The sequence below is a fragment of the Dasypus novemcinctus genome, unplaced genomic scaffold (genome assembly GCF_030445035.2).
Source record: "Dasypus novemcinctus isolate mDasNov1 unplaced genomic scaffold, mDasNov1.1.hap2 scaffold_302, whole genome shotgun sequence".
Lineage (NCBI taxonomy): Eukaryota > Metazoa > Chordata > Mammalia > Cingulata > Dasypodidae > Dasypus > Dasypus novemcinctus.
Genome location: NW_026688267.1, coordinates 1 through 57,412, shown reverse-complemented (window position 1 = coordinate 57,412; position 57,412 = coordinate 1). Strand labels below are relative to the sequence as shown.

Below are 57,412 nucleotides of genomic sequence, written 5' to 3'. Positions count from 1 at the left end.
AAGGGGCGCGGGGCCTGCAGGGCCGGGCGGCGCCCGAGCTCTGCCGAGGAGGGGGCGTTGGGAGGTGGGACATTCCCCCGAGGGAAGGTGATGAGCTCCCCGTCCCTGTGGGTAATCAACAGCGCTCCCGCGGGGCACAGGGCTCCAGGGCTGTGCCGGGCCCCGGAGCTTGCTGGGCCTGGGGTCCCCAGAGGCCACGCCGAGGAGGGGTCAGTGGGGACAGAGGCTTAGCAGGTCCTGCCGCGTGCACCCGCTGAGGCAGCAGCTCTGCGCCGGGTTGGGCGGCGGCTGCGCGGCGGCGGCGGCGCAGGGCGGGGGGCTGCGGGCCGGGGTCCCCGTCGGCCGCCAGCCCGTGGAGGTGACGTCCCTGCAGCCACTGCAGCAGCTCCCCTGGGGACGGAGAGCGGTCAGGGGGCGGCCGGGCGCCGAGGGACCCGCGGACGTGCTCCCCGTGCACACGAACGGGGGGCAGCGAGCCCCTGTGAGCGCCTACTGCATACCACAGTGGGCCGCTCACGCCCACAGATGCGCCCCCCTCGGGGCCCGAGCCCAGCGCAGGGTCGCGGGGGGGACCATGGCGCGGCCACTCGCCTCAGTGTGCGGGCCACTGCAGGGCCCCACGCGCGTAGTCCGCGGCACGCGAGCCTGCCGTGGGGGGCGGCAGGGTGAGGCAAGTGAGGCATCCGCGGGGGCGAGCTCGGGGGCGCGGGCGATGCCCAACGCGCGCCTCCCGGGAGAAGCCCGAGCCCCGGCGCCCCCCTCCCCACGCGCGCCCGTGGGGACCCCGCGCCCCACTCACGGTCGCCGCCCGCCGCCGGCCGCGGGGCCTCGGGGGACCAGCGCGGGCCCCCGCACTCGCGCACGAGCGCGCGCACCAGGCGCAGGCCGCAGAGGCGCTCGGGCGCGTCGGGGGCGGCGCGCGGGGTCCAGCGCCCGCAGCAGCGCGGGGCCGAGCAGCAGCAGCGCCCAGGCCGGCGCGCGGGGGGCCATGGCGGGAGGCGCCGGCGCGGCGGGGACCCCGCTTATGAGGCCCGCGCCCAGCTGGGGGGCCTTGGAGGCGCGGGGCCGGGGGGCAGGGCCGCGCGGGAGAAGGCCAAGGGCAGGCGCGGGCCTTGGGGTGGCCTCGCTCGGGGAGCACTGGGCCGGGAGTCCCTCCTCTTAACCCTTCGAAAGGCGCGCGCGGGGGCCCCTCCCGGTCTCGGGGGGCCCCGGGCCGGCCCAGAGAGGCGCCCCCAGACCCTTGCCGTGGCCACCGTTTTACAGGAGGGGAAACTGAGGCACGGAGAGGACCCCGGGCTGGGGGGCTCGCTGCCCCCACCTCCCCCTTATGCCCCCTTTACCAAAGGGGGAAACTGAGGCTGGGAGGGGGAGGGGAGCAGCCGCCCCCCCACAGAGCAGGAGGGGGGGCCCCCTTCTGCCCCCCCTCCCCGCTCGCTGCCCCCCCGCCGCGGCCGCTTGCCCCTTCCCCCCAGCTCTCACTTCTGGGTCTCGGCAGCGGGCAGCGGCCCTGGGGGGGACTCGGGGGGCCGGGCGAGCCCCGCTGGCGTCGTTCCCCTCCCCACCCCCGACCCCCCCCAGCCTCGCCCCCTGACCCCCCCCCGGAGCACCCTGTTCCCTCCACCCCCCCCACAAGGACTTGCAATCAGCTCCCCCAGACAGGACCAAGGCCGGCAGCTGGGCCGGGGCGGGAGTGGGGGGGGTCTGTCCTTGGGGGCCCCGCCAAGCCCCGCCCCACGTCCCTCAGGGCCCCTCCCCCAGCCGCGCGGGGCCCCCGGGGGTCTCTGCCCGAGCCCCGACTGTCCCCTTCGCCCCAGCTCCAGACACAAGCCATCGTCTCCACCGGACTCCTTTATTCATTCAACAAACGCTCGCCGCGCCGCCGGGCTGGAGGCCCGGGGCTGCCCCCCGGCCTGGGAGGGGACAGAGGACGCGGACCCCAGCCCTGGGTGTCCGGGCCGGGCTGGAGGGGAGGCCAGGGCGGAGGGCACTGCGGCCAGGGCAGGCTGCCAGCGGGTTTTGAAGGATGAGCAGGAGTTTTCCAGGGAGGTGGAGCTGCAGAAGAGCCCTGAGGCTCGGGGGGCTTTTCCAGGAGGGTCCCCACCCCGGGGGCCGGGCTTGCTCTGCACAGCTGGGGGGGGGGGGTGCGCTCGCTCCCCATCAGCAGGGAACAGAGCTGAGGCCCCGGAGGGGGGGACAGCTCGTCCACGCTGCGCAGCCCACACTCGGAGCGCCTTCGCCTCGCCGTGCCCTTCCTCCGTCCCAAACACGAGGGTCTCCCCGAAAGTGGTTCCCCGGACACACAGCTTCTCCCATCAGTCAGGTGGGGGAAGGAGACTTGAGGGACAGCTCTGCACCGCGGGGGGGGCGGGGGCCGGCTGCTCGGCGGGCCGGGGCGTGGGAGGGGCTTGGGACGACCCCCCTGGGGGTCTCCGGGGAGCAGGTGCCCCTCGTGCGGCCTCGAGGCCCAGAGACGGGGGCTTTGTGCCCGAGGTCACACAGCGGGCAGTGGAGGCGAGAGCCGGGGAGACTTGAGGGGACGGGGAGGGGGCGCCCCGGGGGGGGGCACAAGGCCAGGGTCGCCGCGCTAGGCCCTGCTCCCCCACAGCGCGTCCAGCTGGGGGCCCAGGGCGCTGAAGGGCGGCCGGTCCTGCGGGCTCGGGCCCCAGCACAGCGTCATGAGCTCGTGGACCTGCAGAGGGGCGAGATTTAAGCGGGGGCCACGTGGGGACCCCGAATGGTCTTAACGTCACCTTTAATAAGAAGATAGAATAGCACTCGGCGCGGTCGCCCCCGGCCCCCCGCCTCGCCTCCCGGGGCTCCCCGCGGCTCTCCCAGCTCCGCTCCCGCCCCCCGCGCATCCCGGCACCTCGTGGCGGCCTCGGGGCCTTTGCACCTGCCGTGCCCGCGCGCGACACCCACCCGGGCTCGGCCGTGGCCCGCCCTGACCCCATCACCTCCCCATTCGTGTCCCCTGCCCTGACCACCCCCGGAACGTTCCAGAAGCCCCGACAGCGGGAGGACGGGGGTGGGGGGGGTGGGGGAACTGGGCCCCAGCGCCCGGCTTGGAACTTGAGGTCCGGGTGGACGACCGACCGCGTGGCAGGCGCGTCCACGGGGGTCAAGATGGTTAAGCCGTAATGAGCGCCGACTGTATGCCATGCTCGGTGCCCCCCACGACACGCTGCGCGTTTCTCTCCCGTTGGTGAATGGGGAAACTGAGGCTCCGGGGGCGCTCGCGACTGGCTCAGGGTGAGAGGGGGGCAAAGCCGAGGCCAGAACCCCTAACCCAGAGACCCGCCGGGGGCCCCGAGCCTGCAGACGGGGAAACTGAGGCGGGCCTGCGTGCTCACCTCGCGGGGGCAGCCCGGGGGCGCGGGCAGCCTCTTGCCCTCGGCCAGCAGCTCCAGGAGGCGGCAGAGGACGGGGGCTTCTCGCTCCTGCCCCATCATCCGCAGGAACTCCTGGGGGCCGGCGGGGGAGGGGCCACCAGGCGGGGGGTCAGCCGGGGGGGGTCAGCGGGGGGGTCAGCCATGGGGGTGCTCCACCCTGGGGCTAACGACGTGGGGGGCAGGTGGCGGGGCAGGTGGAGGTGGGGGCAGGTGGGGCAGGTGGGGGGCAGGTGGAGGGAGACAGGTGAAGGTAGGAGACTGTTGGGGGGCACGTGGAGAAGACAGGTGGAATAGGGGGCAGGTGGGGCAGGTGGAAGGCAGGTGGAGGGGCAGGTGGAAGAGGAGGCAGATGGGGGCAGGTGGAGGGGGCAGGTGGAGGTGGGGGGCAGGTGAGGTGGCAGGTGGAGAAGGGGGCAGTTGGAGGAGTGGGCAGGTGGGGGGCAGGTGGAGATGGGGGCAGATGGGGGGAGAAGGGGCAGGCAGGTGGAGGTGGTGGGGGTGGGGGACAGGTGGAGGTGGGGGCAGGTGGGGCAAGTGGGGGGCAGGGGGCAAGTGGGGCAGGTGAGGGCATGTGGGGGCAGGTGGACATGGGGGCGGGGGCAGGTGGGGGGGCAGGAGGCAGGTGGGGGCAGGTGGGCAGGTAGAGGTGGGGGCAGGTGGGGCAGGTGGGGATAGGTGGGCAGGTGGGGCAGGTGGGCAGGTGGAGGTGGGGGCAGGTGGGGGCAGGTGGGACAGGTGGGCAGGTGGAGGTGGGGACAGGTGAGAGGTGGGGCAGGTGGAGGTGGGGCAGGTAGGGCAGGTGGAGATGGGGCAGGTGGGGCAGGTGGAGATGGGGCAGGTGGGATAGGTGGGGGCAGGTGGGGTAGGTGGGGATAGGTGGAGGTGGGGGCAGGTGGGGCAGGTGGGCAGGTGGAGGTGGGGCAGGTGGGCAGGTGGAGGTGGGGGCAGGTGGGGCAGGTGGGCAGGTGGAGGTGGGGCAGGTGGAGGTGGGGCAGGTGGGGGTGGGAGCAGGTGGGGGCAGGTGGGGCAGGTGGAGGTGGGGCAGGTGGGCAGGTGGAGGTGGGGGCAGGTGGGGCAGGTGGGCAGGTGGAGGTGGGCAGGTGGGGCAGGTGGGCAGGTGGAGGTGGGGGCAGGTGGGGCAGGTGGGCAGGTGGAGGTGGGGGCAGGTGGGGCAGGTGGAGGTGGGCAGGTGGGGCAGGTGGGCAGGTGGAGGTGGGGGCAGGTGGGGCAGGTGGGCAGGTGGAGGTGGGGGCAGGTGGGGCAGGTGGAGGTGGGCAGGTGGGCAGGTGGAGGTGGGGGCAGGTGGGGCAGGTGGGCAGGGGGGGCAGGCGGGCAGGTGGGGCCGGCGGGCGGGCGGGGGACTCACGGCCGAGGGCCCGCAGCTCTTGTCGCTGTAGGAGAAGAGCTCGTACAGGAGCACCCCGAAGCTCCACACGTCCGACTGGCAGGAGAAGATGTTGTCCGACAGCGACTCGGGCGCGTACCTGGCGGCGCGCGCGAGGTGTCAGGGTGCGAGGGGGACGGGGACGGGCAGGGGGGGCGGCCTAGGGCTGGGGGCTGTCGGCGTAGGCGGGGGGGGGGGGGGGGGGGTGAGGCGGGAGGGTGGTTCCGGGCCGGGGCCCCAGGCCGGGGGCAGAGGGGGGCTGCGCCACCTGCGCCACGCCAGGACCCAGTCGTGAATGGGTGGGGGGCGGCAGCTGGGTCTGCGGGCGGGGCCAGAGCAGGGTGTGGCTAGGTGTGGGCCGCGTGGCGTGGCGGGGCTGTGGGCGTGGTCAGGGGCTGGCTGCGGGCGGGGGTCGGGGCTGTGGGCGTGGTCAGGGGCTGGCTGCTGGGGCAGCGGGGCCTGTGGGCGTGGCCAGGGGTTGGCTGCGGGGCGTGACTGTGGGCGCGGCCTGTGGTTGTCTGAGATGGGGGCTGTGGGCGTGGCCAGGAGCTGGCTGCGAGGCAGTGCTGTGGGCGTGGCCAGGGCCTAACGGTGGGCGTGGCCGGGCTGCGGGCGTGGCTGCGGGCGTGGTCCGGGGCTGGCTGTGGCGTGGCCAGGGGTTGGCGGCTGGGGGCAGCGGGGCTGTGGGCGTGGCCTGTGGTTGTCTGAGACGGGGGCTGTGGGCGTGGCCAGGAGCTGGCTGCGGGGCAGTGCTGTGGGCGTGGCCAGGGCCTAATGGTGGGCGTGACTGGGCTGTGGGCGTGGCAGTGGGCGTGGTCCGGGGCTGGCTGTGGCGGGGCTAGGGGTTGGCTGCGCGGCGTGGCCTGTGGCTGCCTGCCGCCGGGGCGGGGCTGTGGGCGGGGCCAGGGGCCGCCTGCGGGCGGGGCGGGGCTGTGGGCGTGGTCACGGACTGTCTGCGGGGGCTGTGGGCGTGGCCAGGAACCGCCTGCCGGCGGGGGGCTGTGGGCGTGGTCATGGGCTGTGGGCGGGGCCAGGGGCCGCCTGCGGGCGGGGCGGGGCCGTGGGCGTGGTCACGGACTGTCTGCGGGGGCTGTGGGCGTGGCCAGGAACCGCCTGCCGGCGGGGGGCTGTGGGCGTGGTCATGGGCTGTGGGCGGGGCCAGGGGCCGCCTGCGGGCGGGGCGGGGCTGTGGGCGTGGTCACGGGCTGTCTGCGGGGGCTGTGGGCGGGGCCAGGGGCTGCGGGGCCGCGGCGCGGCGGGCGCGGGGGTCCCCACCAGAAGATGGGGCTCTGGCCCGGCTCGCGGACCACGTAGTAGTCCTTGTCGAGCGGCAGCAGCTTGGCGAGCCCGAAGTCGGCGATCTTGACGTGCGCCTCGCTCTCCACCAGGATGTTGCGCGCCGCCAGGTCGCGGTGCACGCAGCGCCGGGAGCCCAGGTACTCCATGCCCTGCGGGGGGCGGCCGTGAGGGGCTGCCCCGGCCCCGGCCCCGGCCGCCCCAAGCCCGCCCGGCCCGCACCTTGCAGATCTGCGCGGCGTAGAGCAGCAGGCGGCGCGCGTCGAGGCGCGCGCGGTGCCGCGGCAGGTAGTCGCGCAGGCAGCCGCCGGGCACGTACTCCATGACCAGGCAGCGGCTCTGGCGGCCTGCGGCGGGGAGGGCGCGGTCACCGCCGGCCGCCCCGGGCCCCCGGCCCCGCGCCCCCATCCGCGGCGGGACGCTCGTGGGTGGGGAAACTGAGGCGCGGCGAGGCCTGTGGGGGGGGGGGCTCCGCCGGCGCTGGGCGCGGCCGGGACTCGAACCCGCGGCCCCGCCAGGCCGAGCGCGGGGCGGCGCTCACCCAGGCCGTAGCTGACGCCGCGGTACTTGACGATGAAGTCGCTGTGCAGCGCGCGCAGGATGTGGATCTCGCGCTCGAAGTCCCGCTGCTGCGCGGGGCCGCTGTGCTGCAGCTGCTTCACGGCCACCAGCGCGCCCGTGTCGTCCCCCAGCGGGTCGTAGCGGCACAGCTCCACGCTGCCGAAGTTGCCCTGGGGACGGGGGGGCTCGCGTGACCCCCCCCGGCCCGGCCCGCCCCGGCCCCCCGCACCCGGCCCCGCGCCCGGCCCCGCGCTCACCTTGCCCAGCTGCGCGATGTACTTGAGGTGTCTCTCCTCGAAGATCGTGGGGTCCTGGCAGGTGGAGAGCTGGGCGCCGCCCCACAGCCCGTCGCGGGGCCCCGGGGCGCCGGGCGAGGGGTCCGAGAGGAGCTCGTAATCTGGGGCGCGCGGGCAGGGGGTGAGCGGGCCGGGCAGCTGCGGGGACTGGCCGTGTGGCCTCGCTCTGTGCCTCGTGACAGAGTCACCGCCAGCCAGGGGGCTCCCGGAGCGGGCGGCGCGGGCGGTGCCCATCCTGGGTGACCCAAGCGGGGCCAGAGCAGCTTCGCCCACTGCCGGGGGCCAACAAGGGCCCCTGCAGCCCTGGGTGGGCCGAGCCCGTTAGCCCGGACGCCCCCGTGGGACGAGAGCGAAACCGCCATCACGTCCAGCCCCGAGCCCAGGGACGTGTTTGTCACGGCAGCTGCCGCGGCGCTCGCTGACTGCTACAAGCTGGAGCTCTCTGGTCCTGTCAGCAGGCGGGATCCCCCCCCCCACTGCACGGCCCCAACGCACCGGAGGTGATGAGGCTGTTGAGGTCCCGGATGACGGCCCTGAAGGAGGGCCGGTGGCGCGGCTCGTAGGCCATGCACTGCTGGATGAGGAGGGCCAGCTCCGCCCACCTGGGCGCCGGCAGCTGCCGCCGCTCCTCGTAAAACTGCAGCTTCTGGGGGCGGGAGGGGGCCGGTCACCCCCGGGGCTGCCTCGGGGGGGACCCTGCAGGCCCGCCTTGCCCCCCCCCCCGGGGAGGGCCTCGCCGCGCTGACCTCGGCGGGGTCCAGGGCGCTGAGGGGCACGGCCGCGCCGCTGAAGATCTCCCAGGTGGTTGCGCCAAAGCCCCACTTGTCGGCCTCCAGGCCCAGCGTCCGCGCCTCCTGCAGGCACTCGGGGGCCACCCAGGGGATCCTGTCGGCGAGCACTGGGGGGGGGGGCGCGGCGGGGTCAGGGCCCCTCGCCGCCGGCCGCGCCCTCCCCGCCCCCCCCGCCGCCCGGCACTCACTCTCCAGGTTCAGCACGGTGGGGCTGACCCCGGGGTCGCTCAGCTTGATGAAGGGGGGGCTCCCGTCGGCCCCCTCGCGGGCCAGGAGCACCTTCCGGGCCGAGACGTTGCCGTGGGGGAGGCCTTTGTCCTCCTGGGGGGGCCGGGCACGGGGCGGCTTACGAAGGAAGCTTCGAGCTGGGGGACTCCTACACATCCCTCAAAGCCCTCCCGCTCCTGCTCAGACCGGGTTCCAGCATCCTGCTCCATGCCCTGCCTTGCCCCCCTAGTCCAGCTCCCACACTGACCCGTGCCCCCATCCCCCAAAGCCAAAGCCCCTCAGCCTGGAGTTCAAAGCCCCCGCTCACTCTTTCCGTGAGTTTCTCTCTTCCACACCCCCCGCCCCGGTCTCCTGTCCCGGTGGGCCCGGGCACATCCCGCCTGCAGGTCTCTGCCCACACTGTGCCTTCAGCTTGACACGCTCTCCCTCCTGTCGCTTCTCGGTGAACTCCTACTCCACCTTCAGGGCCCCAGTGCCTATGTCCCCGCTTCTGGGAAGCCTCCCCTGCTGCCCAGCCTCACCGCCAAGTACTCCGCTAACTTTAGGCTCCACGGGAGGCGAACTGTCCACCTCTGTTCCCTAAAACACCCTCCCTCGCAGACCCTTACCGAACTTCTATTCATACCTCAGGGCCCTCTGCCAGAGGAAGCCCGTCCCTGAGAATGAAGGGGGGCAGAGGGTGCTCACCAGGTAGTTGAGGGCGTAGGCCAGCTGCTTGACCACCTGCAGCTTCCAGCTGGCCAGCACCAGGTGCCCGCGCTTGCGCAGGTACGTGTCCAGCGCCCCCAGGCGCACGAACTCCTGCACCATGATGCCTGGGGGGCGAGGCGGGGCTGCGTGTGGGCAGAGGGCTTGGCCCCGCCCGGCCCTCGGGGCTGCCCCCCCGTCCCCCCTCCCCCCTGCCGCCCCCCCCCCGCCCGACTCTTCACCCGACGCGCTGGAAGGGGCTGAGCTGCCGCCCCCGGCCCTTCGCCCTGACCTCGCCTCTCTGGCCCCCCCAGAAGCCGCGCTGCCCGCCAGCCTGGCTCAGCGGCTCCTCCGCCGCCCGCGCCGCCCTGTGCTGCCCCCGGCCACCCCCACCCGGCCCGTCGCGGTCTACACTGTTGTGTCACGGTCTACACCACCGGCCCGACTCCCAGCACACACTGGGCTCTGCTGAACGGAGCGGGTGAGAGAGCCGAGGTCAGAGAGGGCTGTGGGGTGGGGACACGGGGGACACTGGGGGCCCCGCGGACACGGGAGGACACGGCGCTCACTCTCTTCAGCCACGCTCACGCCGTGGAGCAGCACGAGGTGCTGGCAGGACACCTGGCTCATCAGGCTGGCTGCTTCCAGGAAGGACTGGGGGGGGGGAGAAGACCCGTGGGACCCCGCCCGGGGCCGGGCCAGGAGCCCCACGCCGGCTGCCTTGCCCTGGGGTCCAGCTCCAGGGTAGCTCTGCCCCTCACACCACCCCCCGCTCCCCTCCAGGCCCCTGTCCTCCCCGCTGCCCCGGACACGCTGCCCCCGGGGCCTTTGCACTGGCCGCTCCCCCGCGGCTTCTACAGGCCCCGATTCTTCCTCCGCGGTGCCACGCTCCTGCTGGCCCCCCCAGGACCCCCAGGTGCCCCGCCTCCCAGGTGCCCCCTGAGGCCCCCAGGCACCCCCCAGGTGTCCCCCCAGGGCCCCCAGGCGCCCCCCAAGTGCCCCACCCCCAGGTGCCCCCCGAGGCCCCCCCAGGCGCCCCCGAGTCTCCCCCAGGCATCCCCAGACCCCCAATTGTCCCCCCAAGCCCCCCAGGCGCCCCACCCCCAGGTGCCCCCTGAGGCCCCCCCCAGGCCCCCCAGGTGCCCCGCCTCCCAGGTGCCCCCCGAGGCCCCCAGGCACCCCCCAGGTGTCCCCCCCAGGGCCCCCAGGCGCCCCCAAGTGCCCCCCCAGGTGCCCCCTGAGGCCCCCCCAGGCGCCCCTGAGGCTCCCCCAGGCCCCCAATTGTCCCCCCAGGCCCCCCAGGCGCCCCACCCCCAGGTGCCCCCCAGGCCCCCCGGGCCCCCCTCACCTCCATGAAGTCCTTGTGCTTTGCCGCCATCACCTTGATTAGCACCTCCGTCTCGCGCGCCGCCCCGTCCACCAGCTCGCGCCGGCAGCCCCGGTAGATCTTGGTGAAGGACCCGTGGCCCATGTTCTCGTGCTGGGGGGGGGGCGGGGCCGTGAGGCGCGCGGGCCGGGCCGTTTCGCGGGGGGCTGCGCCCGGGGAGCCCAGGGGCCCTGACCGCCCGGGGCCGCCTACCCGCTGCAGGCTGCCCGCCGGGATCTTGTGGAAGGTCATCTGGCTCAGCTGGCAGCGGGCGTGCGCGGGGGCGGGGGCCGGGCCGCAGCCCCCCCGGATCACGACCAGGTTGGATTTCTCTGTGGGGAGGGGGAGAAGGTCGGAGGTGAACACGCCCCGGGGTCCCGGGCCCCCCCGGATCTGTTTGGGGTGTGCCGCCCGGAGGCTGAGCCCGAGGCGAGGACTTGAGGGTACCTGGGTTATCTGGGAGGGACCCCAGGAAGCCCTGATGGGGGGCAGGATGTGAGACGGGGTAGGGGGGAGTCCTACAGCAGATGACACTGGGGGACAAGAGGAGCTGGGCCCCCTGGAGACCCCTCCGAGGGAGAGACACTGCTAGCGACCTCAGCAGCACCTGGATCAAGCCGTGCCTGAAGGCCGCCGCCCAATCGCTTTTGTCTTCCTAACTCCCCTGGGTCTGCGTGGCAGCTGGGAGGACACAGTCAGGGGGAGACTGGCTCGGGGAGAGGGCGGGCTCACCTCTGGGCCGGGGCGGGCAGCAGGAGGTGAGGTTCAGGGCCACCCCGTCCACGTGAAGTCCGCCATCCCAGCAGGCCGCCAGGAGCTCGTGGAGGCTGCCGTGGGGCCGCGCCAGGCCGGCCAGGGAGAAGCTTCCCGAGGGGTCACGCCGGATGAGGCAGCCTTTAAAATCGGGGCCGAGCGGGCTCTGCGGAAGGGGCGGCCGTGAGCGCTCCCGTGCCCCTCCCGGAGCCCCCGAGCTCCTTCGCCTCGGCGCGTGCTGTTCCTTCCACCAGGCGCCGGTCCCTCCCCTTCCCCCCCACCCCCCAGGCGCACGCCGTCCCATCTTTCAGGCCTCGGCGCGAATGCCGCCTCCTCCAGGAAGCCGAGGCGGCCTCACCTGGACGCAGACGGTGAGCAGGAAGCTGTCAAAGTCCTGGGGGCTGCGGCGGAGGACGTAGGAGCCGGGCACGGAGCCCCCGGCCTTGAGCTTGTCCACGGCGAAGTCGAGGCTGTGGGGGGGAGCGGGTGGGATCGGGAAGAGGGTCCAGGATGGACAGACGGACGGGCCAGAGCTGGAGCAGGACCATGGGCGAGCGGCCCGCGCCTGTCCTCCCTCGTGCGCCCTGAGCGGCCTGGGGTCGCTGCTGTCCCCGGCGAGGGGACACCCCGCTGCGCGGCGGCCCGGCTTGAGGCTGGACTTTGGTCCCGGGCTGCTCGGGCTGGCCTGGGCCCGGGGCGCGGCGGGGCGGCCCTTACGTGATGGGGCCGTGGCACTGCTCGGCCACCTCCTCCAGCAGCCGCGGCGGCGCCACCTCCTTGCAGAAGAAGTGCCGCGGGTCGGTGGTCAGCCGGAAGTAGCCGTCCACGAGCGCCACGAAGGAGAGCGCGGCGGGCAGCCCCGGGAACTCGGCCTCCTGCGCAGGAGCCCGTCAGCGCCTGCTCCAGCCCGCGCCACCCCGCCCGTCCCCACCCCGCGCCCGCCCCGCGCCCACCAGCATCTGGTTGTCCACTCTGGTGATGGCGACCAGGCGGTGCTCCCCTGCCGGGCCCGCGCGCGGCGCCTGCTTGACGCTGATGTCCACGATTTCGGGAAAGTCGCAGAAGGGCTGGAAGATCTGGGGGACGGGGCTCCGGTGGGCACCACGCCCCGAGGAGCCCCAGGAACCCCGCCCCCAGGAGCCATGCCCCCTCCCAGCCTGCCCCTGCCCTGCCCCTTCTTCCCCGTGCCCCGCCCCTCTGAGCCCCGCCCCTGCCCCAAACCCGCCCTCTGAGTCCCCCAAGTCCTGCCCCCTCTGCCCCAGCCCTGTCCACTCTGCCCTGCACGCCCCCTGAGACCTGCCCTCTCCAAGCTCCCAGCGCCCCATCCCTCTTTCCGAACCCCACCCCTGCCCCATGGCCCGCCCATCTGAGCCCCCATAGTCTCGTCCCCCATCCGAGCTCCGCCCCTGCGCTGCCCCAAGGTCTGCCCCTCTGAGACCCGCCCCCTCCGAGACCCGCCCCCGCGCTTCCCCGCGCCCTACTCCCTCTGTCTATGCCGCGCCTCTCCACCTCTGCCCGAGACCCGCCCCCTTTGTCCAAGCCCCGCCTCTCTGAGCCCCGCCCCTCCGAGCCCCACCCCCGCGCTGCCCCACCCCCGCCCCTCTGAGCCCCGCCCCTGCAGTGCCCCCCTCCCTTTGTCCGAGCCCCGCCCCATCTGTCGGAACCCCCGCGCCCGGCCCCTCGGAGCCCTCCCCACTCTATCCGAGTCCTGCCCCTGTGCTGCCCCAAGACACCGGCCCCGCTGTGCCCCTTGCCCCGCCCCCTCTGTCTGAGCCCCGCCCCTCCGAGCCCCGCCCCTGTGATGCCCCTCCCTGTGTCCGAGCCACGCCCCTTCTGTGTGAGCCACGCCTCTGTGATGACCCTCCCCTCCCTTTGTCCGAGCCCCGCCCCTCCGAGCCCCGCCTCCTGTCTGGGCCCCACCCGCGTCCCACCACTCCCAGCCCCACCCCTGCACTGCCCCGAGCCCCCGCCCCACTGAGCCCCTGCAATGCCCCGCCCCTCTTTTGAGCCGAGCCCCGCCCCTCTGTGTGAGCCCCGCCCCTTCCTTTGTCTGAGCCCCACCTCCTGTCTGAGCCCCACCCCTCCGAGCCCCGCCTCCTGTCTGAGCCCCACACCTCCGAGCCCCGCCTCCTGTCTGAGCCCCGCCCAGCGCTGCCCCGCCCCTCGGCCCGAGCCCCGCCCCTCTATCCTAGCCCCGCCCCCTCGGCCCGCACCCCGCCCCCTCCTTCCTAGCCCCACACCCTCGGCCCGTGCCCCACCCCCTCTTTCCTAGCCCCGCCCTGCCTCCTGTCTGAGCCCCACCCTCCGAGCCCCGCCCCCTGTCTAGCCCCGCCCCCTGTCTGAGCCCCGCCCCCTCGGCCCCGCCCCGCCCCCTCCTTCCTAGCCCCGCCCCCTCCTTCCTAGCCCCGCCCCTCGGCCCGCGCCCCGCCCCCTCCTTCCTAGCCCCGCACCGCACCTCGTGGCCGTCCGGGCTCCAGGCGACGCCGCAGGCCCCGTCCACGCGCAGCAGCCCCGGCGCGTCCTGGCCGCCCGAGGCGCGGGGGAAGCGCACGCGGAAGGTCTCGGCGGCGCCGGCCGGGGCCAGGCGCTCCAGGTCCAGGATGTACTTGGCCATGAGCGCGTGCCGGTCGGCCTGGCAGGCGGCCACGCGGCGCAGCGCGCGGGTCACCGTCCTGCGGACGCGCCGGCGCGTCACGAAGCTCAGGCCCTGGAGGAGCTGGCGCAGGCCCGGCGGCAGGCAGGCCTTGTAGCTGCGGGGGCGGGGGTGCTCAGCGCGGGGCGGCCGCGGGCGCGGGGGGCCGCGCCCGGGCGCCCCCCGCCTCACCTGACCGTCCTCAGCAGCTCCTCGGGCGGCAGCGCGCGCTCGCGGGCCATGCGCGTCAGGTCCAGCACGGCCAGGCTGAGGCACTCGCCCTGCGCCTGCAGGCCCAGGTCCACGGGCAGGCGGCCGCCCACCAGGTCCCCGCGGTGCTGCGGGCACAGCGTCAGCCGGCCGCCCCCCACCCCGGGGCTGCCCCCCAGCCCCCAGCCGCCCCCCCGGCCCCGGCGGGCCCCGTGCAGCCCCCACCTGGGCGAACAGGTGCTCCAGGACCGGCAGGTCAACCACGGCGCTGGCCAAGTCCTTGCAGAGCCCGAAGCGGTGGCACTTCTCCAGCCCAAACCAGTCGGGGAAGTAGAAGCTGCGGGCAGGGTGGGGGCGTCCTGGGGTGGGGGTGCGGGCGCCCGGGGCCCCGGGGAGGGGGGCGGCGGCGTCTGCCTGTTGAGCCCGGGCTGTGCCGCCGCGTGCTGTGTGGCCTCAGGGAGGTGACCCGCCCTCTCTGGTCCTGCCTCCTGTGAAGTGGGCAGGGGCTTGGGGCAGCGGGGGACAAAGCGGTGGCACGGCTGGTGTCCGAGCCCCCCTGGTTTCCTCCCTTGAACCCCCGCCTGTGTGGGGGGGATGGGGCGTGTCCTACCGGAGCCTGTAAACCAGGATGGGGTTGTCCGGGTCCTCCGTGGAGAACACGTGGCTCGGGGGGTACCAGCGGGACAGGTCCTCCGTGGCCAGGGCGAAGAGCGGGTGGTACACGGGCAGGATGCCTGCCGGGCAGACCCGTCAGCCCCCGGGCCCCTGCCCGCCCCCAGCTCGGACGCCGGCTCCCACCCCTGCTCACGCGCCCTCCAGGGCTCCCCACTGCCCTCAGGAGAGAAGCCCCACACTCATGCCGCCGCGCCCCCCGAAAGCCAGCCTGCCCCCCTCTCGTGCGGCCACACCTGGGAGCCTCTGCCCGTGCCCTTCCCTCGGCTGCAGACAACCACTCTGTTACCGCACTCCTACTCATCCCGCAAAGCCCGAGCGCCAGTGCTGCCTCCTGCCCCACCCGGGCCGGCTCTCTGGGGCCCACTCACCGCTGGCCTTGGCGGCCTGCACGCACAGCTCCTCAGCCGAGTGGTCCCCGAAGAAGAAGGAGAGGCGCTGGGGGGGGCCAGGCCCCCGCGGGGGCAGCAGCACGTGCAGGGCTCCCGCCTCGGATGAGAGGCTGCAGGAGCGCTGGGGCAGCAGGGGCGTCTCCTCGCTCGGGGGCGCCATGGGGCTGCCTGGGGCGCAGGGAGGGGCAGCGCCTCAGGCCCGGCCAGGGGCACCCCGACGTCGTGAGCGGAGGGGGCCGGGGTCCCGCGTGGGGGCTGGCGAGGGAGGCGGGGCGCGGGGGACGCGGACCCCCGGGCAGGGCCGTGCCGGGGCCTGGATGCGGCGGAGGCACCAGCCCCCCCTGAGCTGCCCAGGGCAGACATCACCAATCGCTCCCCTCTCCCAGCATGTGCCCCGGGCAGGCATGCGCAGCCGCTCCCAGATGGCCCAGTGGGGGCAGCTGGGGACCCCCTGCCCTGTCTCCCTGTCACGCTGTGGCCTCCACGTCCCCCCAGCCTCTTCCTCGTGCACCCTGGACCCCCGGGGGGGGGTCCCTGCTGGGTGGACACTTCTCCAGCCCAAAACTCCCCCAGCGCCCTCTCCGGGGGTCTCAGGGCTCAGCGCCGGGCACGGGGGGTGTCGGAGCTTCGAGCCCCGTCAGGAGGAGAAGCAGGGAGACGACGAGGGCCCCCCAAATTCACCTCCGCAGAGCGTCAAAGAGGGTGGGGAGAAGGCTGCACCTGAGATGCCCCGAATCTGAGCTCGGAGCCCCCCACCCCAGCGGGCAGGCCCTGCTGCCGAGGGCCGAGCTTGGGGCGCCCCGTGATCCATCACATCGTGAGCGGACCCGCGGCCAGGGGCCCCCTGAGGTGCCGGGCACGCCGGGAGCTGGGGGGCTGCGCGCCTCCGGGGGTCCCAGCCGAGACCCTGCCTGGGGCGGGGACCGGGCCTGGCTCCGGGGCCCCCCGCGCTGCCCCCTCAGCGCCGCTCCCCCCATCTGGGGACCCCCCACCCTTACCCGTCAGGCGCCGGGGCCCCCCCCTGCACTGCCCCTCGGCTCGGGGACCCCCCACCCTTACCCATCGGGCTCCGGGCCCCCCCATGCTGTGCCCCCCGCCCGGGGACCCCCCGCCCTTACCTGTCGGGCTCTGGGCTCTCCGCTCTGTCCCCCCACCTGCCCGGGGACCCCCCACCCTTACCCATCAGTCTCCAGGACCCCCGTGCTGCCCTCTCTGCCTGGGGACCCCCCACCCTTACCCTTCGGGCTCTGGGGCCCCCCCCGCACTGCTCCCTCGGCCCGGGGACCCCCCTCGCTTACCCGTCGGGCTCTGGGGCCCCTGCGCTGCCCCCTCAGCCCTGCCCCACCCGGCTTGGGGACCCCCCACCCTTACCCATCAGTCTCCAGGACCCCCGTGCTGCCCTCTCTGCCTGGGGACCCCCCACCCTTACCCGTCGGGCTCTGGGGCCCCCCCCCGCGCTGCCCCCTCGGCCCGGGAACCCCCCACCCTTACCCTTCGGGCTCTGGGCCCCCCCCCCCGCGCTGCCCCCTCGGCCGGGAACCCCCCACTCTTACCCGTCGGGCTCCGGGGCCCCCCCTGCACTGCCCCTCGGCTCGGGGACCCCCCACCCTTACCCATCGGGCTCCGGGCCCCCCCATGCTGTGCCCCCCGCCCGGGGACCCCCCGCCCTTACCCATCGGGCTCCAGGTTCCCTGTGCTGCCCTCTCTGCCTGGGGACCCCCCACCCTTACCCGTCGGGCTCCGGGTCCCCTGTGCTGCCCCCTCAGCCCCCCCCCGCCCGGGGACCCCCACCCTCACCGGTCGGCAGGTCTGGCCTCCGGCGGGCAGCGCGGGCGGGCAGGAAAGCCCCCCTCCGCTTCCTGTGTCTTGCGCTTCCTGAAGCGCCACCACTGCCACTCGTCACTTACAGAAAGCGCTGTGGGGGCGGCGGGGGCGGGGCAGGCAGGGCCCCGGGGGAGGGGCGCAGAAGCTTCCGGAAGCCCTGCTTGGCGGGCTGCCCGAGGGCCCCCAGCCTCAGGGGCGCGGGGACGGCACAGGAGGGGGCCCGGTCGGCGTGGGGGGGGAGGGCTCTGGGAGCCCTGCTGGCCAAGGGGCCCTGGCAGCACCCGAGCCCTCGCGCATCAGTTTACCCACCCGGGGCACGCGAGGGCCGGGCCCTCTAAGAGCGGGGGTGGGCTTTCCCCAGCCGGGGTCAGGCGCCCCGTGGGGTACTTCTCCAGGGGGCTCTGGGGGTCCCCCCGTGCGTGCCGGGCAGTGCCCGCCAGGGGCGCCCAGTGCGGGGGTCCCCGAGCCACGCGGGGGCTTGGCGGGTCCCGCCGGGTGGTCCGCGGGGGCTCCAGGGCCACGCGCGTTTCTATCCTTGCACAAAACCGTTCCCCTTTCCACCGCTCCTGGGGGTCGATTCAGGGGGCTTCGCCGTGGGCCCCCAGCCCCCCACCCGCGGCGGGGAGCGCCCCCGACACGGCAAGGGAGCAGTGGCCCTTCTTGGTGCCCCCCCACGTCCCTGCTCCCGGCCCAGAGCCCGGCGCCATGGCCTCCGCAAAGTTTCCTCGGTGCGAGCCATCCAGCTGCAGACGAGCACTTATTAGGCGCCTGCTGTGTGCAGGGCAGGCACTGGGACAAAGCAGGAGACGAGACAGACCCAAGCCTGCCCCGTGGACCTGTCTTTACTGGGCCACGTTCCGTGGCCCTCGGGGCGACTTCGAGCCTGAGGTTCGGGGACAAACGGGCCGGGCCGGGGGCCACGTGGCGGGGGGCCGGGAGCTTAGGGGGGCCCTCAGGAAGCGGCGGCCGGGCCGGGTGGAACGTCAGGGGTCGTGGGGGGGGCAGGGCGTGGCCAGCCCGTGGCACTCACTTCCTGGGTGGCTTCGGCGGCGGGGGTGCAGGGGGGGGCTCTCTGCGCCGGGAGGGGCGGCACGTTGCCCCGCCCGGGACCCGCCCAAGAAAGTTGGGGAGCCTCAGGGGTAGAACACCCGAGATTTCCTGCTGGCAAAAAAACGTCCATAAATACCTTCAAAACACAAGTGAAACTGAAAACAAATCTGTGAGAAATAAAAACAAGACACAAAAGAACAAAAAAAAAGAATCAGGCAAAAAGAAAAACAAAAAGAACGAAAGATAAAAAGAAAGAAAAAAATAAAAAAAGACGGAAAAAGAAAAACAAGAAAAAGAAGAACGAAAACAAATCTGAACTTCTCTTGTGGACCAAATAACCTCATTATATGAGCGACTCCTAGAAACCCACAGGAAAAATACCAGCCGCTTAGCAGGATGTGATCCCCAAGTCCCATCAGATGACGCGTAAATGGCTCTTAGAACCCGTGCTCGGCTCCTCTCACGAAGGAGAGATGGAAATTCACTAAAAGTACCCGGAGGCCACATGGTCACTTCCGTGGGTGCAAAGAAGCCCTGGACACGATGAAACAGCCTCCACGATAAATCTCACCGAGAACTAGGTATAACAGGGAATTCCCTCAAACGGATAAAGAGCACCTAAAAAAAAACCCTACAGGTAATATCATACCTAGTGGTGAACTTGTTTTCTCAGAGGCCAGGAGCACAGCAAGGCTGTCTGCTCTCACCACGTCCATCCCACGTTGTTGAGAGGCCTGGCCATCGCAATAAGGCAAGAAAAGGAATTAAGAGCCTAAAAATTGGGAAGAAGGAAGTCAAACTCACCTTGTTTGCAGATGTGAAGGTTTACATAGAAAATGCAAGGGAATCTACAGACGATTATAAGTAATAAATGAGCTGATGCGCGCAAGGAGTGCCCTGCCACGCAGGGGTGTCCCCCGCGTAGGGGAGCCCCACGCGCAAGGAGTGTGCCCCATAAGGAGAGCCGCCCAGCGCGAAAGAAAGTGCAGCCTGCCCAGGAATGGTGCCGCACACACGGAGAGCTGACGCAACAAGGAGATGCAACAAAGAGAGACCAGATTCCCATGCCGCTGACAACAACAGAAGCGGACAAAGACACAGCAAAATAGACACAGAGAACAGACAACTGGGGTGGCAGGGGGGAAGGGGAGAGAAATAAATAAATAAATAAATAAATCTTAAAAAAAAAAAACAAGCCAAAAAAACCAACTCGGGGAAAGCGATGTGGCTCAGTGGTTGAGCACCAGCTTCCCATATATAACGTTCCCCCCAGCAAAAAACAAAAAACAAAAAAACACACAAAAAGCAAAACTGTGAGCCCATAAATTCCCATTGTTTAAGCCAATCCATTGCCTGGTGTTTGATTTAGCAGCCAGGAAACAAACACAGACCACTACACACTAAAAACTATAGAACATGACTGAGGAATTCACGACAACCAGAATAAGTAGTAAGATATACCACTCACAGATGGAAGGACTCTGTTTCTCCCCAAACAGATCTTCCAGCAGGGTTTTTTTTTTTTTTTTTGGTAGAAATTGGAACTAACTTTGAAATGTGTTGGAAATTGCAAAGGACAAAGGATAACCAAATCCAGTTTTAAAAAGAAACTATAATCAGAGAGCTTGCCTATGGGATCCAAGACTGATTCTAGAGCTACGTAATCAAGACAGCGTGGTGAAGACGGCACAGAGCTCGAAGGGACCGAGTACGAGTCCGTGAATAGACCCACGCAAACAGGGTCAGTGGATCTTTTTAGGAAGTCGCTAAGGCGGGAAGCGGCTGTGGCTTGATCGATTGGGCTCCCGTCTACCATATGGGTAAGCTGGCCGATGCCTGCGGAGAGCTGGTGCAGCAAGATGACGCAACAAAGAGAGACAAGCAGACACAGAAGAGCGCACAGTGAATGGACACAGAGAGCAGACAGCAAGCAAGTCGCAAGTGGGGGGAAATAAATAAAATAAATATTTTTTAAAAAAGGCACTAAGGCAGCAAATAGGGAAAGGAAAGTCTTTTTTTAAAAGATTTATTTATTTCTCACCCCACACACACACCCCACTGTTGTTTACACTCACTGTGTCTGTTCCTTGTGGGCTCGTCTTCCTTTTAGGAGGCACTGGGAACTGAACCCAGGCCCTCCCATGTGGGAGGGAGGCACCTAATCGCTTGAGCCACCTCTGCTCCCTGCTTCGTAGTGTCTCTCACTATGTTTTCCTCCTTGTGTCTCTTGTTGCATCATCTTGTTGCATCAGCTCACCACGTCATCTCCTTTAGGAGGCACTGGGAATGTAATCCAGGACCTTCCCTGTGGCAGGTGAGAGCTCAACTGCTTCCCAGGAGACTCTTTTCAACAAATGGTGCTGGAACAAGTGGACATCACATGGGAACCAGTATTAACCATAACTCACACTACGCACAAAAGTACCTCAATAGGGACCATAGACCTAGAGCAATCCACCTTGTAGGAAAAAAACGTAGGAGCAAATTTGTGCAACCTCGAGGTAAAAACAGGTTTCTTAGCTAGAAAATCGGATAAACTAGACTCCATCGGGACCACAAACATTTGCTCTTTGAAAGACACAGCATCGAGAAAACAGAGGGCAAGATGCAGGTCCACGGAAAATACATGCGACACACGTATTAAACAAAGGATTTGTATCCAGAATATGTAAAGAGCACTCGCAACTCAATAATCAGACAAACGTCCCAATAAGGAAATAGGTGAAAGATTTGAATAGAAACTTCACCAAAGATATGTGAACGGTCACATAATAAAATCACCAATCACCAGGGAAATGCAAATTAAACCAGGAGACCCACTCCTCATGCCTGGAATGGAGAGAGTTCAGAAGATAACTCTCACCCGCGCCGACGATGCCAAACGGTGCAGCCGCGGTGGAAAACGTTTGTTAGAGTTAAGCGCACACAGCGTTGAGGAGGATGTTAGTAGCTCGGGGAGGTCAAGCCGAACAGCAGAGACGGAGTCTCCACCTGCAGCCAGAAGTCCAAATCCAGCGAGCGCAGCGCTCCCCCCTGCAGCCCCCGCCCCCCCCAGCCCCTGTGCCCCCGCCTCGTCCTCTCAGGGCCCTTGCCGTCGGATCCTGGACAGGCCAAGGATTTCCCGGCTCAAGAGCCTTAAAATAACGATATCTTCAAAGACGCTTTTTCCCTATAGAGTCCCATCCACAGGCTCGGGGCGGATGTCCGTTTTGGGGGAGCCCCTAGTCGACCCGCCGCCAGGCTCTTGGGTTCGAATCCCACCAAGAGGTGGTTTCGTTCGCTCCCTCTCATTTAGGCCTCCCAGCAAACCCAGAGTGGGGGCCGTCACCCCCATTTTGAGAGGGGAACCTGAGGCGCAGCGAGGTCACGTGACAGCAGGGACCCCCTCCTGTCCCTCAGCGCGCTCTGCCATGGGGTGCTTCCCTTATTTTCTTGCCCCGTTAGCTCGCCCAGCAGGCGGGCTGCGCACAGTAGGACTGAATGGACGGGACAGGGAGGTGGCCCGGTGCAGGGGCCGGTGCTTGGGGCACGTGGATGCAGCCCCAAACCAGCTTTTCAAACGCCCTCAGGCAGAGCCCCGCCCCAGGCCCCGAGTTATCCAGGACCTCGCTGCAGCCGCCCGCTCCGTCCTGGCAGCCTGGGGAAACTGAGGCCCAGAGCGAGGGGCGGCCGGAAGGGGCAGCCCAAACCCTCACGGCCCGGCTAAATCGCCCAGTCCCAGGAGGTGGGGACTAGTATCGCGCTCGTATCACGGATGGGGACTCCGAGGCCCAGAGCGGCGAGGCGCCGGGGGTGGGACTCGAACTCGCGGGCCCCCGCCCCTGCAGCCGGGAACGCGCCCTGCTGCCCCCTGGTGGACGCGCGCGGTAGCGCAGGCCGCGCCTCGCTCTTCCCCCACGCGCTTCCAGGCGTCAAAGGCCGCGGGGGCTCCCGGCCGGGGCCACCAGCCTTCTCCAGCGCTAACCACGCCAGGAAACTCGGAAAGAAGCGCTTCAGGCCGAGAGCAGGCGAGCCCAGACCTCGGCGCGCGAAAAACAAAGAGCGCCGCTAGAGGCAGTGAGGCAATCGTGCAAAAATGCACATTTTTTATTTTTTCCTTTGGAGGGAGCAGGTGTGGGTAAAGCCACGGAGTGCCTGCTTCCCACACGGGTGGTCCCGGGTTCCGTGGCGGTGCCTCCTAAAAACAAAAACGAGCAACAAGCAAACAAATAAAAAAAAAAAACTCAGGGGAGCCGGTGTGGCTCGGCGGTTGAGCGCCCGCCTCCCACGTACAAGGTCCCAATTTCAATCACTGGGCCCGGAACCTTAAAAAAAAAAAAAAGCAATTTATGCCACCGCAATTGAAACGAGGTGTTTGAACCGACTTCCGTATGCCTGAATTCGCCACAGGAAAAAGGTGGGAGCAACCTAAGCATCCACGGAGAGGAGACTGCCCCTGAGGTCCATCGAGGCAACGGCACATCATTCCAGGAAGAGGAGAGAAGCTCTGCTTCGAGCTACAAAGTGGGTGACTCTTGAGGACTTTGGGGTGCAGGAAGGGAGCCGGTCACAGATCTCATGGCGTGTTGCTCGGTTTATAGGAAATATCCAGAACGGGCAGCCAGGGGCTTGGAGGGAAATGCAGAGGCACTGCTCACGGTTTTGGAGTTCTGGGGAGATGGGATTGATGGTGATGGTTGCACAACTCTGTTCGTGTCCCGACAAAATGAACCTGCACATTTTAAGTGAATTGTATGACAGTGGAGCTGTTATAAAAAATGTTTAATAAAAAAAAGGAATTGCGCTCCAACATAACCTCTTCCGAATGGCTGAGTGGTCCCTCTGTCTATTTAAAGGCACAGAGACCGTGTGTTGCCTTTTCCAGCTCTGGTCTCTGCCCCCAGGGCTTCCTTTTGCTGGAGCCAGGCGCTGAGCAGGGGGCCCCCGAAGGCTGTGGGTGGGTGGACCCCTCGTGCCCCAACCCCCGTGATCTGTTTTATGGGTTGTTTCTTTTTCTTTTTTTTAAGATTTATTTTTTATTTATTTCTCTCCCCTCCCCCTGGTTGTCTGCTCTCTTTGTCCGCTTACAGTCTTCTCAGTGGTACCAGGAATCTGGGTCTTTTTGTCGCAGCATCTTGCTGCGTCAGCTCTCCATGTGTGTGCAGTGCCACTCCTGGGCGGGCTGTGCTTTTTTTTTTGCGCTGGGCAGCTCTCCTTGAGGGGCGCACTCCTTGCATATAAGGCTTCCCTAGGCGGGGGACACCCCTGCGTGGCAGGGCACTCCTTGTGCACGGAGCACTGTGCATGGGCTAGCTCACCACACAGGTCAGGAGGCCCTGGGTTTGAACCCTGGACCTCCCATGTGGTAGGCGGACGCTCTATCAGTTGAGCCAAATCCACTTCCCTGTTTCTATTTATTATGCTGCTTTTTTTTTTTTTAATATTTATTTTTATTTATTCCCCCCTGATTCCCCACTCTGTGTGTTCTTCTGTGTCTGCTTGTCTTCTCATTAGGCGGCTCCTGGGACCAATCCTGGGACCTTCCGGAGAGAGAGAGAGGCGATCACTCTCTTGTGCCTCCTCAGCTCCCTGTTCTGCTACATCTTACTTTCTCTCCTCTGTGTCTCTTGTTGTGTCCTCTTGCTGCGCCAGCTCTCCGCATTGGCTGCACCGGGCCACATTCCCCCGTGGGCCGGCACTCTGCGCGGGCCAGCTCGCCCTCACCAGGAGGCCCTGGGCATCGAACCCTGGACCTCCCATATGGTACAGGGTTGAGCCACATCCATTTCCCTATGCTGCTTTTTAAATGTTTGTTTATGCTATTTTCTCTTGTTTCTTGTTTTGCTTGTGGCTCTTCTGTTTTCTTTGATTCTTCCTTTATATTTCGGTTCCGGGCGCCAGGTCTCCCTCGCTGACCCCTGGCTGCTCTGCGGCCAGCACTCGGCACCGAAACTCATTGAATTACGACGCCATCTCCAGCAGAAAAACACTATACATTTTCCCATCTCACAGATGAAAATTCTCGGGTCAACAGCCCGAGACTTCCGTCACCACTGGGCAGCAGGGCCCCGTAAGGGTGGCTCGCACTCCCCGGGAGAGCAAGAGGGACCCCCGACCCGAGATCCGCGGAGCGCCTACAACTCCCGGCGTGCCACGCGCGCCTACGCGCCTTCACGGCTTCGGGCGGAACGGGCGTGGCCCCCGCGCTGCCTCTTGGGAGATGTAGTCTTCCGCTCGGGGCCGCGGGGCTGGGTGCGGAGGTGGACCCGCAGCCAATGGAGAAGCGGGTCTCGATGAGCGCAGGGCCGACGAGCCAATGGGCGTGCGCCCCCCGGGGGGCGGGACTTCCGGCAGCCGAGGCATGGAGAGCGGCTGCGCGAGGCCGGCCACTTCCTTTCGTAGGTGGCGGCGAGCGCGGAGACGGCGCCATGAAGGCCTCGGGCACGGTAAGGCGGGCGCGGGGGTCGGGGGCGCGGCCCGGCGGGGCTCGGGGGGTCCGGGGGGCGGCGCGGGCCGGGGGCGCGATCCCGGCCGGGCCCCGCGTGGCCGCGCGCCCCCGGGCCCCGGGCGCAGCCAACATGGCGGCGGCCGCGTGGGGCGCCCGGGCCTCAGTTTCCCTCTCTGCGCAGCGGCCCGGGGGGAGCGAGGGGCGCGGGGCCGACGGGCCGGGAGGCGCGGGGCCGCGGCCGAGGGCGCCCGTCGAGGGGGCCCTGCGCCTGGCACGTGGCTGCCGCCGCCCCCGGTGCGCCTGCGCGGACCGGGCTGTTCCCAGCTCGAGTCCCGCCGACGGCGGCTGGGAAACCGAGGCAGCCGCGGGTCGTCGCCCTCGCGGGAGCCCGGGGCTTGCGGCCGGGGCCGGGCGGCCTCATGCTGGTGCTGCCCCGCGCGCGGCGCGTCACCCCTGCCCGGCTGCCGCTCGTCCCTGGGCCTCCGCCCGGAAGCACGACGGGGGGCCCGGGGTGCGGGGGCCCCCCGCGAGGCCGCAGCGCCCGGCGGGGCCTGCAGGGCGGCTCGGCGCTGCCCGGGCCGCGGGAGCCCCCTGGGCCGGGGCGCGGGGCCGGCGCCTCCCTCGCGCCCACGCGGGCCTGACCCCGGGGGGGGGGGGGCGGCGGCCCGGGCCCGGGCATCAAGCCCCGGGGGTGGGGGGGGGTGCCGCGGGCCTCGGGGAGCGCCAGCCCCCTCAGGCCCCCGCGTCCGTGCCAGCTGCGAGAGTACAAGGTCGTGGGGCGCTGCCTGCCCACCCCCAAGTGCCGCGCGCCGCCGCTCTACCGCATGCGCATCTTCGCCCCCAACCACGTCGTGGCCAAGTCCCGCTTCTGGTACTTCGTGTCTCAGCTGAAGAAGATGAAGAAGTCCTCGGGGGAGATCGTCTACTGCGGGCAGGTAGTGCCCCCCGGGGCCGGCGGGGGCACCCCGGGAGCGGGGCGCGGCCCTCCCTCACCCCCGCCTCCCGCGCGCCCGCAGGTGTTCGAGAAGTCGCCGCTGCGCGTGAAGAACTTCGGCATCTGGCTGCGCTACGACTCCCGCAGCGGCACGCACAACATGTACCGGGAGTACCGGGACCTGACCACGGCCGGCGCCGTCACCCAGTGCTGTGCGTCCCCGCGCGCCCCGCCGGGCACCCCCAGCAGCCGCCCCCGGGGCCCCCTGCCCGCGCCCAAACCCAAGAGCCGCCGTTTGCGGTAACGGCGGCTCAAGCAGCGGCGCGGACAGCACGCGAGCCTCGTCGCCTTTGGGGGGCTGTGCCGTGCCCCCCGGAGTGAATGTGGAGGTTCGACAGGCCCGGGGGCACCACACGGGGGGGCGCCGCGCGGCGCGGGGGGTGCTGACGGGCCTCTCGCCCCCCCAGACCGCGACATGGGAGCCCGGCACCGCGCGCGCGCCCACTCCATCCAGGTCATGAAGGTGGAGGAGATCGCGGCCAGCAAGTGCCGCCGGCCGGCCGTCAAGCAGTTCCACGTGGGTGCCCGGGCGCCGCGGGGGGCGGGCGCGGTGAGGGGCCCTGGGGGCCTGCCGGGCGCCGCGGGGGGCGGGCGCGGTGAGGGGCCCTGGGGGGCCTGGCGGGCGCCGCGGGGGCCCTGGGGGGCCTGGCGGGCGCCGCGGGGGGCGGGCGCGGTGAGGGGCCCTGGGGGGCCTGGCGGGCGCGGTGAGGGGCCCTGGGGGGCCTGGCGGGCGCGGTGAGGGGCCCTGGGGGACCTGGCGGGCGCCGCGGGGGGCGGGCGCGGTGAGGGGCCCTGGGGGGCCTGGCGGGCGCCGCGGGGGCCCTGGGGGGCCTGGCGGGCGCCGCGGGGGGCGGGCGCGGTGAGGGGCCCTGGGGGGCCTGGCGGGCGCGGTGAGGGGCCCTGGGGGGCCTGGCGGGCGCGGTGAGGGGCCCTGGGGGGCCTGGCGGGCGCCGCGGGGGCCCTGGGGGCAGCTCGGCCTCACCCCACCCCCCGCCTCCCGCAGGACTCCAAGATCAAGTTCCCGCTGCCGCACCGCGTCCTGCGGCGCCAGCACAAGCCGCGCTTCACCACCAAGCGCCCCAACACCTTCTTCTAGCCCGCGGGCGGCCAATAAACGAACCGAGCCCGGCGCGGCGCCTGCTTTCTTTGCGCCGCTGTTCACGAGTCAAGAGCGCGTGTCCTGAGGGTGCCCGGGTCGCAGCCGGCACCGCGCCTGGGGCCTCAGCTGGCCCTGCGGCCGGGAGGGGGGCAGCCCTGGAGCGGGTCCACCCCCAGGGGTGGCGGTGGGGGTGGGGGCACCATCAAGGGGCTGGCGGCTCAGCGGGGGCCAGGCCCGCCCGAGGGCGTCTCCGTGGGGCCCTTGGGGGGGTACCAGGTGTCTCGGGCCGCCCCGGTCCTGGCCGGCTTCGGGAGTCCCGCCCCACCCCTCCCCTTGGCAGCCCTGCCCGTGTGCCCGTCGTCAGGCTCAGCGGTTCTGGGGAGTGGCCCCTCCCCCAGGAAGCCCCCGTCGTCCTGGGCAGCTTCTGGAAGTCCCACCCAGCCGCAGGGTCCACCCCCCGCAGCGCGCCCCACTTCCAGCTCCCCAGTGGGTCACAGGGCGCCCGCACGGCTCGCTGCCGCCTTCCCCAGGTGGGGCCCGCGAGGGCGCGGCCTCCGTCCTGTGAGCCAGGGGAGGGCCTTGTGCTCTGGACAGATGGACGGCTGGGGCCCCAGGGGCGGCAGCTGCCCACACGGCCGCGTCCCGGTGGCGTCCCGGTGGCGTCCAAGCCACTTGTGTTCTAGGTCGGGCCTCACCCCACAGCCTCAGCCCCCGTCCTCCCGAGAAGGGCTGCGCCCCTGGGGCTCAGGCTGTGGGGTGCACGTACCATGCTCCCCAGTACTGCTGGGCACTGGGCGCTTCACACTCGGGGAGTCTGTTGGTGCCACAGCCCCTGCTCGGGTGGGCACGGCGGCGGGGGTCGGGCTGGGCAGGCGAGCGGGGACCCCAGGGTGGAGACGTTCCTCGGGTGCTGCTCCTGCGCACATCTGGGTGCCCTGGGGTGGGGTCCAGGGCTGCAGACACCAGCGCCTCGGGAGACATGGGCTGGTCCAGGAGCTGCCCGGCGGCCGGCACCCCTCGCCTCGCTTGACCCCAGCCCGGCCCAGCCTAGAGCCGCCCGGGCAGCCGGCGCCCCTCGCCCCGCGTGACCCTGTCCCGGCCGCGCCTGCTGCCGCCCTGTTTCCAAACACCTTCCGTCCTGATAGTCCAGGCTCTGCGGTCGCCCCGCAAACCCCCTTCCCCCGCCCCTGCTCGTTCTGGGGCTGCCCTTCTCCCCGCCCGGTGGCCTCCGCCCTGCACCGTGGCCGTGGGGGCTTCTCAGGACCTGGGGGTCAGGCCCCCGCCCCCAGCACCGTCTGCTGGGTCGCCTGGCCTGTGCGCCCACTGGGCCCCTGTGTGCAGGTCCCCGGCCCGCCCTGTCCCCCGCTGGCACCTGTGTGCCCGTCGTGTCCCCCTGCCCCGATCAAGGCTCTCCGTAGGAGTGGGCGTCCTCCGGGCTGGGGGTTCCCGTTTGCAGCCGGGACCCGGCGGGGGGAGGCAGCGGGCAGGGGCGGGTCTCCTCGCAGAGCCCCGGGGCGCCTGCGCTGCCGCACCTGCCGCATTTGCATGGCTTTCCAGGAAGGGAATCCCCGCCGAGCGCCTTCCTCCAGCTCCAGGAGGGCGCGGCAGGCGCAGAGGGCCTGGGGGCGCGCGGGGCCGAGGAGACCGCCAGGGGGCGGCAGAGGCGGCGGAGACCCCCGGCCCCTTCCCACCGAGGGTCTCGGGTGGCGCCGCTTCCCAGGAGGGAGCCGAGCTGGGACTTGCCGGGACCCCCAGCCAGCTGGAGGCTGCGCGGGGACCGCGTTCAGAGCCCGCGTGCCCAGCCCCCTCCAGGCCCCTCGGCACCCGCCCCGCAGCGTGACCCCGACACCTGGGTCCCCTCCTCGTGGGCTCGACCCTGTCTCGCCGGGGGTGGGGGTCGGCGAGGGGTTGAGTTTATTGATCCCCCCCTTACCAAAATCCTCCTCCTCCTGGCATACAGCAGGCGCTCAATGTTTGCTGAAGGAACAAGCGAATGAGGCGTTTACCTCGGGCAGCTTTGGGTCATACAGATTAATTTTTTTCCGAGGCTCGTTTATCCTCGTTTGCAGATGGGGAAACTGAGGCCCCAGGGACGTAACCAGAGCCAGGACTCCGCCCAGAACGCCTTCCTCCTGGCTCAGTGGGGGGGCTTCGGGGGTCCCCGGCTCTAGAGGGCGGCGCGCCCAGGTGCCGCGGGGAGGGCTCGAGCCCGTGGGCCCCCGACGCCAGCCCCGTTCCGTGGGAGCGAGCGCCCGTGGCTCCCCGCGCCCGAGCCCCGAGGGGGAGGCCCGCTGCCGGCCCGCGCGCGAGCCTGGGGAATGGCGCGCCTTCCGCAGCCTCAGTTTCCCCGCCTGGCAGCGGGAGGCGAGGACGGCGCGGGGTCGGGCGCCCGCGGAGGTCCCCTCCCCAGCAGCCGCCCCGTGGCCTGCCCGGGCCCGCCCGCGCGATCCAGGGCGGAGAGGGCGCGGGTCCCGCCCGCCCCCAGACCTGGGGCGGGGCCGCGCGGCCCCGGAGCGCAATAAATCCGCGAGCGCGGGCGGCCGCGCACCTCCAGCTGCGCGCGCGGAGCCCGACCGACGGCTGCGCGGCGCGGACAGACGGAGCCCGGCGAGGAGGCGCGGGCCGCCGCGCGCCCCTCTCGCTGCCGCCGCCTCCGGCCCGCAGCCGCGCCTCCCCCGCGCCGGGGCCGCCGCGCATGGCGGGGCCGCGCGCCGCCTTCGGCGCCTGGGACTACGCGGTGCTCGCGGGGCTGCTGCTGCTGTCGGCCGGGCTGGGGCTGGGGGGCCGGGCTGGCGCGCGGCGGGCCCCGCAGCGCCGAGGACTTCTTCACGGGCGGCCGGCGCCTGGGCGCGCTGCCCGTGGGGCTGTCGCTGGCCGCCAGCTTCATGTCGGCCGTGCAGGTGCTGGGGGTGCCCGCCGAGGCGCTGCGCTTCGGCCTCAAGTTCCTGTGGATGTGCCTGGGCCAGGCGCTCTGCGCGGCGCTCACGGCCGCGCTCTTCCTGCCGGTCTTCTACCGCCTGGGCCTCACCAGCACCTACCAGGTAGCGCGGGGCGCGGGGCGGCGCGGGGCGCGGGCAGGCGCGCGAGCGGGGTTCCGGGAAGGCGCCCGGGGCGGCGCGGCAGGAAGGAGGAAGAGGCGCGCGGGGTGGAAGTGCGCGGGGCGGGGCGGCCAGGTGTGCGCTCCGGTGTCCACGTGCGGCGCCGGCGGGACGGGCCCGGCCTGCGGTTCGAGCCCCGTCACCGCCTCACTTGGAGGACCCCCCCCCCCTCGGTTTGCGCGACGGGGAAGCCGGGCTGGTGCCGGAACCTTCCTCCAGGGCGCGGGCAAAGCCGTTCAGATCCCGACGGGTATACAGTAGGCGCCAGGGGCACCGTCTCTGTGCGCCCTGGGCAGGTCCGCGAGCGGCGGGAGTCCGCGCCCGACAGACCCCGGCGGGGTGCACACGTCGGCGGCGCGCGGGGCGGGGAGCGGGCGCGCTCGGCGGGGACCCCCGGGCAAATGTGTGGGAGCGCCCTGGGCCTCCGGGGGCCAGGAGGCAGGAGCGGGGCCCGCGCGGGCCTCCCCGGTGACCTCGAGCCCCCGGTGCCCCTTCCAGTACCTGGAAATGCGCTTCGGCCGCGCCGTGCGGCTCTGCGGGACGGCGCAGTACCTGGTGGCCACGGTGAGAGGCCCGCGGCCCCGCCCCGCCCGGCTGGCCCCGCCCCCGCCGGCCCCGAGGCCCCGCCTCCCGCCCGCCGGCCCCGCCCCCGCCGGCCCCGAGGCCCCGCCTCCCGCCCGCCGGCCCCGCCCACGCCGGCCCCGAGGCCCCGCCTCCCGCCCGCTGGCCCCGCCCCGCCGGCCCCGAGGCCCCGCCTCCCGCCCGCTGGTCCCGCCCCCTCCGGCCCCGAGGCCACGCCCACGCCGAGGCCCCGCCTCCCGCCCGCCGACCCCGCCCACAGCCCTGGCCCCGCCCCTCCCGCCCGAGGCCCCGCCCTCCCTGCCCCGCTGGGCCCGCCCACAGCCCTGGTCCGGCCCCTGGCCTGCTGGCCCCACCCACTCCACTGGCCCCGCCCACACCCGGCCCCCGCCCACATCTTGCTGGCTCCGCCTGCTGGCCCTGCCCCGAGGGCCCTCCTCCCGCTGGCCCCGCCCACACCCTGCTGGCTCCGCCTGCGCCCGGACCCGAGGCCCCGCCTCCCGCTGGCCCCGCCCACTCCTATGGCCCCGCCTTCCCTGCCCACGCCTGGCCCGACGCCCCTCCTCCCTGGCCCCGCCCACTCCGCTGGCCCCGCCCCCTGTCCAGCCAGCCCCGCCCATGCCTGGCCCCGACGCCCCCCCTCCTGCTGGCCCCGCCCACTCCGCTGGCCCCGCCCCCTGCCCCGCCGGCCCCTCCTCCCGCCCCGCCCACGCTGCGGCCCCCTCAGCTCCCCCTGCCCGCAGGTGCTGTACACCGGCATCGTGATCTACGCCCCCGCGCTCATCCTCAACCAAGGTCCGGGGCCTGGGGCCCCACGGGCGGGTGGTGGGAGGGCGCAGGGGAGGGGGCGCAGGGCCCGAGAGGCGGGGGAAGGCCCCTCTCCAGGACGCCCCCGGCTCGGCGTCCTGACGGGGGTCTCCGGGGCGCAGTGACCGGGCTGGACATCTGGGCGTCGCTGCTGTCCACCGGCGCCATCTGCACGTTCTACACGGCCGTGGTGAGTGGTCAGCCTGCCCGGCCAGCCCGGCCCCCTCCTCGCTGCTACTTGACTAGCCCCTGTGCCAGCCCGCCTCAGTTTCCTCCCCTGAATAACGAGAGGTGACCCGAAAGGCTTCTCTGTGTTCCGGCGTTTTCGCTCAGCGTCCAGGGATAAGCTTCAGGCGCGGCTCGATCCAGGGGCCCCTGTGTGTCTCAGGGAGAAGGGGTCTTCGGGCCGGGGCTGGCTGACCCCCCAGGGAGGGCGTCTGGACCTGGGGGGGGGCAGCCTCACCTGAAGGGGCAGCCCCCCAGGAAAGCAGAGACCTGGAGGCGGCCCGAGCAGCTCGCCCGAGCCCGCGGGCCAGCCGGGTGCGCTCCGCGCACAAGCGCTTCCCGGAGCCCCGGCGCCCGGCTGACCCCTCCCCCCGGCTGACCCCTCCGCCCGGCTGACCCCTCCGCCCGGCTGACCCCTCCCCCCGGCTGACCCCTCCCCCCGGCTGACCCCTCCGCCGGCTGACCCCTCCGCCCGGCTGACCCCTCCGCCCGGCTGACCCCTCCCCCCGGCTGACCCCTCCGCCCGGCTGACCCCTCCGCCGGCTGACCCCTCCGCCGCCCGCAGGGGGGCATGCGCGCCGTGGTCTGGACGGACGTGTTCCAGGTGCTGGTGATGCTGTCCGGCTTCTGGGTGGTGCTGGCCCGCGGCTCCGTGCTCGTGGGCGGGCCCGCGCGCGTCTTGGAGCTGGCCCGCAACCGCTCCCGCGTCAACCTGTTGGAGTGAGTGGGCGCGGGTGGCTCCAGGAAGGGCCGGAGGGGGGGGGCCTGGGGAAGCCCGCCCTCCCCCACAGAGCCCCTCCCTGAGCTCCCCAGCCGCCCCCAGCCTTGCGGCGGACAGGGGTCCGCGTCCAGCTGTGCCCCCCACCCAGTCCAGGCGGGGAGCCAAGTCTCCCCGAGGTCCCTCTGGGTGCAGGAAGCACCGATTGACTTTTCAAGGCTGTCAGACTCCTACTCCCCCTTCAGAACCCACCCAGATGTACCCTCAAGGCCCAATCCGCCCAGAAGGGCTGCCCGGGGAGGGTGAGGGGCGTGTGCTCCTCCCCCCCCCCAACTCGCCCTGCCCCCGGCCCAGCTTTGACCCTGACCCCCGGAGCCGCTACACCTTCTGGACGTTCGTGGTGGGCGGCACGCTGCTGTGGCTGTCCATGTACGGCGTGAACCAGGCGCAGGTGCAGCGCTACGTGGCCTGCCGCAGCGAGAGGCAGGCCAAGCTGTGAGTGCGGGGGGCGGGGGCCGGGGCGTGGGGGCCGGGGCGCGCCCCCTCCGCTCCGGCTGAGCCGCCCTCCCCCCAGGGCCCTGCTCGTCAACCAGGTGGGACTGCTGCTCATCGTGTCGAGCGCCGTGGCCAGCGGCATCGTCATGTTCGCGCTCTACGGCGACTGCGACCCTCTGCTCACGGGCCGCATCTCCACCCCCGACCAGGTGAGCCCGGCGCTCCCTCTCCAGCTCCGGGAGGCAGTGGGGGGCCGAGGGGCTGAGCAGGAGAGTCGGGAAGGGGCCCCGGGGAGACGGGGGCAGGTGGGGTCATGGCCCAGCCCCGAAGGACGGTGCTGACGTGGGTCATCTCGATGGCCAGCTCCCAGGCGCCCAGTCTGTTCCTCACACTGTTCCCTTCATGAGCAGTTAGTTTCCCATCAACCCCTCCAAGAGCGGGTGTGGCCAGGGCTTCATGACCCCGCTTTACAGGGGAGGAAACTGAGGCTGGGGGCTCGGCGGCCCCCTCTGGGGTTCTTGCTGGAAGGTGCTGCGAGGCCACCCTCTCTGCCGTGCCCCCTGCGTGGCCTCAGTGGCCTCAGTGGGTCGACAGGGGCAGGCAGCGGGCAGCACCTGGTCCCGCAGTCAGTCAACAGGCGCGTGGGAGCCCGAGCCGGGTGCGGTGGCAGGCGGGGTGGGGACGGTCCCCGCCTGGGACGCGGCCGAGCACGCGCTGACCCCGCCCCCCAGTACATGCCGCTGCTGGTGCTGGAGATCTTCGAGGACCTGCCCGGCCTCCCCGGCCTCTTCCTGGCCTGCGCCTACAGCGGCACCCTCAGGTCAGCGCGCCCTGCCGCCTCCCCGCCCGCCCGCCGCGGCCCCACGCGGCCCCACCTGGCCCCACCTGGCCCTCCTGGCCCCACCTGCCCCCACGCGGCTCGACCTGGCCCCCTGTCCACACCTGGCCCCCCTGGCCGCCCCAGCCCCACCTGGCCCCCTGGCCACACCTGGCCACACCTGGCCTCGCCTGGTCACACTTGGCCCCCCTGGCCCCACCTGGCCCCCTGGTCACACCTGGCCCCACCTGGCCCCACCTGGCCCCCTGTCCACACCTGGGCTCACCTGGACCCTGGCCACACCTGGGCATACCTGGCCCCCCTGGCCTCACCTGACCCCCTGTCCACACCTGGGCACACCTGGCCTCGCCTGATCACACTTGGCCCCACCTGGCCCCCTGGCCACACCTGGCCACACCTGGCCCCACCTGGCCCCACCTGGCCCCCTGGCCACACCTAGCTACACCTGGCTCCCTGGCCCCGCCTGGTCCCCTGGCCACACCTGGCCACACCTGGGCATACCTGGCCCCCTGGCCACACCTGACCCCACCTGGCCCCACCTGGCTCCACCTGGCCCCACCTGGTCCCCTGGCCACACCTGGCCACACCTGGCCACACCTGGCCCCCTGTCCACACCTGTCCACACTTGGCCCTGCATGGCCACACTTGGCCACACTTGGTCCCCCTGGCCACGCCTGACCCCACCTATCCCGCCTGGCCCCCGCTGGGCTCACCTGGCCACACCTGCCCACACCTGGCCCCTCCCTTCCAGTGGGAGCAGTGGTCAGCAAGTGCCGCTGCCCTAGATCCGCACGTACAGCCTGGACCAACGGCCCCTCCCCTGCCCGAGGCCTTGCGCCCCAGGGGCCCCCACGTCCCCGAAAGCGCCACACCGCGGCCCTGGCACTACCTGCCCCCCCCCTGCCCCCCGCCGGGGCGTCCCGGGCCGGCAGGTTGGGGACGGGCAGACCTCGTCCGCCGGGGGTCCGCGCCCTCCCTCACCTGGGGCCTGGCCCGCAGCACGGCGTCCACCAGCATCAACGCCATGGCCGCGGTCACCGTGGAGGACCTCATCAGGCCGCGGCTGCCGGCGCTGGGCCCGCGCAGGCTGGTGGTCATCTCCAAGGGGCTCTGTGAGTAGGGGGGCGCGGGCGGGGGGGGGGGGGCGCCCCGCCGCCCCTGACCGCCCCCCCCCCCCCCCCCGCAGCGCTCATCTACGGCTCCGCCTGCCTCGCCGTGGCCGCCCTGTCCTCGCTGCTGGGGGGGCGGCGTGCTCCAGGTGAGCCCGGGCTCGCGGCGGCACCGAGGCCGGGGGGCGCGGGGAGGGCCGGGGGCGGGAGGAGAGGCGCACCTTTGCCGCCAACCAACCCCGGGGAGAGGGGAAACTGAGGCACAGAGGCGCGTGGAGGTGCACGGTGGAGTTCCCCAGGTGCCCTTCCCCAGCGGGTAAACTGAGGCCCGGAGGGGCGAGCTGCCCTCCCCTGCCCCCGCCCCCCCCCAGGGCTCCTTCACGGTCATGGGCGTCATCAGCGGCCCCCTCCTCGGAGCCTTCATCCTGGGCATGTTCCTCCCAGCGTGCAACTCGGCGGTGAGCGGGGCGGGGGGCGAGGGGCGGGGCGAGGGCGGGGCGAGGTGGGCGGAGTGAGGGGCGGGGCGTGCGGGGCTGGGGGCGGGACTGCACGAGGGGCGGGCAGGGGCGGGGCATGCTGGGCAGGGTTCTGTGGCCGAGGGGCGGGGCTGCGGGCGGGGCGAGGGCAGCACGAGGTGGGCGGGGGCAGGGGCGGGAATCTGTGAATGAGGGAGGCGGGGCCAGGGCTGTGGGCGTGGCTGTGGGCGGGGCGAGGGCAGCACGAGGTGGGCGGGGGCAGGGGCGGGAATCTGTGAATGAGGGAGGCGGGGCCAGGGCTGTGGGCGTGGCTGTGGGCGGGGCGAGGGCAGCACGAGGTGGGCGGGGGCAGGGGCAGGAATCTGTGAATGAGGGGGTGGGGCCAGGGACGGGGCGGGGCTGTGGGCGGGGCGAGGGCTGCACGAGGAGGGCAGGGGCGGGGCATGCCGGGTGGGGCTCTAAGAATGAGGCGAGGGCGGGGCCAGGGATGGGGCGGGGCTGTGGGCGGGGCAAGGGCAGCACGAGGTGGGCAGGGGCGGGACATGCCGGGCGTGGATCTGTGAATGGGGAAAGGGCGGGGCCAGGGGCGGGGCTGTGGGCGGGGCGAGGGCTGCACGAGGAGGGCAGGGGCGGGGCATGCGGGGCGAGGATCTAAGAATGAGGTGAGGGCGGGGGCCAGGGATGGGGCGTGGCTGTGGGCGGGGCGAGGGCAGCACGAGGTGGGCGGGGGCAGGGGCGGGGCATGCCGGGCGGGAATCTGTGAATGAGGGGGCGGGGCCAGGGATGGGGCGGGGCTGTGGGCGGGGCGAGGGCTGCACGAGGAGGGCAGGGGCGGGTCATGCCGGGTGGGGATCTAAGAATGAGGTGAGGGCGGGGCCAGGGATGGGGCGGGGCTGTGGGCGGGGCGAGGGCTGCACGAGGTGGGCGGGGGCAGGGGCGGGGCATGCCGGGTGGGGATCTAAGAACGAGGTGAGGGCGGGGCCAGGGGGCGGGGCTGTGGGCGGGGCGAGGGCTGCGCAAGGTGGGCGGGGCAGGGGGCGGGGCATGCATCTGTGAACGGGGAGAGGGCGGGGCCAGGGGCGGGGCTGTGGGCGGGGCGAGGGCTCCCGAGGCAGGTGGGCGGGGCGGCCCGCAGCCCCCTGACGCCGGCCCCCTCCCCCAGGGCGTGCTGGCGGGCGTGGGCGCGGGGCTGGCGCTCTCGCTGTGGGTGGCCGTGGGCGCCTCCGTGTACCCGCCCAGCGCGCAGAGCATGGGGGTCCTGCCCACCTCGACGGCGGGCTGCAACGCCTCGGGCCTCCTGGGCGCCCCTCCCGCCGCCAACGCCTCCGCGGAGGCCCCCAGGTGAGCGGGGCGGGGGGCGGGGCCGGGGGCGGGGCCGGGGGCGGGGCCGGGGGCGGGGCCGGGGGCGGGGGCGGGTCGTCCTTGAGGCAGCCGCGCAAAGGCCCTGCGGCAGCGGGGAGCTAGTGCGGCGCCACCACCGGGTCCAGCCTTGAATCTTCTTAAAATTGAGGTGTGGACTCACTTACCTTGAAAGTAACCATTTAACGTTTACGCCTCCGTGGTTCTCAGTCACCACAAGTCGTGCGACCCTCCCTAAGAAGCTCCGTGCCCCGGAGCAGCCCCTGCTCCCCTGTGTCCCCGCCCACGGCAGCCCCCCTCTCCCTGTGCCCCCCGCGACCCGCAGCCCCAGTGCCCCCGCCCCAAGCCCCCCGCAGCCCCTGCTCCCGTGTGCCCCCCGCGACCCGCAGCCCCTGTGCCCCCGCCCCAAGCCCCCGGCAGCCCCTGCTCCCGTGTGCCCCCCGCGACCCGCAGCCCCTGTGCCCCCGCCCCAAGCCCCCGGCAGCCCCTGCTCCCGTGTGCCCCCCGCCCCCAGCAACCTCCCTCTCCCCGTGCCCCCCACCCTCCAGTACCCCCACCCCCGGCAGCCCCTGCTCCCCTGTGCCCACTCGCCGTCCCCAGCAGCCCCCCGCTACCCTGTGCCCCCCGCCCCCCGCACCCATGCTCTCCTGTGCCCCGCCCCCACGGCCCCCACTCCCCGTGTCCCGGCCCCCGGCAGCCCCCGCCCCCGTAGCCCCCGCTCGCCGTGTCCCGGCCCCCGGCAGCCCCTGCCGCCTGTGCTGCACACTTCCTGTACATGGACTCGTCAGTTTTTGTCCTTCTGTCCGGCTTCTGTCACTCGCATCGTGTCCTCAGGAGCTTCTCTCGGAAAACACTGAGCAGTGGACCCCGCTGTGCGGCCCCGTTTGTCCGGCGCTGGACACTTGGGGTGTTTCCTCCTTTGGGTGACTGAATCACGCTGACAGCGGTTACGAATGTCGGCGGAGTCCCTCCCCAGTCGCCCCGCGCGTTCCTGAGGAGTGGGATTCCGGGGTCCCGTGATGGGCCCGGGGGGGCCTGGGAGCGGCCGAGCACTTCACAGCCCCCCGCCGTGTACGGGCTTCTCTTCTCTCCACCTCCTCGCCAACGCTTGGGACTCGGTTGTTTAAAATGCCATCCCAGCGGCCGTGCAGGGCCACCGCGTGGTGTCTGTTTTTGTTTGCACCCCCCCAGGGCTCATGACACAGCGCTTTCCAGGGGGTCACGGGCCACTTGCGCCTCGTCGCTGAGGCATGTGTTTAAGCCCTTTGCCCACTTTTTAAGTGGGTTGTCTTTTTTTTTTTTTACTTTTATTGTATTTTTTTGAAGATACATAGCTCACAAAAAAAGTTACATAAAAAAAGTGAGGTTCCTACATACCCCACCCCCACCCCACTTTTCTCACATCAACAACCTCCCTCATCGTTGTGGCATGTCCATTGCATTTGGTGAATACATCTTGGAGCACTGCTGCACCACATGGATTATAGTTTACATTGTAGTTTACTCTCCCGCAGTCCACTCAGTGGGTTATGGCAGGATATAGAATGTCCAGCATCTGTCCCCGCAGGACAACTCCAAGTCCTGAAAATGCCCCACATCTCACCTCTTCCTCCCTCTTCCTGCCCTCAGCAACTCCGTGGCCACTGTCTCCACGTCAGTGATAGTTTCTTGCATGACTAGTCACAGTAGTTCTATAGTAGACACCAGTAAGTCCCCTCTAATCCGTATTTTATTCCTCCATCCTGTGGGCCCTGGGATGGCGACGTCCCGTCCACCTCTGTACCGAGAGGGGCTTAGATCCCACGTGGCTGATGGAGGCGGTTCTCCTGCTTGCAGGTGTATCGCTGTCTTTTCATCGCTGACTTTTAGGGGTGCTCACATCCTCTGAACCCTAGACTCTTACCAAATGCACGATTTGTAAATATTTCCTCCTATTCTGAGCGTGGCCTTCTCACCTTCTCAGCAGTGTCCTTCAGTGCCCACGTGTTTTGAGTTTTAATGCAGTCCAATTTATTTATTTTCTTTGGTTCCTTGTGCTTTTGGTGTGATGTATAGGTGTGATGACACCTGTTTTCCTCCAAGAGTTTATTTCTGAGGCAACGGGGAGCCAAAGGGGGTGAGGAGGAGAGGCTGGGCGATGCCCGGGGATGGGGCTCAGCAGGAACGGGGGGCCCGGCTCCGCCGTGGCGGTGGGGCCGGGAGGAGGCGCGGCCGGGGCTTTGGCCACGGCTTTCCTGTCGCCGCAGCGCGGGAGCGGACGCGGGCGGGCCGGCGCTGGCCGAGAGCTTCTACGCCGTCTCCTACCTCTACTACGGCGCGCTGGGCACGCTGGGCACGCTGCTCTGCGGGGCCCTCGTCAGCTACCTGAGCGGTGAGCGCGCCCCGGGGACCCGGCGCCCGGGGGGGGTGAGGGGCGGGGGCGCTCCGGGGGCGGGGGCAGGCGCTGGACCCCCGCCGCGAGGGGCGAGCCGCGCAGGCCCGTCCCGCCAGCTCCGCGCCCGCGCCCGCCGGCCCCGCTTGTCCGCCCCGCCAGCCCCGCGCGTCCGCCCCGCCAGCCCCTCCAGCCCGCCCCTCCAGCCCCGCACGCCCGCCGCCCCAGCCCCGCACGCCCGCCCCGCCGGCCCCTCCAGCCCGCCCCTCCAGCCCCTCCAGCCCGCTCCTCCAGCCCCGCACGCCCGCCGCCCCAGCCCCGCACGCCCGCCCCGCCGGCCCCGGCCTCTCCGCGGGCGCTGTCCCTGGTGCTGAACCGCGGCCCCAAGGACCGTGGCGATCCCGCGCCTCCGAGGACGCGGAGTCCGGCGGGGACGCATAAGGAGCGAAATGCCCGGGGTCCCGCCGCCGCTCCCGCGCCTCTACAACCTCCCCTGAGCCGCGGGGCGCGCTGCGGGCGCCGGGGCACCGCGCTCGACGTTCCCGCCACCCGCACGCGCCCCACCCCCCTACCGTGCCCAGGAGGAAACTGAGGCTCAGACCCCGAGCGGGTGGCCCTGGGGCCGGCCCTCGCTCCCGGGGCCCGCGCCTCAACGCCCCCCACCTCCGCCCCGCAGGCCCCACGAAGCGCAGCACCCTGGCGCCGGGGCTGCTCTGGTGGGACCTGGCCAGGCAGACGGCCTCGGTGGCCCCCAAAGAGGAAGCAGCCCCCCTGGACGAGAGCGCGGGGAAGGTCAGTCTCCGCGCCGGGGGCCGCAGCCCTGCGCGCTGGGGGCGCCGTGGCCCCGGGGAGGGCGCGGGGAGGCCCCGCGGGGGAAGGCTCGGGTGGCCTCGGCAGGAGGCAGGGAACCGCCTCGGCCAGCGGCTGCGTGGGAGCGCCCGCGGCGCTGCTCCCGGCCTGGCCCCGCCTGGATTCCTTGTCCGTTTCTGCATTTATCGAGCGCCTGCTGTGTACCCTGCCAGACGAATAGGTCAGCCTGTTAAGGAGCACGTGGAGAATCAAGGGGCGGAGGCAGTGGCGGGGCCGCGGCTTCAGCCACGGGTGGCGGGGGGGCTTCTCGGAGGAGGTGACGAGGAGCGAGGAGGAGTAGCCAGCAGGGGGCTGCGCCAAGGCCCTGGGGCCGAGGCAGGGGAGGGCGCAGGGCTCCGGCCCCGAAGCCCCCTGCAGCTGCTGTGCTGCGGGTATTGGTGGAATTTTCTTGAAGGCGGCAGGCGAGGGGCGGGGGCGGCTGCCTCGGGCGTGCGGGGGACAAGGGCGTGAGGACGGAGCTCCTGGCGGCAGAGGCGCCAGGACCGGCCGGTGGAGTGGCCGGCCCCGCCCGCCACGTCCTGGGCGTCCCCACCCGTGAGCTGACCCGGAGGCGGACGGGGTCCTTTCCTCCCCTCCAGGGTCCCGAGGAACTCGCCCCCGAAGCCAAGAAGCCCCCCCGCTCCCCGCCCCCCGATGACGGCCGCCCCCACTGCCGGTGGCAGCAGCAGGCGCCGGGCACCGGCCCGGGCGGCCTCGACCTGCGGGAGACGGACCTGTGAGGGCGGGGCGGGGGCGGGGCGCGGGGCAGCTGGACCCCCGGGGGGAGCGGAGACTCCGCCCCAGAGGCTCCGCCCCCAGAGGCCCTGCCCTGAGGCCCCGCCCCCGAGGGCCCGCGGTCCAATCCTCAAGGCCCTGCCTCCTGAGGCCCCGCGGTCCAACCCTTGAGGCCCTGCCTCCTGAGGCCCCGCCCCCAGAGGCCCTGCCCTGAGGCCCCCGCCCCCGAGGGCCCACGGTCCAACCCTCAAGCCCCGCCTCCTGAGGCCCCGCCCCCGAGGGCCCGCGGTCCAATCCTCAAGGCCCCGCCCCTGAGGCCCCTGCTCCCCGAGGCCCCGCCCCCGAGGGCCCGCGGTCCAACCCTCAAGGCCCCGCCTCCTGAGGCCCCGCCCCCGGAGGCCCTGTCACGAGGCCCCGCCCCCGAGGTAGCAGGGTCCGGCCCGCCCTGAGGCCCCGGCGTCCAACCCTCAAGGCCACGCCCCCGAGGCCCCGCCTCCTGAGGCCCCGCCCCAAGATCGCTCCCCAAAGCCCCGCCCCCGGAGGCCCCGCCCCGATGCTCCGCGGCCCAACCCTCAAGTCCCCGCCCCCCAGAGGCCCGGCCACGAGGCCCCGCCCCGAGGTCCCCGCCTCCTGTGGCCCCGCCCAAGGCCCCGCCTCCTGAGGCCCCGCCCCCTCCCTCCACGCTGCACCCCTGCCCACCCCGCCAGCGAGGACAGCACGGGCCCCCATCTCATCGCGAGGGCGGGTGCAGACGCGGCATTTTGCGGGTCCTCACCTCCAGTCCCCCGTGCACAGATGGGGAAACTGAGGCCCAGAGCAGGGGAGGCCGTGGTCGAGCGCACAGGGACCCCTCGGCTCGGGCGCCAGCCCCGCCCTTTGGGGGGAGGCCGGATGCCCCGTGGAAGCAGGAGGCGAGGAGGGGGGCTCGGCCTCGGCTCCCCCATCCCCGCGGGCCACGAACCCCCTTCGCCCCGGGAGAAACCGAGGCAGCGGGGCGCCTGAGGTCACAGCACGGAGGGTCTGGGCGGGGCCGGGCCGGGGCTGCCTCGCCCAAAGGCCCCAGCACCGGGGAAAGGGTCGGGTTGTTTGGGGGAGCAGCCCCCCACCCCCCCTTCTGCCCGAGTCTCATGGGCGCCTCATCCGTGCGCACCAGCTGAGCGGTCAGATGGCGGAGGACCGACCTCCCGGGTCGGGGCTGGGGCCCCCCGATGCCCGGGCCAGCCAGGGGGACCCCAGACTCCGGCCCGGCCTCGCCCCCTCCAGGCTGGACCCCCGCACAGCCCCCTGCCCCCGATCCGGGTCCCCGTGCAGGTGTTTCCACCCAGGGGCCCCTAGATTTGGACTTGAGAATGACCATTACAACTTCCACTAAGTGCCCAAGCGGCCTGGAGCAGACTTCCCTCCCCGCTAGGCCCGGGGGGCCAGCAGGGCTCCCCCAGGCCTCGCCCGCGGGGTCCGCGGCCCATAGATCGCGCCTGCGGCCCATAGATCGCCTCCGTCGCGCGTCCCCGGGCTGTTCCAGCTTCTGGCGATTCAAATAAAGACGCTTTGACCACGAGTGCGAGGGTGGCATCTGCGTCCGCGTGTGTCTGGGGCCGAAACCTCGGAGGGGAAGGGCGGGCTCGCAGGGGCGGGCGCGTCTCACTGAGAAACTGCCCCGGGGGGTCTCCCGAAACGGCCGCGCCACTTCCGTCCCCCCGAATCTTAGGGCGTTTGGTCGATTTGATGTTGGCCCTTTTCAAGGGTGTGAGGCGGTAGAGCACTGGATTTTTTTTTAAAGATTTATTTATTTCTCTCTCCTCGCGCCTGTTGTCTGCTCTCTGTGTCCACTCACTGTGTGTTCTTCTGTGTCCGCTTGCATTCTTGTCAGCGGCACTGGGAATCTGTGTCTTTTTTTGTTGCATCATCTCATTGTGTCAGCTCTCCGCGTGTGCGGCGCCATTCCTGGGCAGGCTGCACTTTCTTTTGTACTGGGCGGCTCTCCTTACGGGGCGCACTCCTTGCGCGTGGGGCTCCCCTACGCGGGGGACACCCCTGCATGGCAGGGCACTCCTTGCGCGCATCAGCACTGCGCATGGACCAGCTCCACACGGGTCAAGGAGGCCCGGGGTTTGAACCGCGGACCTCCCGTGTGGTAGGTGGATGCTCTATCTGTTGAGCCACATCCGATTCCCAAGCACTGGCTTTCTAACATTTTTAATTGTGGTAAACATACACAAAAGTCACTTGAGACATTTTGCGCGGACAGTCTTTGGACGTTAAGTGCGCCAACGACACCTGGGGCTCGTGCCACTTCGCCCCGCGCCAGCCCTCTCGGCGCCCCACGCCCGGACCCCCCGCTCCAGGAGGCGCGTCCCGCTCCCTGCGCCTCTCGCTTTGCTCGTCCCGGGACTGTCCAATGAGAGCGGCTGTCCCCGGTGCCTGCTCGCGTCCCGCTGTCCTCGAGGCCCGCCGTGTCGCGAGGACCAGCCCTGGCGCTCACGTGGGCCGCGTCCACTCTGGGCCGTTGTGACTCACGCTGCGGGGGGCGCTTACGTGCGAGGATCGTGTGCAGCCCCCTTGCGTGCCGGGACGTTGTGCCAATGTCGTATTTGGGGAGCGGGCCGGGCGGGCGTCCTGGTGGCTGATGGCCGTGGGTCTCCACGTGGTCTCAGGGCGCGGCGGGGGGCATTGCCTGCACCTGCCGCCCGGACGCCGGGTCACCTGCCAGCCCGGCCCCGAGCCCAGGAGTCCCTGACTCACCTGCCAGCGTCGTTGCTCAACCCCAAGCGCGCCTGGGGGCCCGGTGCTGGGAACGGCGGGCGGGTGACATGCAAATCGGGCTGGTTTATTCCCCGTTTGCCCTGACGGCGCAGGGGGTGTCGCCTCCCCCGGAGGGAGCGGGGCAACCCCAGAGCAGGGCGGGCCGGGGCGGGGGGGGGCCCAGTGCCAGAAGCCCGGGGGCCCGGAGCTCTCGGGAGAGGCCCGGAAGCCTCAGGGTTTGTCCCCGGAAACCAAGATCCTGAGAAAGGACAACCCAGCATTCCGCCTCGAACTCAGGGCCCTTCCAGGGAGCAGCAGACATGGCTCAGAGGGGCCCCGGGGGACCCGGCACAAGCCAGTCTCCAGGGACCTGCTTGACTCAAAAAAAAAGAGAAAAGAAAAGTTAAGGAACGAGGTGCTGCCCTGCCTCGCAGGCTGACCCGGCCCGAGCATCCTCCACGGCCCGGGGTTGAGCAGCGCCCGGGCTGGTGCACAGAGCAGCAATCTGCTGGCTTTTTTTTTTTTTAACTGTAATTTTTTTTAAAGGTTTATTTTATTTATTTCTCTCTCCTTCTTCCCGTTGTCTGCTCTCTGTGTCCGTTCGCTGTGTGTTCTTCTGTGACCGCTTCTATCCTTATCAGCGGCACTGGGAATCTGTGTTTCTCTTTGTGGCGTCTCCTTGTTGCGTCAGCTCTCCGTGTGAGCGGCACCATTCCTGGGCAGGCTGCACTTTCTTTCATGCTGGGTGGCTCTCCTTACGGGGTGCACTCCTTGTGCGTGGGGCTCCCCTACGCAGGGGACACCCCTGCGTGGCAGGGCACTCCTTGCGCACATCAGCACTGCACGTGGGCCAGCTCCACACGGGTCAAGGAGGCCCAGGGTTTGAACCGTGGACCTCCCGTGTGGTAGGCGGGCGCTCTATCCGTTGAGCCACGTCCACTTCCCTCCCACTTGGATTGTGAGCAGCATTGCTTGAATTTAGAGATTACTCCAGAGTGAAAATGCCATCGTCTTGCTCATAAGCCCTGCCGTTTCCCTGGAGCTGTCCGCTTACGTCCTCTCGCGTGTCCTGGGTAAGCATGGCTTTGTGCAGCTCCCGCGTGTTGCTGATTGGGCTCATTTCTGGGGCGCATTACACATTTCGTGGCCGAGCAGATATCGCTGGTTCAGTCTCTGCACGTGGCTCTCGGCTCAGCCCCTGCCTCAGTTCTGTCCCTGCTTTTGGATCGTCTCATCTGCCCTCTTGTCTTTTTCTTGTCTTATTGCATTGGCCAGCTCCTCCACGTCAGCGCTGCACGTTAGCCGTGATCGTGGGCATCTGTGCCTCCGAGGACTCACCTCTCCTGCCTCCCACCCACCCCCCCAAGTAGGCGGTCCTTTCTCATGGCCGTTGCCGTCTGACTAGGAGTTCTCCCTATTCCACTGACAAAGAATGTTAAAAAAAAAAATCCAACGCAGTTGCTGAATGCGATCTGATGTTTTTCTAGCGTGGAAGAGATGACCTTGGGGTGTGTTTCTCCTTTCATCTCTCCACTGAGCTGAGGACAACAGGGCGCTCTCGGCGCATGAACTTCCCTCGGCGCCTGGATCAAAGCGCTCCTTGCTCCTGGCCTTTGAAAGCGCGGCTGGACTCAATTTGCTGATATTTTATTTAGCATTTTTGCACGCGCCAAGGCTCCTGACCCCTTCCTGGCATCTCCGTACCCCGCAGCTGAGCTGATTTCCGTGGCCGGGAGGGGGGCGGCGCGTGTCCTGCCTGGGACGTCTGTGTGAGCCTGACACGACGAACCCAACCGGCCCCCCGAGACCCCCCCCGGACCCCCATGACCCCCCCCCCAGGCCTGCAGGCCCGTCCCTGCCTCCCTGCTGAGTGAGGTCCCCAGCCCTGGGCCCCAGATGTTTGTTTGTTCCAGGCAGGACGGGACGGGCCGGGGCAGGAGCAGGCAGGAGGCACCGGCGCGGCCCCACCTGCTTCCTGCACGGCCCCGCGGCTGAGTCAGCTTCAGGCACAGCTGGCCCCAGGCGCAGCCGGGCAGTGCGGGGACGGCGGGCACACCCCGCCCCTGCCTCCCAGGGGGGCCCTTTCCACGCCCCCCCCCCAACCACCTCCCAGGAGACAGCGCCCCTCACCGTCCCCCGCAGCCGTGCGGCATCCGGGAGAAATCGCTGTGCAGCCTGCAGCCCCTCGCCGCCCCTCTCTGGGCCGGCCCCACGACTTTCTCCCAAGCCTGACCAGGCAACAGAAATTCCAAGGGTGGTCACGTGCCAGCGCACCGGCCCCGGACAGTGCAAACAGACCGCAGGGGGCGGCCTCTGGGGCCTCGGGGTCCCCCCTGCCCAAGTCGCCCGACTTGGAGGCTCACGTGGGGGTGGGGGGGGGACGCGAGGGGCCCGCGATGCCTTCCCGCAGCCCCCGTCGGCCCCAGGGCGGCCCCCTCCGTGGCTCCCACCGCCCTCCACACCGAGCCACCCGCCCCGCACCCTCCTTCAGCCCCAACGAGGTGGGAGAGACTCCGGCCCCGGGCGCGGGTTCGAATCCCGCCCTGGCTGCCACCAGCTGTTGGCGGGCACGACGAGGCCGCGCAGCCGCGGTCCCCCCGGTGTGTGGGGGGCGCGCGGGTGGCTCCGCGCGCGGGGAAGGCGGTGCCAGGCGGGCGCCCGGGGCCCCGGGGCCGGCGGCCGAGGCCGTGTTTGATCTGGGGAAAGAGCCGGCACAACGCCCCGCGGGGAGGGGGGCACGGGGGGCCTCGCCCAGCTCCGCAGGCAACGCCCGCCGCCCGGGCACCGCGTGTTTGCGGAACGCACGCGCTCACGCGTGGCGCCCCGGGGGCCCGCGCCCTCCGCGCAGGCGCAGCCCCCAGCACCCGGGCGGGGCGGGGGTCCCCCGCGTGCAGAGTCTGCACGTGCCGCGCTTTAGCCCCAGAGGCCCGCAGCCCTCGCCCGGAAGAGGAGCGGGTTCGGATCCCGGTGCAGGACGGAAGCAGCGGCGCGTGCGGAGGGACCCCCTCCGCGTAAAGCGGATTGGCCAGGGGAGGGGGCGGCAGGCACGGCTGGCGGGCGGGGGTCTCCTCCGGGGCGGGGAGAAGGTTCCAGAACCTGGAGGCACTGGCGGCACAGCGGCGTGGACGAAGGCCCCTGGCCTGTCCACTTCAGCTGTGTGAGTTTTATGTGCATCTCCCCACGATAAAAGAGAAATAAATGACTTTTAGGGAAGCGGAAGTGGTTCACCTGATAGGGCGTCCGCCTACCACATGGGAGGTCCAGGGTTCAAACCCCGGGCCTCCTTGACCCGTGTGGAGCTGGCCCACGCACAGTGCTGATGCGAGCAAGGAGTGCCCTGCCATGCAGGGGTGTCCCCCGTGTAGGGGAGCCCCACGCGCAAGAAGTGCGCCCCGTAAGGAGAGCCGCCCAGCGCGAAAGAAAGCGCAGCCTGCCCAGGAATGGCCCCGCATACACAGAGAGCTGACGCAACGAGATGACGCAACAAAAAGAAACACAGATTCCCGGTGCCGCTGACAAGAATCCAAGCAGACACAGAAGACGCAGCAAATGGACACAGAGAGCAGACAACTGGGGGCAGGGGGAGAGAAATACATAAAATAAATCTTTTTAAAGAACTTTAATAAAAGAGATCTTCAGCTTCACACCTCGGAATCTGAGAATCGGGGACCTGCTTTTCCCCCACGTCCCGGGGGCCACGCGCCACGCTGCCGGGGGCCACGGCGGGCTCTGCTGGCCCCTCACGGGAGGCCACGCGCGGTGGGAATCCACTGGCATCTGGGCCCCCGCGGGCGGGGCGGCGCGGGGAGGGGCCGCTTTGGGGTCGGGGCAGGTGATTTTTAAGGGGGGTTCCAGGAAGCGGGGTTTTGCTCATGCAAAGAGGAGGGGGCGCCTTGGGTGTCTCCAGGGGGGGGCAGGGCCGAGCCCCCATCTGCGCAGCACGAGGACGGAGGCGTCTTCTCTTAACTGTCTCCTCCGGAGAGCATTCTAAACTCCCGAGGGGCTGTGGGGAGATCAGGGAGCGCCCCCAGCGCGCCCCCCGCTTTGCCTGAGGGGCTCGCGCAGCTTAGAAACGACCCACGCGGGACGCGGCGCCCCCAGGCCTTCCGCCGCCTCTCAGGCCCCCGCCGCGGTCACCGGGGGGCCGGGGGCTGCCTGGTCTTTTCTCAGCTGTTTTTGGCCAAAGACAAACGAAATCAGGCCGCGGGGCTTTAGCGCGCCGTGAACTCAGGCCGCGGGGCCTTAGCGCGCATGCGCCGCGCTTTGCCTGCGCGAGACTCGCGGTGGCAGGTGCTGCGGGACCCCCGCGCTCAGGGCCGCGTGGAAGGGGGACACGGGGGCGCCGTGGCCCACCGCGGCCCAGGCGGGTGCCGCGACTACGTTTTTTTAAATTTTTTATTAAAAAAATTTTTTTAAATTAAAGTTAACATAGATCCCAAAGAATGTCACATAAAATAACGTAAGAGGTTCCCGTATACTCCCCACCCCATCATTTTTGTGAGTTGTATTTTTTTGAGGCTACATACATCACACACAAAAAAAGTTATATTAAAAAATAAAAGAGGTCCCGTAAATCCCCCACCCCACTCCTCCCACACCAACCACCTCCCCCGTCACTGTGGCACACACATCGCGCTCGTTGAACACATTTGGGGCCCTGCTGCACCACGTGGATAATAGTTTACATTGTAGTTCACACTCTCCCCCAGTCCACACAGTGGGTTGTGGCAGGATTTATAATGTCCAGCATCTGTCCCTGCAATATCATTCCGGACAACTGCAAGTCCCGAAAACGCCCCCCACATCTCACCTCTTCCTGCCTCTCCCTGCCCTCAGCAGCTACTGTGGCCACTGTCTCCACCTCGATGCTAAACTTTCTTCTATTACTCATCACAATAGCTTTATAGTAGACACCAGTAAGTCCACGCTAGTCCCTATTTTATTCTGCATCCTGTGGACCCTGGGATGGTGACGTCCCGTCCACCTCTGGATCAAGATGCCACATGGATGCCACATGGATGATGGCTGCTATTCTCCTGCCTGCAGCTGTAGGCTTTCTCGGTTCCCTGGTGTGGTGTTGACCGTCCCACCTCCCTGTTAGCTGACCTGGGTAAATCCAACAGACTGGACAGTAGGTGTCACAACTCCACTGAGGCTCGGGGCCCAGCTGGCACATGACAGTCCAGAGATTCACGTCTCCTGCGCATCCACCAGCCCCAGCACTGACCACAGGTTCAGTCAAAGTGACAGAAGAGGCGTGTGTAGAGAGATCACATCTGAGCCCAGCTCCATCCCACTCAGGAGCACAAACTCCAAAGCAGGGCCCGCTGACATGGCACAGAGCTCCAAATCCACCTGCCATGACCAGATTCCCTGCGGATCTCCACAGCCCTCAGGAGAACCAGCACCCAGGCTTGTATCTACCGTGGCTCTCTCTGGGGTCCCTGCTGAGCTGTGTGTAAGCGTGACCTCTCTGATGGCCTCCCCGGCTCTTTTTGGAAGACTGTTAGCCATGTAAACTCATTTGTCCTTGCCATTTCCCCCTCTTATTCAAGGTTAAAAAGCAGTTTTTATCGCATGATCCAAGATGTAGGCTGAGATTTTCTGCTGGTCTGAGTTGCCCGGGAACTCAATCTCGATTGTCCTGAAGGGAGGCCCTGTGTCAGTCAGCTGTGGCTGTGTAACAAATCACCCCGAAATGGCACAGCTTTAAACACCACCGTTCCGGGAGGCAGGAGTCTGGGGCCTCACGGGGCTGCAATCCCAGTGTCAGCGGGGGCCGCGTCGCCCGCTCACGTGCGTGAGGGAGGGGGCGCCGAGCTGAGCCACAGAGGCCTAGGCCCGAGCTCGGAAGCCGCAGCCCGTCACCTCTGTCTCACGGTATTCGTTAAAGGTGGGTCAGGGGCATCGGCTGTGGCTCAAGCGACGGATGTGACTCCCATCTACCATATGGGATGTCCTGGGTTCAAATCCGGGGCCTCCTGGCGAGGGCGAGCTGGCCTGTGTGGAGAGCTGGGGCAGCAAGATGACGCAACAACGAGAGACACAGTGGAGAGACGATAAGAGACGCAGCGGACCGGGCAGCTGAGGTGGCACAAGAGAGCGGTCGCCTCTCTCCACTCCGGAAAGTCCCAGGATCGGTTCCCGGGGCCGCCTGATGAGAAGACAAACAGACACAGAGGAACACACGGCGAAGGGACACAGAGAGCAGACAATGGAGGGGGGAAATAAATAAAAAATACATCTTAAAAAGCGGAGAAAGGAGGAGAAGGAGCTCCCGGGCCGCACGGCAACGCTCTGCGGAGGCCAAACGCGAGTTTCAGTGTCTCTTTTTTTATTTTTCCCACGTTGCACGATTCATTTATTAAAAATGTAAGCGATGAATCAGCGTATAAAGGCGAACTTGGGCTTGTGATGGTGTCGGGCTGGGGAGGCTGGCCGAGGGGGAGGAGATTTTCTTTCTGAGCGATGAGATGGTGTTAAGATGTTTTTTTTTTGGGAGGAACGCACAGCACTGGGATTACGCCAGAAGCCACTGATGACACGCTCTGGACAGATCGTGGGGGACGTGACTACATCTCAATAAAACGTCCTAAATAAATAATTGTGTGAGAATAGCCCGAAACAGCAGCTCCACGCAGCGGGGGCGGGGCACGGGGAGAGCGGTGGGTGAAGAATGCACCTGTCTGCCTGTTCTTTGTTTATGGCAGTTATTATTGAAACGGTGAAAATGCCATAACCATAATCGAGGAGACGAAACAGCCCTGCCGCTCGCCGTGGATGATCTCCTTCCCCCAAGTATCAAAAAAGTTGACCTGCCAAAACATAAAATGCTACTTGGAGTTTTTCTGCACTGGTCACAGTCCGAGGCAGGACAGCTTAAAAGCATGTGGCAGCCTTGAGGGAGATCCCAAATTGCTTCCTTTTTTTTTTTTTAAGATTTATTTATTTTATTTCCCTCCCCACTCCCCCCATTGTCTGCTCTCTGTGTCCCTTCGCTGTGTGCTCTTCTGTGTCTGCTTGGATCCTTTATCAGCAGCACCGGGAATCTGTGTCTCTCTCTGTGGCGTCTCCTTGTTGCGTCAGCTCTCCGTGTTGTCGGCGCCATTCCTGGGCAGGCTGCGCTTTCTTTCGCGCTGTGTGGCTCTCCTTACGGGGCGCACATCCTTGCGCGTGGGGCTTCCCTATGCGGGGGACACCCCTGCGTGGCAGGGCACTCCTTGCGCGCATCAGCACTGCGCATGGGCCAGCTGCACACGGGTCAAGGAGGCCCGGGGTTTGAACCCTGGACCTCCCGTGTGGTAGGCGGGCACTCTATCCGTTGAGCCACAACCGCTTCCCTGAATTGCTTCTTATTAAAGGAAAATAAACGGCTCGGTGGGGCACGTCCCCGCCGCCAGCCCCCCTAAAGGCTATAACTCAGCGCCGTGTGAATTGAGATCTGCTGAAGAGATTTGGATTGGGGGGCCCGTGTCCCTGGGGGCGCCCCGGGGCCGGTGAGAACACAAGCCCGGGATCTTGGGAACCAGGGTGCGCGCCCAGCGGCTCGGCCCAGGAGCTGTGCGGACAAGCGGCCCCGGGGGGGGCCCGGCGCAGGTGCTGTCACCGATTTGGGGTGACGCCAGCAGGGGTTTGGCTCAAGGGCCCGTGAAAGCAAAAGGGGTGACTCCGATAGGAAGGCGCTGCTTGCAGTTGGCTCGCAAAGCCCAGTGAACTTTGTTTCTTTTCTTAGTACTGTTGGTCATCTGCAGGAGAAAAGAAAACACAGAGACTTGGCAAAGGTCTGGGAACGAAACGAGGGGGGCGCAGCGGGCCGGGGCCCTCCCTGCCACGGCTCGGCCCCGGGAGATAAGGCCGCGCGCGGCGGGCGGCGCATCTATTTTTAAATCTCCTGTAATCACCGACGCGCTCGGGGTGTATTTACATATTGACTTAAAAATTGGCTTCATCATCGCTGCCCTTATCAATAAGACAAAAACAAAGTCTCCTTCGCAGGGTGCGTGCGCCTGTCCTTGGTCTAGTGGCGCTCATCTGTCCTAAGGGTGAGGTTATATATTTTTCAGAGAAGTGCCAGTCCATGGAGAAAGAATATTATAATATTTCTGGGCGACGCCACAGAACTGCCTGTACAATTTATGGGCCCAGCAATATCTTAAAATTCCACACCTCGAACGCACAAAACTGTCTAGGACTCACCAAAGCCATTGAGTTTTTATGTTCAATTGAGTTAAAAATTTTTGAACAAATCCATTTAATTGATACGTATTAATAAAGCAGACAATTCGTCCCAAGTGTACAGTCAATGGAATTTGGTATAATCACGGAGTTGTAAATTAAGTTACATTTTAAATGTTGAAAGAAAAAAAAATTCCAGAATGAGTGTCAAATAATCTTAAATAGCCATCCTCTGGATTATTGTTAAAAACAGCACAATTTTTTTAAAGGTTTATTTTATTTATTTCTCCCCCCCCCTCCCCATTGTCTGCTCTCTGTGTCCATTCGCTGTGTGTTCTTCTGTGTCCACTTGTATTCTCGGTGGCACTGGGAATCCGTGTCTCTCTTTGTGGCGTCTCCTTGTTGCGTCAGCTCTGCGTGTGTGTGATGCCATTCCTGGGCAGGCTACACTTTCTTTCGTGCTGGGCAGCTCTCCTTACGGGGCGCACTCCTTGTGCGTGGGGCTCCCCTACGCGGGGACACCCCTGCGTGGCAGGGCACTCCTTGCGTGCATCAGCACTGCGCGTGGGCCAGCTCCACACCGGTCAGGAGGTCCGGGGTTTGAACCGCGGACCTCGCATGTGGTAGACGGACGCCCTGACCACTGGGCCAAGTCCGCTTCCCTCATTAATTTTTTTAATTGTAGTTTTTTGAAGATACATGGATCACAAAAAATGTTACATTAAAAAATGTAAGAGGTCCCCATATACCCCCCCCACTCCTCCCCCATCACCCACCTCTGTCGTCGTCGCGGCACATTCACCGCATTTGGGGGAAACCTTGTGGCGCTCGGCTGCACCCCACCGATTAGAGGTTACATTGTAGTCGACACCCTAACCCGCTCCATTCAGGGGTTGTGGCAGGAGATACAAGGTCCAGCCTCTGTCCCTGCAGCATCTTTCAGGACAACTCCACGTCCCGCAAATGCCCCACATCAACCGCTTCTTCCTGAGAGAACCTTCGTCCTTCTCACGGGCGAGCCCTGACCCCCACTGGACCCCCTTCCCGGGGCAGCCGTCCGGGGGCCCTGGCGGTGGCGGCTGTTTCTGGAATGTTCTTTAGCATCGTCACTGGACGGTCTCCCCGTGAAATGGGCATCTAGGGGTCATGTTAAGACGACGTGTCTGGACGATGGTCAAATGCAACCCTTGGGTGGGATTGGAAGCGGAGGAGACGCGCAGGAGGCGGCTGGACCGTCCCGGGCGCCACGGCTGCGCCCACCGTCCCCGGAAACGCACCTGGGTGGGCGTCCAGGGGGCGATGGGCACGACCCGCGCGCCGGGGCGTCGGGGACGCGGCCGGGCGGGCACCTGGCACCGTGGCTGCCGCTGTCCGGCGACTTTGCCGTGATTTCTAAGCAAACGTGAAAGAAGGAGACACTGCCGTTTTGGTTGGGAAACTCGAACCCGGCACCCACGCCTCAGGCCTCGCCCCGCCGTTCCCAGACCCCCAGGCGCAGGCTGGGCCCTTCCAGCGGCTTCCTCGAGGTGTCGGAGCCCGGGGACGTCTCGGCCGTGCCCTGCAGGACGCTGGAGGCCTCGGCCCCTCCCGCCGCCCCGTGGCTTGCCGCTCCGGTACGTCCGCAGCCCCTCCCGCCGTTCTCAGAGACACGGACGCGACTCGGAAAAAGTCCTTAGAGTTGTGTGTTTTTAACAGATTTTACTTTTCACGGCAGTTTTATTTCATTGTTATTTTTCTTTTCTAGAGCAGTTTTCGGTTTAGAGAAAAGTTGCAGAGAATGTACAGTCAGGGGAAGCAGATGTGGCTTAAGTGGGTGAGCTCCCGCCTACCACACCGGAGGTCCCTGGTTCGGTTCCTGGTGCCTCCTAAAGAAGACAGTGGCCTGGCGCCGCAAGCTGATGCAACAAGAGACACAAGGAGGAAACCATAATGAAAGACACAACAAAGCAGGGAGCAGAGGTGGCTCAAGCAACTGGGCACCTCCCTCCCACAGTGGAGGCCCCGGGTTCGGTTCCCGGTGCCTCCTAAAGAGACAAAGAAGATGAACAGACACAGCGAGTGCAAACGAGGGAGTGGGGAGAAATGAATCCGAAGGGAGGGAGAGAGAGAGGGCGAGTGGGAAGAGGGGAGTGAGGGAGAGAGGGACACAGTGTCTGTGCCCGCCACCACAGCCCCTCACAGAGTCACCTCCCACCTGCGCCCCTGCTCCCCCTCCCTGGCTATGGCTGCGCCCCCCCAGGACGCGGCCCCTTCAGCCTGCGTATACGCTCTCGGTGCCTCCTCGAGGCCTCGTTTTTAAAACTTAGACATCAGCTCCCTGTGCTGATGACAGCGTAGTGTAAATACAGAAGGGGAGGTGCTGGCTTTAGATCTCCTAATTCTTAGATTGTTAGGCTCTTAATTTTTAAAATGTATTGTAGTATAAATATATAAATGTATATCCATGCTATATATATAAACTATGTACAATATATGTTTACATATGTAGTATACACATATAGTACATACTCTACATGTTTATTTCCTGTTTTAAACCACTTTTTTGGTTTGTTTTAGGTATTGGGGCTAGAAATAGAAACTGGGGCCTTGTATGTGGGAGGCTGGCGCTCAACCACCGAGCCACACCGGCTCCCCTGAGTTGTTTTTTTCATTTGTTTCGCTTGTTGTTTGTTTTTCCAGGAGGCACCGGGACCGAACCTGGGACCTCCGACGTGGGAGGCAGGCGCTCAACCGCCTGAGCCACCTCCGCTCCTTTAACCACTTTTAAGTGTGCAGTCCAGCGGCATTCACCACACTCGCTCATTCCTGGTGTTTGACGTGCACGGAGTCGGACAACGTGTGTCCTTCCAAGCCGGGCTGCTGTCCCTCTCCTGACGTCCTCGTGTCCCCCCGTCATGGCGGGTCAGACGCCGTCCCTCCTCACCGCCCCGCAACGCTCCACCGCGAGCCGCCCCGTCCCGCTTTTCCGTCACCTGCCGGGCCCTGGCCGCCCCCCTCGGCCGTCGCGACGGACCCGGCGCCACACCCGGGTGGCTGCCCTCGGCCACTGGGCCCGGCCAGGAGCCACGGGCCGGGCCACGCCACGGCCTGTCCACCCCCGCGCCCGCCCCGCGGCGGCTGGGAGCCAAGTTTCCATAAACACCCCTCGGCAGATTTTTGTGGGGACCTTTCAGCGTTTTCTCTCTTCTGCTTCTCGTTAGGGCAGAAAGCGATTTCACCAAGAAACAGGAAGGCCGGCCAGATCCGGGCAAAGGGCCGCGGAAAAACAAAGCGGGGTCCACGCGGGAGGGCCCCGGGCCGGGGGCCGTGACCTCCCCGGCGGCCGGCAGGGGGGCCCGGGGGCAGACCCAGGAGGGCTGCGTCACGTCCTGGCCCGGCCAAGGGGTCTTGTCCCCACCGCGGCTTCCCGAGGAGACCCCAGGGCGCGGGCCGGGCCGAGCCGGGTTCCTGGCCCATCGCAGAGCCGGGGGACCCTTGGGGCGAGTCGGGGGAGAGGGAGGCAGGCGAGGAGAGGCCGAGAGGGTCCCTGGAAGGCGGTAATGGCGCTGGAGCGATGACTAGGTGACGGGCGGAGAGGGAGGCGCGGGTGCTCACGTCGGGCCGGCGGAGGGTGGCCGGTCCGTGGACGTCGGTCTTGGTTTTGTCTGTGGTCAGACAAAACTACCGAGCGGTCTTGGTTTGGCCAGACACGGCCCACGGGGAGCCCCGGGGGGGCCGCCGTTTCCTCCCTCTGCCCGGAACACCCTCCAGAGCCCCGCGGCAGCGCCGCCCGCCTCCTCCGAGCAGCCCTCCCTGACTGCCCGGGCTGCGGCCTCCACGCGCGCCCTCGTGTGCCTTTCCCAGCCCGGGCGCTGCACCTGTCCCACCTGCCGCCGTGCCCCCCGCCCTGCCCCGCTGCAGACCCTCGGCCCGTGACCTAGAGAGCCGGCGGGAGCCAGGCGCCCGCGCTTGACCTGCGCCCCTCGCTGCGTCAACGCGAGGTGAGAGGCTCCCTGCCCGGCGAGGCGTGACCGGCCCCGGCGCGCCCAGCACCCCGCGCCCCGCGGCGGCGACAAGCCTCAGGGGAGACCGACGCACACAGGAGAGAGAGGAAAGCGCGGCGGACAGCACGGAGGGGGGGAGGGCAGGGGCTGGCCCCCGAGGAAGGGGCGCCCACGCCAGCCCCGGGGGAGGAGGGGGCGCTCGGGGGAGGGCTGGGCTAGGCCGGGGAACAGGCCCCGAGGCGGGCGGGGCGCCTGGGCAGGTGCGGGGAGCTGAGCGCGGGAACGCGCGGGGGGGACGGGGAGCCCCGGGGGGCTCGGGGGGCAGGGCAGGGGCGCGGCCTGCGGGGGCTTCGCCTCGGGGAGGACTCCCCTGCCCCCCTGGCTCCGCCCCCTGCGCCTCCCCGGGGCCCCCCCCCACCCCGCTCCCCCTCGGGCCCCCAGGCCCCGCCCCCTTGAACCTGCTCGGACCCCAGGCCCACGTCCTCAGACCCCAGGCGGGGCTCCCCCGCGCCTCCCCGGGACCCCCTAGCCCCGCCCCCCCGCGCCTCCCCCGGGACCCCCCGGGCCCCGCCCCCCCGCGCCTCCTCGGGCCCCCCCTGGCCCCGCTCCCCCCCCGGGCCCCCCCTGGCCCCGCTCCCCCGCGCCTACCCGGGCCCCCCCCTGGCCCCGCTCTCCTGCGCCTCCCTGCGCCTCCCCGAGCCCCCCCGGCCCCGCCCCCCTGCACCTCTCCGGGCGCCCCCTGCTCCCCTTCGCCTCCCCGGGCCCCCCCGGCCCCGACCCCCGCGCCCCCCCCGGGCCCCCCCTGGCCCCGCTTCCCCGCGCCTCCCCGGCCCCGCCCCCCGCACCTCCCCGGGCCCCACCTGGCCCCGCCCCCCTGCACCTCTCCGGGCGCCCCCTGCTCCCCTTCGCCTCCCCGGGCCCCCCCGGCCCGCCCCCCCGGGCCCCCCCGGGCCCCGCTTCCCCGCGCCTCCCCGGTCCCGCCCCCCCGCACCTCCCTGGGCCCCACCTGGCCCCGCCCCCCTGCACCTCTCCGGGCGCCCCCTGCTCCCCTTCGCCTCCCCGGGCCCCCCCGGCCCCGCCCCCCGCGCCTCCCCGCGCCCCCCCTGGCCCCGCTCTCCTGTGCCTTCCCGGGACCCCCCCGGCCCCGCTCCCCCGCGCCTCCCCGGGCTCCACCTGGCCCCGCCCCCCTGCGCCTTCCAGGACCCCCCCCCGGCCCCGCCCCCCGCACCTCCCGGGCCCCCCTGGCCCCGCTCCCCCGCGCCTCCTCGGACCCCAGGCCCCCGCCCATCTAGACAGCTGGGGCCCCGCACACAGCCCCACGCGACAGCCTGGCCCCCGCCCCTGGCCGCTGCGTGGGGCAGCAAGAGGCCCGGCCTAGGAGGAGCGGCACCCAGGAGGCGAGAACCCCGCCGCCGCCTCGACCTCCGCGCGCCTTCCAGGCCGGGACGCGGGCTCTGGCGCGCCCTGGCGGCCCCGCAAGGCCGGGCGGAAGCCGCCGCGCGCCGCGTGAGGGCGCCGCCGCCATCTTTGGTGCGGGCAGCGGCCATCTTGGTAGAGGCCCCGGTCCGGGCGGTCGAGCCGCGCCCAGGCCCCCTGGCTCGTCGGCACCCGAGGAGGGCGCGGGGCACGGGCGTCTGGACGCGCGCGCTTCTCGGCGGGGAGGACGAGCGCGAGGCGCCTTCGCCCCGCGCCAGCGCCCGGGCCGGCCGCGCCCTCACCCCGGTGGCGACGGCGCCCGACGTAATCAGCGCGCGCCGCCGGGAGCTCGGCGCGCCGGCGCGGGGTGACGTCACACGGGCGCGACCGGGCCGGCGCCGGGGAAGGAGGTAGGAGCCGCGGCGGCGCGGGCGGAGCCGGGGGTCGGGGCCCCTCCCGGGGGAAGGCGGGGGGCGCGGGGCGGGGGCGCCGCCGGCGAGGCGTCCCGGCGGCCCCGCGGGCAGCGCCCCTTCCCGGGCCTGGCGGCCGAGCCCCCCGGGCCTGCCCCGAGCGTGCCCGGCGGGGGGCGGGGCGGGGGCTCCCGCGCGCGGCGGGGCCAGGCCGGGGGGCTGCCCGGAGGAGACGCCCGGGCCCCCCCCAGGCCCGCGCCCTCCCCCCGTCAGTCACGTGGGCCTCCACTGTCCCAAGCGCACCCCCTGCGCGAGCCGCCGGCTTCCCCCTCCTCTCCCCCTCCCCTTTCTCTCTTCCTCCTCCCCTCCCTCCCCTCCTCCCTCCCCCTCCTCATCTCCTTTCTCTCCTCCTCCTCCCCCTCCCTCCCCCTCCTCCCTCCCTCCCCATCTCTCTTTCCCTCCTCCTCCTTCCCCCTCCCAATCTCCCTCCCCTCCTCCCCCTCCCCCTCCTCATCTCCTTTCTCTCTTCCTCCCTCCCTCTCCCTCCCCATCCTCCCTCCCCCTCCTTCCCCATCTCCCCCTCCCCATCTCTCTTTCCCTCCTCCTCCTTCCCCCTCCCTATCTTCCTCCCCCTCCCCATCTCCCTCCCCCTCCCCATCTCCCTCCCCTCCTCCCCCTCCCCCTCCTCATCTCCTTTCTCTCCTCCTCCTCCCCCTCCCTCCCCCTCCTCCCTCCCTCCCCATCTCTCTTTCCCTCCTCCTCCTTCCCCCTCCCAATCTCCCTCCCCTCCCCCCCTCCCCCTCCTCATCTCCTTTCTCTCTTCACATCTCCTTTCTCTCTTCCTCCCTCCCTCTCCCTCCCCATCCTCCCTCCCCCTCCTTCCCCATCCTCCCCTCCCCCTCCTTCCCCATCTCCCCCTCCCCATCTCTCTTTCCCTCCTCCTCCTTCCCCCTCCCCATCTTCCTCCCCCCTCCCA

General features: G+C 69.3%; 4 protein-coding genes and 1 non-coding gene across 8 annotated transcripts; 3 read left to right on the top strand and 2 right to left on the bottom strand.

Annotated features, from left to right (window-relative positions):
* Nucleotides 1–210: 210 nt before the first annotated feature.
* Nucleotides 211–990, bottom strand: INSL3 (insulin like 3). The gene is given in 4 exon segments (XM_058292820.1): nucleotides 211–279; nucleotides 281–390; nucleotides 800–917; nucleotides 919–990. Coding segments are annotated over 4 exon segments (369 nt in total).
* An 845-nt stretch (nucleotides 991–1,835) lies between these two features.
* On the bottom strand, nucleotides 1,836–16,672 carry JAK3 (Janus kinase 3). 4 transcript variants are annotated; one of them, XM_058292823.2, is made up of 24 exons: nucleotides 16,455–16,672; nucleotides 14,637–14,825; nucleotides 14,204–14,327; nucleotides 13,819–13,930; nucleotides 13,576–13,721; nucleotides 13,207–13,501; nucleotides 11,705–11,827; nucleotides 11,469–11,626; nucleotides 11,110–11,221; nucleotides 10,731–10,917; nucleotides 10,212–10,330; nucleotides 9,981–10,112; nucleotides 9,202–9,286; nucleotides 8,633–8,760; nucleotides 7,906–8,038; nucleotides 7,673–7,824; nucleotides 7,422–7,572; nucleotides 6,888–7,027; nucleotides 6,611–6,800; nucleotides 6,292–6,416; nucleotides 6,049–6,221; nucleotides 4,756–4,873; nucleotides 3,351–3,461; nucleotides 1,836–2,689 (listed from the first exon to the last, which is right to left on the bottom strand). In XM_058292823.2, the coding sequence occupies exons 2-24, from the start codon at nucleotides 14,815–14,817 to the stop codon at nucleotides 2,585–2,587; spliced, it is 3,300 nt and encodes a 1,099-aa protein (XP_058148806.1). In that variant the 5' UTR covers nucleotides 14,818–14,825; nucleotides 16,455–16,672; the 3' UTR covers nucleotides 1,836–2,584. The 4 variants fall into 4 exon arrangements, with proteins under 4 accessions (XP_058148806.1, XP_058148804.1, XP_071069750.1 ...); XM_058292821.2 differs by having other exon boundaries at nucleotides 7,906–8,062; nucleotides 16,455–16,571; XM_071213649.1 differs by having other exon boundaries at nucleotides 13,576–13,670; nucleotides 16,455–16,571.
* A 7,194-nt stretch (nucleotides 16,673–23,866) lies between these two features.
* On the top strand, nucleotides 23,867–26,081 carry RPL18A (ribosomal protein L18a). Its single transcript, XM_058292817.2, has 5 exons — nucleotides 23,867–23,956; nucleotides 24,714–24,893; nucleotides 24,975–25,104; nucleotides 25,360–25,469; nucleotides 25,956–26,081. Exons 1-5 carry the CDS (start codon nucleotides 23,939–23,941, stop codon nucleotides 26,046–26,048), a joined length of 531 nt encoding a protein of 176 aa, XP_058148800.1. The 5' UTR covers nucleotides 23,867–23,938; the 3' UTR covers nucleotides 26,049–26,081.
* On the top strand, nucleotides 25,161–25,292 carry LOC131277691 (small nucleolar RNA SNORA68). The gene has a single exon (XR_009184807.1). It is a non-coding gene; the product is annotated as a small nucleolar RNA SNORA68 (small nucleolar RNA).
* A 2,665-nt stretch (nucleotides 26,082–28,746) lies between the features above and the next one.
* On the top strand, nucleotides 28,747–39,715 carry SLC5A5 (solute carrier family 5 member 5). Its single transcript, XM_058292818.1, is given in 16 exon segments — nucleotides 28,747–28,830; nucleotides 28,832–29,092; nucleotides 29,648–29,713; nucleotides 30,472–30,523; nucleotides 30,658–30,725; nucleotides 31,326–31,480; nucleotides 31,833–31,973; nucleotides 32,053–32,182; nucleotides 32,705–32,793; nucleotides 33,811–33,923; nucleotides 33,998–34,055; nucleotides 34,255–34,378; nucleotides 35,559–35,737; nucleotides 38,002–38,126; nucleotides 38,803–38,918; nucleotides 39,575–39,715. Coding segments are annotated over 16 exon segments (1,902 nt in total).
* Nucleotides 39,716–57,412: the final 17,697 nt, after the last annotated feature.

Coding starts and splice junctions, on each gene's coding strand:
- JAK3 (XM_058292821.2), bottom strand. CDS start 14,817: ATGGCGCCCCCGAGCGAGGAGACGCCCCTGCTGCCCCAGCGCTCCTGC. Junction 11,222..11,468: donor CAGTGCCACGGCCCCATCAC/GTAAGGGCCGCC, acceptor TCCCCCCCACAG/CCTCGACTTCGCCGTGGACA. Junction 6,801..6,887: donor ACATCGCGCAGCTGGGCAAG/GTGAGCGCGGGG, acceptor CCCCGTCCCCAG/GGCAACTTCGGCAGCGTGGA.
- RPL18A (XM_058292817.2), top strand. Junction 24,894..24,974: donor AGATCGTCTACTGCGGGCAG/GTAGTGCCCCCC, acceptor GCGCGCCCGCAG/GTGTTCGAGAAGTCGCCGCT. Junction 25,105..25,359: donor CGGCGCCGTCACCCAGTGCT/GTGCGTCCCCGC, acceptor TCGCCCCCCCAG/ACCGCGACATGGGAGCCCGG.